The sequence below is a fragment of the Homalodisca vitripennis genome, chromosome X (assembly GCF_021130785.1).
Source record: "Homalodisca vitripennis isolate AUS2020 chromosome X, UT_GWSS_2.1, whole genome shotgun sequence".
NCBI classification, from domain to species: domain Eukaryota; kingdom Metazoa; phylum Arthropoda; class Insecta; order Hemiptera; family Cicadellidae; genus Homalodisca; species Homalodisca vitripennis.
The window spans coordinates 135,672,562-135,744,650 of NC_060215.1; the positions used below are offsets into that span (position 1 = coordinate 135,672,562).

A 72,089-nucleotide genomic window follows, 5' to 3' on the forward strand; every position below is an offset into this window, starting at 1 on the left:
AAAATAAAGGTCGCATCAATATATCGGCTGATTGCACTAAGAGTAACTAGTGCTTTTCGTACAGTATCTGAAGAAGCGGTGTGCGTTATCGCCAGAATGCTGCATATCTGAGTGCTAGCCGAAGAACGACGAGCCCTTTACCGTCGATGAAAGTCATCTACGTCGAGTCCTGATGCACTTGGCACAGAAGAAAGGCAGCATAGCTTGCACCGATGGTAAATGCAGTGGGATACTGCAGATTAAGGTAGGTGAACGCCCTGACTAATACCGCAAGTGGATGCTTGGATGAACAGAAACCATGGTGAGATCAACTACTATCTCACATGGATACTTCAGTGCGTAACTTTTCTTTTCAAACACGATAACTCTACAAAGTGTCCGTCCTGTCCATAAATTTGCGAAGATGTGGAACACGTGTTCTTTACATGTCCACGCTTCAGTTTACAACGTAATGACCTAGAAATGGTCCTCAACCGGACATTACAACCAGAAAGCCTAGGAGAAGCAATGCTGTCCTATTCGCCTTTGTCCAACATACCCAGGCCAAACTATTGGTCCTGCTGGATACGTAAAAGTATTTTTCCCCAACCTCTCAAAAAAAACTAAACACACACACGTGTGTGTGTGTATTTTTTTGAATACTGTTGAACAAGGATCTCTCGCCGGGTAAATGTGCTACATTCACCAGGTAAATCAGATATCCGGGTTCGATTCCCGGCGAAGCAAGTACTTTTTGTGATTCAATGTTTATTGAAATTAAATTCACTACACAATACACTCATTATTTCGCACCACCACGTGAACATCTTCAAAAGATCATGTCAAAGGTTGGTCCTAAAATAGTCAATGGTCTGTCGCATAAGTTGAATACTTCTTCAATGGAGGTATTGAGGTTGTTTAAAACATGCGTTTTACTCTGTGGACGGAGCTCCTTAGCCTGGGCCATTAAAGTACGAGTGATTTTCTATCACTTTTAATTTTAATACAATGTTTGTATAATAGCACTTAATATTTTAGGTTATGGTATTTATAACATACAGGGTGTACATAAAGTCCTGCACTGGTATTATATTTTCTAAACGATAACAGATAAATGAACAAGATTTGGTACATCAACACCTAAAAATCTACTTTTTGAAGGAACTATCGGTTTTTTGTAATATCATGGGGACGTCCCGCAAGGAGTCAGAAGGAAATCTTAAATAGGAGCATAGGTCAATATGCACATTATTTTAAAGGGCTTATCTAGCAGAATTTAATGCCGCAAACTGCACTCGAAAAGATTGATCCAGTACAAAATGGCGGATGTTCAAAGGTTTTACTTGGTTACATTTTATTAGTAGCCATAACCCCGGTAAAGTAAAACTGCAACCAAACGAATACTGCAGATAAATACTACATTACGATTGTCAGTTGTACAGAAGTGAATTATGACGTAGGTTATCGTCAAGGGTTTCAAATTTGGTCCTAATATATTGGTAACAGTGTTTAAATAGGCTCTTACGTCAATGCCGTAGTGTAGGGGTGCTCCGTCCTGTTGAAACCAGATATTCTGGTAATGTTCTCCAAACATGTTTCGAAGTGCTGGTGTAATTTCATTTTCTAGCAAACGTTGGTATGATATTGCACTTAAATTTCCTTCAATAAAGAAAGGACCTACCAACTGGGTACCTATCACACCAAGCCAGACATTCACCTTTAGTGGATACTGCGTATGTGCCTCCCGCATCCAGTGAGGATTTTCGCTACTCCAGTAACGGCAATTGTGCCTGTTTACGCTTCCATTCAGCATAAATGAACACTCGTCTGAAAACACAATATTGTTTGCATCAATTTCGTTGCAATCTATTTTGGCCATCATAGTTTCACAAAATTCTATACGTCGATCGAAATCATCTTCGTTGAGTTCGTGCACCAAATGCACTTTATAAGGCTTAAAATTAGACCCTTTCAGAATCTTTTTAACAGACGTAACAGAGATGTCATGAGTTTGTGCTGCTGAGCGTAGGGACTCTTGCGGGTTCTCAATAAATGACTGCAATACACCTAAAGAGTTGCCTTCAGTTGTCGCAGTAGCGGGCCTTCCTGTCCTATGACGATCGGAAACACTTCCTGTTTCCATAAAGCGTTGAACAGTTCTCCCTACAGTTGTTCTAGAAATTGGCTGTCTCTCGTGAAAGTATTCATGAAATAAATGGCATGCTTCCTCGTTTGATCGTCTGTTGTTTCCCCAACCAACCATCATAAGAAGTGTTATACGTTCACGTTCGTCAAACGACATAGTGTAGTTGAAGAACTACAAGCAATACGACAAACTCTTTTGTACTAAAGTGCACTGATAGAAAGGTTGGACAGCACTACTAAAACAAGAAAACTAGAATAGCCTACTATGAATAGACTGGCTAATTGGAAAGTCCAAACTGCGATCTAAAGATAAGAGCTTTCTAATTGTTACTGTTATCAGGTTTTCCCCGTTATCAATATATTAGGACCAAATTTGTACCCCTTGAGGATAACCTACGTCATAATTCACTTCTGTACAACTGACAATCATAATGTAGTATTTATCTGCAGTATTCGTTTGGTTGCAGTTTTGCTTTAACGGGGTTATGCCTACTAATGAAATGTAACCAAGTAAAACCTTTGAACAGTCGCCATTTTGTACTGGATCAATCTTTTTGAGTGCGGTTTGCGGCATTGAACTCTGCTAGATAAGCCCTTTAAAATGGTGTGCATATTGACCTATGCTCCTATTTAAGATTTCCTTCTGACTCCTTGCGGGACGTCCCCATGATATTACAGAAAACTGATAGTTCCTTCAAAAAGTAGATTTTTAGGTGTACTATTGATTTACCAAATCTTGTTCATTTATCTGTTATCGTTTAGAAAATATTACACCAGTGCAGGACTTTATGTACACCCTGTATAATACTACTACTATATGATACACAGTTCTGATACTATATAGTAAAAATATTTATAGACTATGTTCTATGCATGTCTTTGAACAATACATATTTTGATTTGAATTGTAATATTGGCCAACAGTGCAGTTTTGTCCAATAAGACATCATGAGTGACTATCTTGTTATAGAATTCTCTAAAACCTGTTATTTATTTTAGTTCTTTAAAAAGCTGCTGGTTTCAAAAGTATTTAAAGTTTAAAGGTTTTTAATGTCGCCATTTTTTAAATACTAAAGATAATTTCATGATAATATTTTCGGTAATTGGCCTTGTTATAATAAATATTTAAACAACATGTGGTATAATTGAACTTGTTATTTTTTAAGATTTAAAAAAAAATAAAAAACACATACAGACGGACAGATGGGAAACTAAGCATCAAAGGCCCATGTTCATATGGTGGAATATATTTGTATTGACCTGAGCAATTATGTGCTATACCTTTGTCAAAAGAGTTACGGCACACTCTATATACAAAATAGTAGTACGATATACGACTGGCTTTGCTGTATTTGCATGTAAAATGACAAGTCTACAATTATTTGTGTTACTATATCACATGTTAAACTTTCATACGAATACACTCAGTTTGTGTACAACTCTATTTATCTCCTGATTTTCTCGTTGAAATCATGGTTATTCATAAGACCAATGTATAAATATTCTCTACCGCTCAGCCAAATCCCATTGAGTGACATGAACCTTTACCAATCTGAGTGCACCTTATTTATAATTGATGCTACATGGAACATTTGAAAATATTATGCGTATTATATATTATACATTAGTTAATATTAGTTACTATACTCTCGATATATCGCGCGGAGAAAAATACACAGGAAAAAATACGTTCCGAACCCCTCAAGGGATAGACTTCAAAGACGATCAGCCAGTGAAATAATTACATTTCTTTTAGTACGTTTAAGTAAGAGTAGAATTTTCCCTTCGAGACGTTCATGCCAACATCATCATGTTTAGCCGTACACGATCTTGCAGTGGTTTGGTGGAAACGCAAATTTCTTCGTAATTTTAATATAATAAATTTATTTTCTCAATCTAGCATTACAATAATACGTAACAATTACAATAGTACAAACTTAACTTAATCGAAATGCCAAGTCTGACCAGTACAATTCAGTCGAATATAATAATATAACAATGATATAAAAACACATAAAAAGCCTGAAGAGAATATAAAGGTGAACCTCCAAGGCCAATCCTGTGTGGAGGGACAATTACATTTTTTTTAATTATTATTAGTCTAGGTTTTTTGGATATAAGTCGCAAATACATCTTCTGAGGAGTAGTTTTCAAATTTCAATAATACGTTCCCCCAGCATACAATTCTATATTGCAACCTACTATGCACTAATACAAAGTTTTCAATACATTACTGTTACACAAATTTCTTAAAAAAACAGGCGAGTAGTACTAGTTGATTTTGATCTTAATTCGTGTAAATTTTTCTTGCAGACTAACCCATTATCTAAGAAAATCCCTAAATACTTTGCACAAGTTTCCTGTTTAATTTCTTCACATTCTGATAAACATACGTTTGTACTACAAACACAATCAATACATTTATGCAAAATTTTATTTTTAAAACTACCTTCACGAATATTAAAATTTATAATTTCAGTATTGTCGGTATTTAATATCATGTAATATTTAGGGAACTAACATTGTAAAGCCTGTAGATTAAGATTCATTTTCCTCTCAATTTCTGCCAAAGAAACCCTCACAATAACAGAGTCCAGTGTCATTTCCATAAGATGTTATTTTACCATAGAGCTGAGTATTACATAAATCGTTAATATAAATTAAAAGAGAATTGGACGTAACACAGACCCTTGAGGTACGTCATATTTTACATCAGCCAACTGACTCTGCACACCTTTGATTCTTACACACTGTTTTCTACTGTATAGCTTTGGAAAAGAATATCATGGTTCACCGAATCGAATGCCTTTGTTATGTTTAAAAAAAAACCCACTTGCTTTATTGCCACAATGTATTCCACTATACACATTATTCATCAACTCTAAAACCACCGTTTCTTTATTTAAGCCTGTTCTAAAACCAAATTGATTTATGCTAAAAAATTACTTTTCTCCGAAAAACTTACATTTTTTTATTCTTTGTCAATAAAATCTATTGTTTCATATCTACAAATATCCATGTAATATAATAGAAGTCTCTGTAAAAATTAAATGCAATACTATAGATTTAAACACTTACATACACATATGTCCTGTTTCATTAAAAAAATAACCACAAGGAATATTTACAATAAAAAACACAAAAAGTTAACTGTCTTATTTTCTTAGAAATATTTTTCCAACCTTAACACTGATCCACTTATAATTTTTCTTGGACCGTGTTTCCCAAGCCATGGCCAGAAATCCTCCGCCTGGTTGGTATCAGTGACTCGTTGATGTAGATGTGACTGTTACTTGGCAGCCCCAGGTGCCGTGTTGACAGCTGCCTCTTGATCCTTCGCTTAGCCAACATAGCCTCAGCAAACAATCTTCTGTGGAACTTGACTATTATATTGGGTGGGCCACTTGAATCAGGTTTTTTGCCTAATAGGTGGTATGAATCAATCATAGATTCCTCTATGTTCATGCCAAGAGCATTTCATACATCCCTAACAGCTCCAATTACATCCCCTTCCTTGACTGGCGTGCCGTAAATTTTTACACAGTTTCTTTAAGAGTACTGTTCACTTTCTTCAATTTTATCCTCAAGAAAGTTCACTTTCTCTTTTAGGGCCTTTATTTCAGCTCTTTGTGCCTCAATAATTTCTATCAGAACAACGTTATAGCAATTTGTTCTTTCAGAGCTTTTGTGTTGTCATCTAACTTATTGTTTAGAAACTCTTATTAAATATTAAATTCACTGATACTAATTTTTTGGCTCACCAGAAAGAGTGGAAATAGCCTTCATAAAGTCTTCCTATGTAAGGGCCCCTTCCTTAGCCTGAGCCTTTAAACGTAGGATACTGAGCCTAGTAGCACTGCAAGGATCAAATCTTCATACCGTTCATACTTCGCCTTGCTCACCTTAATACACGTTCCATGAAAGTCTCTTTCACAGTCATAACATTTAACTACAAGTTGCCTCGTCGTAAAGGATTTATTACACACTCCACAGGTTGCCATTTTTTAGGTTATGTTCATATGAAACAACAGACACTTAAGATTATTAATCGAAATCTCAAACAAAAACGACAGCAGATCTGAGTATATCTTAACTCAGTTAGGCTCTCAGAATGATAAGCGTTTAAGAAACAAACATAATAATAGAAAAAAATACTACTAAACAAATAGTTTCGAAGAGCTCATGTTCATTACGTCTGCACTATCCAGCCACAATCATCATAATATTGGACTATCTCGGCTGCTTAGAACAATTTAGAACATAGTTCTCTGGAGTAGCCTTGTTAACTGATGTCATGTAGCAAGCTAACCACCAGGCTATAGAGGCTATAAGGTGTCACCGACAGATCCGCCAACAGCTATGAATACTGTAATTTGTCGGGGTATATTAAACGTACGTTTAAAATAAAAGTACAAAATCTGACATAAAATATTTTTGAGCTTATGGATTTTATGTTTCAAATATTCTACAAAGAGGCCTCGCATTGAATGCCTTGACCATGAGGAGTTTTCTCTGTGGCTCAGATTGCAAGTTCAGTGTCTATCAGTGGCTTAGTCGATTTGCCCAATCTTCTCTTTTACGAAGTCGGTCAAAAAGTAATAATTAAGCGTATCGTAGGGTGCTTCCAAATAAACATTTCACTGGATGATTATTAATAAACATCACAATAAACTAGTATTAACTCATTTATTTAATTGCAACAATGTTATTAGTTAAAAGGTGAAATTTCCATTTGTTATTGTTGAACTAAAAACGAAAGATTGATTGTGGCAATTACTATAGTGCTTAAAAACCTACAGAAACACTCAATCATAATATTCACAAATGTAATGGATGATGGAAAAGCAGTTAACATCGTTCCAGATGTGGCCCAGATCTTTCTTATAGATCATCAGGCAGTGTTCTTTCCCATTCCAGTTATCCGGCTGGTCGTCAATCCAGTCCGTGAACGTGAAGGGTTTCCCCGTGGTTGCCCACATCCACGTGTTGTTCTTGTCGATGTTTATCCCCGACACCCAATAAAGCTCGATTGAGTCTGGAATCGACACTACAGTTAGACACATTCTGATGTAAAGTTGGATCTTTTATCCCAACAAAAGCTTGTTAGTTAACTTTAAAAATTTAAATTTTCTTTTCTAGTGAATAAGGAATTAACGGGCTTCGTTGAGGTTCCATGAAAACTCTGAAGACTGCCTCATTGTAATATCAAAACATTTAGATAGATGGACAGAGAGATAATGATACAAAAAAGAAAAGTTTGCATTCCCCCAGCAGGTAAAATAGAAATTGTGTCAGCCTACTGAGTGACGTGCTTTAATGACGCTCAGCCATATTCCATGGTTGGACAGTACCATTATAGAATTAACTCTTCTTTATTTAGAAACGAAATGTCTAACCAAATTGAATGTCTAAAGATACAAACTTTCTCGAGATATCCTGCCATATGATACATTTACATTATTTTATTAAGTTGATTTAATAGCAGTGTTATAATAAAAAGGTCTACATGGCAAGTTACTCTTAAATGGTGTTGAGGCAGTTAGGTTACATGTTTTAATATCCCTCATGATTAAAAATTGATTGTATTCACATCTTTTACACTTCAGTTATGTATTATGTAATTTTCTCATTGACACTATGGTTAAACCGTACAACCAATCAAAAAATATTCGTTAACTCTCAGCTAAATCTCAATAAGTGAGATGCGCTATCATCTAACTTAGTATTGCCAAAATTATCTGTTGACTAACTGTCGATTTTTTTCAAACATATAATCTATCAGTGTTTGTATTGTTTTGATCACAATACAATACAGGGACCTTTACGCTTGCTTCCAGGGTGGAAAATATTGGGAAGAGAGTCCGCTTCCTGTCGAGAATCCATGAGGAAGGATTAGCGGGCTCTATCTTAGGCATATCTCAAAGGATGGAAGGAGGGAAGGGTACCACTGTTCCAGTGTCTTCCAGTCAAAGCGGGTAAGTTAGTAACAACCTTCATGTTAAGGTTAGTAACAGCCCTTATCATCAAGGGAGCACCACCCACTCCAACAATCATCTAGATGTATTTATACCTTTTAATCCTGGATATCCATAATGTGTCCCAAATATAAACAACACATCTGTTTGTGCTGAACCCTGTGTAGGTTCACCTGGAAGGTTTATACCTCAGAAGTACCCCGGTAGTAGTTGTTCTTATGCAAGCCAGAAGTGAATCCCCCTGGGTATTATGGATTAGTAAACCATCAGTATGCCATCAGATACTTGAAAATGTGTCGATGATATGGGCTTTATATAAATATTATCTCAGCCTGTGGATACAGAGGATGCAATGGATATTTGTACAACCTGGGACCTTTAAAGTGGATCGAGATACGCGAAATAATTACATTTAAAAGTGTTAATAGTCCGTATAAAATGTCCAGAATTCTTAACTGTTTTCTGATCTTATGGTTCTTACAAGCAAGAGACCTCATGAGCCCATCGGATACCGGATTTATTGAACCAACTACTAAGAACTCGGCTCTCTGTATAGAATTGAATAGTTGGACTACAGTACGTGATGGCAAAGATTTCTTTAGAGACACCCAGATCTTTTCGCATCGTGACGCACTTCCCTTCTTATCTTATTCTTTAAATAAGGCAGAAATCATTAATTGTATTGATATTTGGTACAGGTGTTTTTTTTCTAACAGTTATTTGATACGGAAAATATTCTTTAGAAAAAAATTGTTAAATACTTGTTGATGAACATTATAATTTTATTAATGAAATTGAGTTAAGCTTTGCTAGAAAGAAACTCTATCGTAAATTATAGTTTCTTGGAGTTTATATACTGTTATATTGATTATTTTGCTTGCTTGTGCACTGTAAGATGTTTTAAATGTGGCTCTGAATTGTAATAAATCAAATTACATTTATTTCTTATGTACAATTATTAATCTTTAAGCTGATTATCATATAACACATTTTTGGCACAAAATATATCTCCGAATAATAAAACATTGATCGCAAATCTTTGACAAGGCCTGCAGATTAATTTTATGTGAACCCAATAAATTTCGTATCGTTACATTCATTTACTAAGTATTTGTTGAAGGAGTAATAACAGTTTTTGTTTCAAATGAAACATGTTTTAGAATATCTACATGTAATAAAAATGTTTCCTAATAAGAGGGAAAGAATATAATCTTACCCAACTCTTTGGTCTTCTGCCTAGCCATCTCGTTCTCCTCGTCACTCAAGATGGTGGCAAGACGTCCGCCACGATTCTTACAATCAATCACAGCGCCATACCAGTTTAACTGTTGTAAAATATGTTAAACACTAATTGTACAGTAGCACTAATATCTGAATAGTAACTGTAAGATAAAACTGAGTGTGAACTTTCCTAAGAAACTGAACTTAATTATTAATTGTGTAGACTTTAAACTCAAACCTACAATTTTAATTTAGAACTATCAAATCTAACTATACTGTAAGCGTTATGACACATATAGGTTAGAAATCACAACGATAGTGTGTCACCACCACTATCTTTTGATTATAAACAGCTAAATGATAATGATCAGTACATCTACAATTACTAACCTGTAACAACTGAACAGATGTCAGTGTAATTTTAATCTATTTTATTGCCAATGTATTACTGGCAAAAGACTCTATGGATATAGAGCCTAGTTTATATCCATATTTATCCAAACAATGTGGTTACAGTTTGTTTTAAAAGTATTGACAGAGATATTACTAATTCTTTATATTGAGTACCATTTTAAAATTTATTTTTGTTAGCTTTCTGTTACAATCTATTGTTTGTGTTTTCCTACCAGTGTCTTGTTAGTATATGTTTGGATTTATTTTACTTGTCAAAATTTTTGATTATCAAGAAAGAAAAAAGATGGCGGTAAGCCATGGGACGGGAGTGGGTTTCTTATAGTAAGAATTGTTTATTTTAACCTGATTTCTAGTCACGTGATATATTTAATAACCACGCGAAGCGTAGATCAGATTTTAGCTCACGAAACGTATTATTACTGAAATATCCTTTCACTGAGCGGAGGCAATTGGTCGTAAATCTCCATATCATCGCCATCGTCAAAGACAAACTTAAAACAATTATTAAAATTACTATTTTGGATGAGCACATATTCAGAAATTATATTCTAAAAATGTTTATACATCTATTAAACGGGTAACCTTTTAATTTGTAGCAAATTATGTAACTAACTCACTATATTTAAGGAGCTCTTATACACACCATCTTCCCAAAAACAAAGAATCCAATTTTGATCACTAAAGTTGATTTAATTTAAGACTTACATATAAATAAATGAGTACGTATAATTTGATATTATTATTTTGAAATTGGACGATTTGCGACATGCTAAGCGGCAATAGAGAGTGGAATAGTGTAAACCTGTTACTCTGTAGAAGGACTTTCAGATGGTTTCCAACTATAGTGTGGTAGATCGATATTTCTGTATATCCGTGTTCTATTCTAACTCCTTGGATTGTGATTTACTGAGGTGCTCAGGTTATTTTTGTGTAGTTAGGGGATGGAATTAGATGTTGGAAGGTGATCTCAACATCCTAAATATATAACCAACATCGGAATATCCATGGTTCTCACTTCAGGTAAAGCATTTGTACACTGTTTTCATTGATCGCTGGAGCGATATAGATATCACTTTCTAAGAAAAAAATGAATTTTAGCAAGTAATAAAGGTATTAATTCTTCATACTTATTTTAATTACAATATTAACATGTTTAATAACGAAAGGCCAATACGCCTTTTAGCCTGATTTTATTTTATTTTTACAGTTTTTACCTGATCGGATACCACTTCATAGCGCTTCTTTGCTCCTGGGTATGGTGGCCAACTTCCAGAAACGTCTGCAAAAGGTTTTTATGAATAGTTTAAATTGTTTTTTAACAATAATATACAATACTAATGCTTATAATACTTCGGTTTTCACTATTTCCATACATTTTCTTCGATATTTATATAAGTTATTTATTTATTTATATAAACATTGTGCTTAACTTTGTGCAATCTAACTGAACATTTATATGGATTTAACAATTCCAATGACTGTTACTTTATGTTTTTATAATTCTCTATCTAACATCCCTATAATTCTATATAATTAGAGGTTGAAGAAGCTCCCCAAATATTTCAATTAATAACTAAAATGTTTGCTATTCAAATTAGCAAAAAAAATATCTCGCTTCAAAAAATCAGTAAAAAATTGTATAAACAAAGTTCATGGAGGAGTAATAAATAGAATATTTTGTTTTTATATCATCCAAGACTGTGAATGATAAGTTTTGTCTTTATTGATCAAAATTGTTTACCGATAAGCTTAAAGGAGACTTCCTTGTGTTCAGTCGACTTAAGAAATATCTTACCAAAATTTATTAAAAAGTAATATACGAGTAGTTTCAAAACGCATTTCTTATTTATAAGCAAAAATATTTTTAAGCATCTATATACAATTAAGTGTTTTAAGGAATTTTCCCTTGTTTTAAGTCGATTAAATTACTTTACAATAACGACGTTTTATGTGTTAACACCTTCCCTAGCGCTCAGTATTCAATGAGTGCTCATGCGTACCCGTCTATCAGATTCTGTGTCAGATTCGTCTGTCATATTAAAAAAGCTATATCTGCCAAATATTTAACATCTGCACATGACCTTTATGTAATGTAAATTAGAAAACTAGAAAAAATTTACTATATATTTTTGTATTATTTGGTATTGCACTAATTAAACTCACACAGTATGCGTAACCTTTTAAATTCTAAAACACGTAACTGGTATTGATATAAGAAGAGCTTACGTTGTACTTTACACGCAGTGAGTGGGTCTCCAAAGAACCCCTGTTTGCAGGTGCAGTAAGGGATGTGGTTGCGGACCTGGCAACTGGTGTTCTTGCCGCTGCAGACGTTATGGCAGGGGTCTTCACACTTCTGTTTGACACAAGTCCTGTCTAAAGGGCAGTCGTCGTTCTCTAAGCACTGGGTATCAACTGTAAGAATATAACATTATTTTTAGTGGTGTTTGTTTCTCAGAAGATTCTAATATTTGTGCTCAACTCAATTTATGTACTGTCGAAAACATAAAATGCATAAAGCAATCTTGACGAACACATTTATAATACAATGTAGTATTTAAAATTAATAAATCAATACAGATTTACCCATGAAACCTAAAATAAGGTAAACTAACTATAGAGGTCTACATTTTTCTCACTTTAGGTATTCTCGAACACTGTAGTATTCTTTTATAATAAGAAACTTTTTAAGTTTATTCAGGAATTTCCTGTCATCAGCAACACTTTTGAAGTAAAAGAGGTAAAGAGTTCAAAAGACTAATGCAGGCATAAAAGCACTGATTTTCAAATAACTTTGTTTTGTGGCGAGATAAGATAAGGTCATTTCTAATCCTTAAATAGTAATTATGATTAACATTGTTTGTGACAGTGAAATGTTGTGGATACTTTTTGTAAAAGAAAAGACACTGAAAAATGTAAGTAGACGAGAAAGTCAGAATATTGTTTTGGCGAAAGACATTTTTACAGGACTGTGCACGACATAATTTGAAAATGACAACTATTATAGCTGTTTTTCCAGGCGGAGGATGTATTGAGTTTTCGTACTTTCAGTTCCGCATATAGGCAATCCATAGTTAAGATAAGGATAAAAACACCCATTATAGGTAATTAAAAGAATTTTCTCGCTACCAAACGAGACAGAATGTACATTAAAAATATGCAGATGTTTAATTGTTTTTAAATTTTGTCAGTATGATGAAAAATTTTTACAGGATCAACTGCAATTCCAAATTAACGTTTTGGGAGGAAAAGCTTTCAAGATATCATCCGCAAACAGAAATAAGATATAGTCAATGACACAACATAGGCCTAAGAACGGAACCTTGCGGGACACCTGTTTGAACTTTCCACAACTTTCAAACGCATCAATAAAAATTAGTCGTGATCGGAATTTATAGGTCTCCTAGTTTAAATGTATAAATTTTTTCTGGATTCGAAAAATTATTGACATGCCTGACTAACCAAAGTCAGGAATTTGTCATGATGGGAGGGTTTCAACATTGACGCGTTGGACAACACTCACCTTTCTAGAATTTTATTATTCGATTTACTTAGGTCATTTAACCTAGGGTTGCTAGTCAAAAGTCCGACGAGAGTGACGGCTACAACTCAATCTGCTATCGACAATATCATCACCAACCACTCAAGTGTCGCGGTGTCTGTAGTGAATACAGCTGTTTCAGACTACTATGGCCAATGACCAATGACCACCAAATGACCACTAAGGCGTCATTAATGTGGTATAACTCAAAAGAGAGCCCAAAATTATGCAAACAGTAAGAGACATGAGGCCAGGAAACATCGCTCACCTCAACACTTCCCTTTATAAAGAAAGATTTCCATATTAACAATTGCTGCCCTATAAAAATTATCAATGTATGCGAAAAAAACTCCAAAAACAATTAATTGGATCACAGCGGGTATTTTAGTTTCTCGATAGAAACTAAAATTTTTATCCTAAATTTACAAAAACACTTCAAACGAAAAAACTTAAAATTGTTTTCAATAACTAAAAAAAAACATACACGAAAGTCATCCTGCTGTAAAAGCATATGATGTCTCAAAATCTATTCTCTCTTACAAAAACATTTCAAAAACAACTTGGGCATCATTAATAATAAGACAATAAAAGCTTAAAAACCGGTAAAAAATTAAAATTGGGTTTATGTTTGTGGAAGATGAAACGGAGATTGCCGAACAGTTTAATGACATTTTTGCATCCGTTGCTAATGGGCAGGGTCCTCGACCATCTGAACCTCAAGTATGCCCCTTGCGAAGTCAGAGCCCCACATCGTCAATGGTGTTGGCGCCCGTCGTTGAGGATGCGCTACACCGAATTATTCAGCAGCTCCCAGCCAAAACTCAAACGACCTCAATATAATGTCTCCAAAGCTCGAAAATACGCTGCAATCATTTTTTGAGACTCCCCAATTAGTAAACTACTCATTCCCTCTCTCCTTAAAATTGCTAAATTTAATCCTATTTTCAAGAAAGACGTTCTAGATTGAATTACTAACTGCCTGTCTCGATTTTGCCAGTTCCAAGTAAAATGTTTGAAAATTTTTTTTTCTTATAAGAATGCTTCACTTTTTGGACAGATTCAGCTCTTAAGTGAACAACTTGGTTTCAGAAAGGGCAAATCGACAACAGACGCAGTTTTGAGTCTTGTAGATATTATTGTAGAGGGTACTGAATGTAGAAACAACACAATGAGTGTGTTCTTAGAGCTGTCCAAAGCATTCGACTACGTCGATCACGGTACACTGCTCGACAAACTTGAATCCCTCGGCATTCTAGGCATGCTTCTTAAATAGCTTAGCTCGTTCCTAAGTCAGAGATCTCAAGTTGTAAAATATCAAATAAATCATCTAAACCAATATACCTGAGATATGCAGTCCCTTAAGGGTCTATCCTCAGTCCTGTGCTTTGCCTGCTTTATGTGAACGACATAAACTGCATGGACAATTGGTGCAGATTGCCGATGATACGACTCTCTTTTTCAATGCAATGTCAAACGAAGTTTTGGAACAACAGGCTTTTGTAGACATCAACAACTGTGTCCAATACTTCCACAGCCTCAATCTAACAAGAAACTCTTAAAAAACCAACGTTTGAATTTTGTATTGCTCACTACGAGTAAACATGTAGACCTGCTTTCTTGTTGGCTGACTCCACGTGGACTGGAAGAAGTCAGCTCTTCAAAATTCCTACGAATACACATCGATCGAGGGCTGGCTTGGAATGAGCACACACGATTTTCTTTTGAGATCTTTAGCCAAATACTGTCCGAGTCAGGTACTGATTACGGCTTAATTTACCCCCATTTGGTTTACGTAGTGGTCCTTTGAGGAGATTGCGCAAACACTCAGTTTCAAAGAAAATTCAGTCTCCAAAAACAAATAATCACCAAAATCAAATTTGGGCGAAGAATTCACATCATAGTCCCTAAGATTGTTTAATATCTTTTAAATTTAAAAAAAATAAAACTTTCCATGCTATATTTTATAGTATTCGGTATTATTTCAACTAATCTCAACACTCTACATGATTTTTTTTTAATTTTAAAAATGTAAATATCACTGATAGTAAAAAAACTTACGTTGTAAATTACATGCAGTGAGTGGGTCTCCAAAGAACCCCTGCTTGCAAGTGCAGTAAGGAATGTGGTTGCGGACCTGGCAACTGGTGTTGTTGCCGCTGCAGACGTCATGGCAGGGGTCTTCACACTTCTGTTTGACACAAGTCCTGTCTGAAGGGCAGTCGTCATTCTCTAAGCACTGGGTATGAACTGCAAGAATATATCATTATTTCTCGTTGTTTTCGGTTTTCATAAGGTGTTAATATTCCTATTGTATTAGATAAGGTATGCTAGTGAAATCCACACTTTTCCTTCACCAGATTGTGTTAATTATCCAATATTACCTATACCCAACACTAATATTGTCGGAAGATCACCTGTAGTATTAATAAATAAAAACACGAACGAAGATTACAAACAAACAAACACACACATACGCGCACAAGTCCGCCAATAATTGTAACCTCTTGCACTTCCCCAATAAAATTTAAATTTTTGTGATTTATAATTTTTTCCTACAGTTGATATGTATGTATATAGAATGTAAACATCATTGCTAGAAAATTTATACCAAAGAACGTATACTATATTTACGTGTATTGCTTACTCGTTAGTTTAAGATGTTACCGATTAATCTGGGCCCGCAATTGCCGTACTGGCTACATCCCTCTGCGTTCGTGAGTGTGAGAGTGCGTGCGTGCTTCAACCGCAACTCCTATCTGCTAATATTATAATATGGTTGGTGATAACTTACGCAGCTGTCGAGTACACCCAGTGAACGGGTTCCCTACGAACCCAGGAGGGCATGCGCAGAAGGGCATGTGGTTTAACACCTGACAGTAGGAGTTGTGGGCACAGGCCCCAGGGCAAGGGTCTGCACACTTCATGTCCACACATTGCTGACTCTCGAGGCAGTCCCTGTGTGCCATGCACTGTATCTGGGCTGTAATCAGTGCAAATTACCCGATTGTTATCAGACAATGTCATACCTTGCGTTTCAAAAACATAATCGCTGAGAATATTTAGTTTTGTTCCATGAGATAATGATTCAACATAACATTTTCTTTTATTCAACCAAGGTAAAAAAAACATAGAATTTTCTTTTTGTTCTTTTACTAGGCAAGACGTCTAATTTTACATTTGCCTCATTCATACAAAAGTTTTAGATCTTTATTGATCCTTACACGGTTGTTTGAAAATTACAATCTATACAAATTTTGATCATTGCTAAAAGAATAATTCAGACAAAATAAAAGTCATACACAAATCGTACTATTTAAATATAAATCTTTCAAGTCTCTAAAACCAAAAATGCTTATGTAAAACACTTAACATGGTATTACATTAAAGAAGCTTAAAATAAGATAACCAACAGCCTGCTACAACTGGCTTTCTGAAGTGTTTTATGTTTTATAAAAAATTAATTATTTCAAGCATCAAGTAGTTTAATTGCCAAAGTTGTCAAGAAGTCTAAACGGTGTAATTGACAAAGTTGTCAAGAAGTCTAAACAGTGTAATTGCCAAAGTTGGCAAGAAGTCTAAACAGTGTAATTGACAAAGTTGTCAAGAAGTCTAAACAGTGTAATTGACAAAGTTGTCAAGAAGTTTTAAACAGTGTAATTGGCAAAGTTGTCAAGAAGTCTAAACAGTGTAATTGACAAAGTTGTCAAGAAGTCTAAACAGTGTAATTGACAAAGTTGTCAAGAAGTTTAAAACAGTGTAATTGGCAAAGTTGTCAAGAAGTCTAAACAGTGTAATTGACAAAGTTGTCAAGAAGTTTAAACAGTGTAATTGGCAAAGTTGTCAAGAAGTCTAAACAGTGTAATTGACAAAGTTGTCAAGAAGTCTAAACAGTGTAATTGACAAAGTTGTCAAGAAGTCTAAACAGTGTAATTGACAAAGTTGTCAAGAAGTTTAAACAGTGTAATTGGCAAAGTTGTCAAGAAGTCTAAACAGTGTAATTGACAAAGTTGTCAAGAAGTCTAAACAGTGTAATTGACAAAGTTGTCAAGAAGTTTAAACAGTGTAATTGGCCAAAGTTGTCAAGAAGTCTAAACAGTGTAATTGACAAAGTTGTCAAGAAGTTTAAACAGTGTAATTGGCAAAGTTGTCAAGAAGTCTAAACAGTGTAATTGACAAAGTTGTCAAGAAGTCTAAACAGTGTAATTGACAAAGTTATTGGCTTATAATTATTTTGTTCATACTTTCTAAGAACTTACAACTATACATTGTTTAACAGACAATATAATCACAGATTAACGATATAATTAAATTAAAAAGCAACAATGGCCTGAACTTTGTTTAACAGATAACACATGTTTAAAAGACAATAATGTGAGTTCAGACAAAAAAAATAATATTAAAATACAATTTACAATAACAACAAAAACAAATATAATAGTTATTAAAATGAGACAAACACATAAGTAAAATTCAGACGTTAAAAACTTAATGTAGTAATATCTTAGGAAAAAATCTTTTCAATGGAGTAAAATATATTATTCTTCAACTACCTATCTATTACTTTTTTGAATTCTTATGCAGTTTATTGAATCATTTAATCTTCATCATACACATATACGTTTACCTCTGGTTTTTTCTAATCTAACTGTTGCTAAGTCAAGAAGATGGTTTGTTCCTAGTACAATCATGAGTTTTGTCATATACGAAGGGTAGTTTAAAGATACCTTAACATCGATCAAGAAGCAATAAATATACAGATTTGGAAGAGTCATTATTTTTAATTCTTTGAAAATTAGTAAACATGACTCTCTATCAGAAACGTTTTTTGATTGCTCTTAAAACTTGTTTGTCATGTTGCAGCATTTTGTGCACTGGAACAATTGCCACATAGAGTTAGTTATTCCATATCTTATGTGGGCATGAAAAAATTCATTATATGCGTTTAACAACTTATCTGCAATAATACAGCTTCTTAATTTCCTAAGAAGAAAAACAACTCCGGACAACTTTTTACATAGTTGCTTCACATAGCAATCCCAACGTAACCTACTGCCAAGATGCATACCTAATAACTTAATTGGGTTGATACCTTTGTAAATCGTATGGTTCAAAGAAAATATTATTTTTTCTTTTTTATGGTAATTTACTGCAAAGAAATCTGTAGCACAACCATTTTAAGACCATTTCAAAACCTAGGTTCTTCTTTCCTGTTAATGAATCCAAATGCTGTTTACTGTTGAGAAGTGTACTATTATTTGCATACAGTATTGTTGTGCAAGGAACATTAGAAGCCAAACCATTGACATCAATTATAAAAAAAATAGGGGGCCGAGGACAGATCCTTGCGAAACACCACTTTCAATATTTTTAAAACTAGATCTGTCACTCCCCCTGGACAACCATTTCTCTATTAGTCAAGTTTGACTGCAGTAACCTTAGCTCCCTGATGCCGTACATACACGATTTTGTTTTAACAAAAGCCCATTACAAATGGAATTAAAAGCTTTTGCTAAATCAATTAACAATGCATAGGCCAATAATTTATATTCAAAGTTTATTAGTACTTCATTTACCATATTTTCTACAGCTTTAGTTGTATTTTTACCATGTACAAATCCAAGTTTTTTGAGACACAAAAAAGATTATTATCAATAAGAAATGTATTTTACTGTGCCTTTACACTTTATTGAAATATTTTACTTACTATTGGGACTCAGAAATTTGGTCTATATAATAAATTCGTATCAGTGGTAACATTTAAATTTACTCACGATATTCACAAAATAGTTGGTAATAGCATTGGAATCAATTAAAATTTCTTGATTTCTTTGCTACAATTACTAATAATAATACTTTATTTCCACCATTTACAAGACAAATACAAAACAATTTACATTCTTTGGAAATGCACTGACCAAAAACCAGTAGCTGGTCAGCGTAACAAAAACAAAACAATTTACAAAATAAAATAAAAATAGTCCTTTCCTAATAAAAACAACAATATTCCAGCCAACAAGCTGCTCTCCATGACGTCTGCATCTGACTAAAACGTCCATAGGCGTACAATGATAAACAGTACATATATATATATATATATATATATATATATATATATATATACACATACATATATTGTACATAAATATACAATACAATAAAGAAAGTTACCATTTAATAAGCTATAAACAATAAATCTGAAATATTGATTATAAGTTTGGCTAATACCAATTACAAGGAAAAATAACAAAAAGTTGTAATAGTGGTAAAACAAAATAAATTAAGAATTTAGTGTAATATTTGAAAAAATTAAAAATTAAATATTCAGCTCAAAACATTTGTTAAATTACCAATATCAAGATGTGTCAAAAGCCAAGCTTTCAGCATTTTAGAAAAACGATTCAAGATATTGCATGATTTTATTTCGCTTGGAATCTGATTAAAAAGCTTCAGTCCTGTATACTGAATGGATTTCCTAAAAGATTCTTTGTTTACTTTTGGTATTCTGAAAATTCTGTTATTTTATACATCTAGTCCTGTGCAAAAAATCATTTGTTCCAACATTTCCACTGCGCAAATAAAAAATTTCTTAATAATTTATGTACATACAAATGTTCTATCGGCAAGATTTTTAACTGAACATACAGGGGGAAAGCACTTTCTCTTCTATTTTTGTTCAAGATTATACGAATAAATTAGTTTTGTGTTGTTTTTAATTTATTGATTAAATACTTGTATGCATCTCCCCAGCAATGTACAGCATACTGCATCCTTGATTGTAATTACATTCTGTTTTGATCATGTTCCATGTTATAAATTCTTCAATCGTAAGTTCTTTTAGTATATGCCTTATTTCTATATGCTTTTTTGCAACTAAATATTCTTTTTATCCATAATTTCATATTATGTTCCCTTGCTATTATTATACTTATCATAGAATGTTGTGACAAACTCTCTATATTTCTCTAACGTTGGAGTAAACCATTTTAATTTTGGTCTTTCACAAGTACTTACATTTATCTCTTTAAATTTACAGCATTCATTGAATGAATTTGTGACCAACAAATTAAAGTGGTCGTGAGCTTGATCCACATTCAAACATTTGTCCAATTGCATCCGGTGAATTTGTGACAATCTATTTCTTAGGAGTGAATATGTTCTAGGATTTTAATCCCTTATAGTTTTTAAAAGTGTTGATGCCTTTACTTTTTTTTTACCTTAATTTCACCAAACTATGAATATCCTCCAGCATTTTCTGAGAAATGCAGTTCTATTACACAGTAGTAATTATATGTCTATCGAAATTTGTAACTATATTGTCTAAACATGCCTTACCCCTAGTAGCCTCCTCATTCAACCAGTACATATTAAAAGATTGTAATACATTTAAAAATGACTCAGCATCTTGAGATTTCTGCATTATATTTACATTTAAACCAGCTGCTTTCAAATACCTTAACTCTATATATTCTTTACTTAAATCTAATAAAAAAAGTTTTTAATATGACAAGAAATTTTAAAAATTGCATTTATATTTTTTGGTTATAAAATGGCAGTTACTTTAAAAATGCTATAATTATAAAATTGTACTACATCAATAACTTGAGTCTCAATACAATGCCTAGAAAATATGACACAGCCTCCACGTCTTGTATATAAAACTTTCCTCGCCCTTTATTACCAACACTAAAACCACAAGGAACATACGAGTGGAAATTCTTCCTCAGACAGCCAATGCTCGTTAAATACCACAACTGAGACTAATTAAAACATATCAGTTAGATTTAATATATTCCTAATATAATGTACATTAAAATGATAAATATTAAATGATGTTGCTGAGAGAATGATGGAAGTATGTTTGGTGTTATTGGAGAGCCAGAGACCCGGTGCCTATCCTGGTATATACTGATGGTCTGGTTTTTTTCTTGGAAGCGACTACTAAAATGATCACTTCTGCTAGCTATAATAATAATATAGATCACTTATATAATAATATATGGATAAGAACAATAGTTTTCTATAAAAAATAGTATGAAAACAACTCTTTTTTGTTAGCAGAAAGTATAATTCCCCAAAATAATTTTGATATAGGATTCCTCTTTTTTGGTAATCCAAGACGTTAACCGCTGACCTATTCTAATCTGATATGATTAGTTGAGGGTATCAGTTTATTGTACATCAACTGTACAAAACAAGAATAAACAAAAACTGCCTGGCAGATACAATTTATGTCAGACAATTTTAATTATTACTTTTATAAAAATTTTATATTATACTAATGAGATTTTTTATAAATATTTGATACTAATTTTAAAAAGTAATCAACAATGTGATCAAGAGTAGTAGTATGGATTAAAAACTACTGGTACTTGTTAATCTTACCAGTCTTTAGATGTCATGAAAAATACTGTAAAACGCTATTTAAATGAAGAAATCTGTCCTCAAAAATCGATAAAATACTGCATGTTCTAATATTTATGGAAAATAGGATATGGAATGACATAGTTATAACAATGTGTGTTATAAACTTTTAAAAGTAAAAAAATTTTTACAAATTGGAAATAGTTTGAGGTTAGAAAAATAAGTAAATAAATCTTCACTTAGTTTATAATAAACTGGGTTAACTTATTAGAAAATGATTGTTATATATCAATGTTTAGCTTTCAAAATGTATATCCAAACGGTTTCAAATGCTCACAACACTTAATTACACCAATTATTTAATAACTAAGCTAGTTCTTGTTTGCATCTAGTATTAACAAGTATCTTTATAATTAATTGATGCGTACTTAAAATATATATTGTAAGTATAAAAGTAGTATCTATCTAAGTATCAATAAAGTGAATATATATTCAAATTCTTACTCCTATTAATGATCGAATTTGAGTATTTTGAAAGATATTTTGATTCCACTCAAACTACATTTATCAGAATAGTATCTTCACTAAATAAACAACTCAAGAATCAATACAATAATTTTAAATAAATTTTAAAAAATTGGTTTGTATATTATATATAACTACTATATTAGATTTTTTTTTTAATTCACACGAAACCATCCCAATTTACAACGCAAACCAAAGTTAAATTTAACAACGTCTTTTACATTATATAGTAGATTAAAATTTCAACAATTAATTTTATAAAAATTTAGCGATTTTAAGAAAAGTTGCAGCCATACTTACATATTTCCAATTTATCATTTCCTAGGATGTTTCCCACTACACAAAAGAGTACCAAGAACACATAGGTTTGAGATGGTGTCATTTTCACGCAATCTCTGAGACTGAGGCCGAGAGTATGAAGAGATTATCTTGAGGTTATCACTTATACCATAAAATATTTATACGTGATTCACAGAACATTGAAGAAGGGATATAGCACTTTATTTAATCTATTGACGTTTCTACCAGCTGAACTTCTCTGCGAACCATACTGTGACCACGTTGATTTATTTAGATATATCTAATCTGATACGTAAGGTTTTCTTGTTAGTTTATTTCTCAGAACAGTGCTTTGGTTCACTGAATAGTGTAAATGCCGGAAAATCCTGTTTTCTTCACAATCCTTCCATCGTAAAAAAAGTATTACACAGTATTATTTCAAATCATTAAATTCGTTTCTCAGCTCAGAGGAAGTTTACTTAATGGGTTCCTTAAAACCAATTACCTGTTACTAAAAATAATTCCATATTATCATAAATAGCTTGGTGTCATCTCTCATGATGCAATTTCATCTAGTGAAAATTAAACTGGTAACATTGTCATCTTAGAACAAATTAAATAAGGGTAATGTTTAAGACTTATGAGAATTTACTTTTTTCTGCACTCAATGGAAATAGCTGAAACGCTGAGGACACAATGATAATTTCCCTTTAGCTTATGAAGTAGACAACAATAACTGATATAAATGTGGAACATATGGATACGCCAACATGAGAAATCAAGACAGAAAACTAGTACATAAGAGTTTCTTTGATGCTTGTTTTTTTTTAAAACATAAAGCAGCAAAAATTTGTTACCATAATTTGTTCACATGAGTGTATATGGTTGACAACAGTAAATCCTTGATCGTGTGAAGTAGATGAATTAAAAAGTCTGAATGTATTCCCGCAACATCGAAAGCACAATTTTTTAATTATTACTCATTGTTCATAAATAATTTAAAATACAATTGTTTCTTTTTAATTAAAGCCTCTCGCGTAGCTACCCAAAAATAACATCTGCCGTTTTAGAATGAAAGCAATTAAAATGCAGATTTATTGTACTAATATCCATTACGAGAAATCCGCATCAATGCAGCCAATAACAACTAGTATCACTTATAACCTCCACTGCTTGATAAACAATGGCAAAACTCTCCTGATTGCAATAGAACTTGTAGTTTAATTTGACAATTACGAGAACTGTGCAATAGATAGTAGTTAAATTGATTATAATCTCCACTACTTCAATATGGCTGATAAAACTCTCCTGATTGCAATGGATCAATGCAGGTTTATTTGACTAATTGATGATTCCATACGAGAAAAATGCATGCATCAATGCAGCCAATAACAACTAGTACCACGATGATTATAACTTAGAAAGTAATCACCTGATTGGAGGGGTGACTCCTGGCTCAACATTGAATATAATATTTATTGAGTGAAATCCACATATGTCACAATAGTAAGTTAAAGTCGCCTTAATAGCATTACAATGTTTCAAAGTAATGAGAACTGATTAAGTATACATTTGTTGCTAATTTTTGAAATCCTCATAAGAAAATTCTGTAAGAATATATAACATTGGTTCTACAATCCGCAGTATGTTGTGACTTTTTAAATTTTTAACCAAGTCACATCTCTTATAAGTATTTTTTTCAGAATCGTGAAGCTATTAAAGTTGTATTACGTTAATTAAAATATTTAAGTTCATATTTAACTTTGAAATTTTGTAGGCATGTCTTAAAAACTAAACTCTGAATGTGAAACTGTTGAAAATCAATCAAATTTCTTAATTACTTCTATAAAAACCTAAGTGAAATATATCGGTCTAAAACTTTGCATTAAGTGCGAAGAAGGGGTCGCAAAATTCGCTAAATTAAAATAGCAAAATTGTGCTTTGTGTGCTGATCAGCAACGGTGCAAAGGACACTGTTGCAAAGGATGCAGGTACTAGTAGAATGCCGCCCCGATCATTTAAAGAGGCGTTCTGAAATTGAAGAACAGGTAGATATGAAGATACTGCAGCTCAACCTCAAATCACTGTGAGGCAGGCGCATGATTTTGCTCATGCAGACCGTGTGCGAATTAGAGCTAGACTTAGTACTAGTACTAATAGCGGAGCCTTATAGACATCTTAGAAGCCAACCGTGGGAAACGGACAGCACCACCATAGCTGTAATTTTGGTTTTTGCTACCAAGCTTCCTATCCAGGGCATCAAGTAATAATATGGAAACGCCTGGTTCGTAGCGGCATGGATAGAAGGAATTCGATTCTATAATTGCTATGCGCCACCTAGTCGCACCACTGTTTAGTTTGCTGTCTTACCGGATCGGCTGACTGAGGATCCAAAACAGCATCATCCATGGCAATATCCGGTGACTTCAACTCCTGGGCAGTAGATTGGGGCAGCAAGGAGACTAATGCGCGAGGAAGAACACTACTGGAGGTCATCGCTACGCTGGATGTTGTCCTGCTTAGCAGTAGTGGTACGCCGACGTTCACCAGAGGAGAGGCAAGTTCCATAATCGATCTCACCTTTGTTAGCAGCAGCCTCACTGAGTTGAAATAGTGTTTGTTTGAGAAATTGAATTATTTCTTTTTTTCTAGTGGGTTATAAATTAATAGTGCTGGAACACAGAAATGGACTGCTGTTGGACTGCAAAATATTTCAAAACTTGTAAACATATTACTTAACTACTTTTCCCGTACACGCCCTGTGAGGTGCATTGGGATCTGTGAGATTGATGTACTGAAATGTTGACTTGAATAAAGAGTTTTTAACTTTAAACTTTAACTCATTAAGCGGAGCTACTCTTGGGTGGTGATGGACATCTACACAACCAGTGACCATAGCGCAATACTGTGGGGAAAATATCAACTGGCCAAAACCTAAGAAGTAGCAAGGAGAAAAGTCTACGGCGATTGGGTGGAAAGCTAAATAATTTGACTCGGATGCTTTCGCAGTAACCCTGAATAGTGATCCAACCATCGTTGGTAATGCAGAGGAAAGATAGAGGACCTAATGATGAGCGTTGTCCCAGGCCTGCGATGCGAATATGCCTCGGAAACGTGGAGGGATCGTGAGCGTCCATCGGTTGCACTGTATAGTGGAGTGATCAGATCAGTGCTCTACGTAAAGAGTGCCTTAAGTAAAGAATATCTCTGCGTGTCTGTTTGACAAGCAAACTCTACTGAACTGGTGGCACAGTACATAAAAGTGCGCAATAAAAATCGAAACTTAAAACAAGGCCATCAAAGATGGTAAACGAAAGTGCTGTGTAAAGTTTATCGATGAGGTATAGAGAAGGACCCGCGTGGGGAAGACTACATAAGGTGGCTTATGTCTCATATACAGATCTTAAGGAAGCTCTTTACTACGCTGTTCCCTCAATAACGAGTATTTGATGACCCCAGCAGTGCAGTGCGAACTGAAGAAATCCCGCCTATAACGGAGAACTAGCTGATGGAAGCATGTAATCGAGTGGCGAACAATGAAGCACCGGATTTGGATGGTATCCCGAACATCGCCTTGGAAAGAGCTATCAAAGCAGCACCGGCATTGTTCCTGGCGGTCTACGACACATGTCTCAAAAAAGGAACTTTCCCTTATAAGTGGAAAGCAACAACGATTGGTTACACTACTTCCCAAGGCGGAAAAACCACCAGATGAAACGTTATTTTATCGGCCGCTCTGCATGTTGGATATAGTGGACAAGATACTGGAGTGGATAATCGAATAAAGGATTCAGACAGTAGTCGAGCCGCTTATGGCCGACAACCAATATGGCTTACGGAAAAGGCGATAAGCACTTGACGGGAACAGTCTTGTCGTCAGCCTGTACTGAACAACATTATAAGAGACCGACTAAGATAAGTGGGTTGCATGTTTTATATGTTTTCTGGATATCAGAATTAAAAAAATTGTGATGTAGTACAATGTACAATAAATGTACGATTAACCGGCAAAGAGTCAAAAGCAACTTACAGTCAAAATTGACTGATGGACAGACTGATGTAAATGCATTCGTTTATTAAGTATTTTTATTGTTGTTGTTAGTACCTATTATATCGTAAATCTCAAATATTTTGGTAACTTTTTATTTCTATTGTAAAAATGTATAAACTTTGCAAGTAAAACTAAAAAGCGACTGGATACTTATTTATCACATCTTAAAAATGATACATATACCAAAATTAAAGGCTAAAACGTGTTAAATGTAAAAAAAAAATCACAATATGACCGTAAAACAATCACAACTGAACACCACACCAATTTGGATAAGTGGCTGTGTTAAACATTTTACTTCTGGTACAAGTGTGGTAGAATCCATTAAAACAAGTTGGCCTGTCTCATCTACGGAGCCAAATTCCCGAGTGATTTGTCATTGTGTATCAATTTTGCGTTGTACAATATTTACTAAGGTGATAACGTGTTGTAAGTATTAATCTTAATGAATAATACATTAAATGATCAATTTAATTGATCTCTTATCATTTGGTATTTTGAATAAGAAAGCCATTAACTAAATTGTACGTACTTAACTCTTCTGATGAAGTAGATTTAATTTTATTAATTAATGTCTAGGCTAAAGCTTAAATATTTTGGGGTGTTTTTATGAGAGTTAATGCTCAAGAATTTCGTGGCCAGCATTTTCCTTTCATGTATAGGGATGAACATTTATTACTAAAGTTATATGGAACTTTGCGCTGAAAGAAAGTGTTCCGGGATATATGAATATGTATTAAACTCTGTCTAATCTTAAAGCCAATTAACGATACGTCCCAGAAATGTGTCAGTATAAAATGCCAGACAGAGTGTTACATTAATTTATAATTGTCAACTCTAAAGGTTAAGATTAGTTTATTGGTGTACAACCGCCTGTACTTCGGTACTCATTGTTCTAATGGTTTAAATCTTAAGGTTATCTCACTATTGTAGACCTTCATTAGAATGTATCATGTTTCAACTGATTGTAATATCGTTCTTACGTCGTTCTTCCGTCATTTGCGAGTATTTATTCCAATAAGTATCACTAAATTATACATTTATTTTTTTGTTATTACTTTTACGTTGTATTTTGATGAAGTCATTTTAAGTTGTTAATACATGTAAAACATTGTTAATCTCCATACATTATTTTTATTAAAGGGTATAGCGCAATATCATTATTACAAAATGAAAGATTTTATAGTAAAACTTACAAATTAAGACAAATTTACATAGAGTAACTTTAAGAATCCTACCCCAAAATTTATGCAAACTCTTGGTTTATATTTATAAAGGAGAGCTTTTAGAAACACAATTTAATAACACTATAAACTGTGCAAATATTATGTTTACTATATCTAGTATATTGAAATATTAAAATCGTTATCGTTTTGTAGAAAGTTTGTTTTTTTTTCTGAAATAGTTCAAAAATTTTCCATTTTTTTATTTTTACTACTGAAGAGGATAGATCCTCGAAACGTTGCGTTATTACTTTTTGTAACGCATAACGATGGAATATATATGAACTTATTAACATACACATACATTATGGAACTTGTAGCATCTATGTTGAACATTGTGTATTTGTAGCTACCAGTGTTACATCTCACACAAACCAAGAAAAATTAAGGCGATATAAACAAAAGTGTTTAAATAAATAAGTCCTTCAGAAAACGTAGAAATATTTCGATTTTTATATTTCGATACAATCTTGTGAATATTTAAACGTTGTCATATTTCCGTACACGCCACATTTTCTCTTTCTTATATTGTACCCTGTGAAGGTTTAACTGGAAAGGGTTATAGCACAGAAGCTTCTCAGTAGTGGTTCTTATACCTGACAGAACTGAATCTCCTCGGTGATACTGATTATTAACCATCAGTATACCCATCAGATGACATAATTAATCCTTTAGTTAGTTAAGTTTAATTTTTTTTAATTTCCACGATATTGTCAAAAATGCTTTAATGAAATATAAACTTAGTTCTAAACAGTTTTATATTTTATTAGACCCAGTTTATTTGTATGGATTCTGCCCAGGTTGAGCTGCTTAATACGAACCTAGCAATATTCAATCAGTATACAGAGTATTTCATTCATAAAACTAAAAGAAAATGTTAGTATTTTTAATTTTACTTCGTGCTAAAGTTATAAGTAGAATTATATTCTTTCCTGGCGGTTGTATTTTTTAAACAATTTTGGAAGGGGACCTCCCGAGTTCCTTGAATACGTCACTGCAATTACACAGCTATATGTAGTCTGATTCTACTCGTCCGATTATTGAATTAAGTCAACTTACACAAAGGCGCGATAAATGGAGCCGGCGTGATGGCACTGATGACCAGTTTTCTTTTTTTTCTGAGAAGAACCGGGATAGAAAAGAAGTGCCTGGAAAGTATGAGCTTCCTGGAATCCATTATATTCTATGAAACGGCATCAACTCTAAAGTAAAAATTTCAATATTTTGTAATGTGTATTTTTTAATATCTATTGATTAGATGTCCTCCGGCAAACTGTGCTCCTTGCGGGTCGCTCAGACCTTTAGATCCGCCGCTGAAAACTACAGTATAAAATAGGATAGATTTGCGCTTTCAGGTATTATTGTTTTGATAGAGAAAAAATGTAAGTTAATTTATTTTGCTGTTATGATTATCTTACCATATTAAGTATGTTAATACCCAATAAAACGATATGCAATGTACCCTTAATTCACTCTTGCAGCAACGTCGGACTGAACAATTAGAAGACAAAAATGATATGCCAACTACCAAGGGGGAAAATTGTTAAATCAAGTAAAACTCAACCCTAACACAAATATTAGCTGTCGGAGCTATAAGAAAAGGGACGTTTTCAGTGTCTCTCTACAATTGGCAAAGAGGTAAATTGAAGCGAAAGAAAACCACCTATATGACAACCAAACTGCAAATCTACCTTAACAGGGGGTACCAGCCAAACCCCGCCAGAAGAACTATCCCAACCATCAGTGACAGGGGAAACCGGCCTCCCCTGAAGCACGACGGGCGACTCGCCCCTGGTGCCATCTACAGGATAATGAACGGATAAAGGAAGAGATTAGAAAGAGAGATGGATTGGTTTTCTATTTCCATGCTATTAAAACCATTTGTATCAGTAACAATAAAAATTCTAAACCTTCACACGTGTTTATTCAAAAAGACTGGCAAGTCACCTGCTAAAGCGTGAAAACTATACACGTTAGTGTGAAATGGGGAACCACTTCCTTGTGGTACCATCAATTTCTCATGCGCTTAGTAAGACGATACTGGTGGATTGGGATTCAGTAAAAAACTAATATAATCAAAAGTCCAAACGCATTTCATTTTAAAGGTATTGATAAAATGAGATCACCGATCAACTAAAAACCAACTTTAAGCAAAGAACTCTGATACTTACAAACAAATAATAAAAAAACTTTTGGACAGCTTTGAAAAATAGCGGTTATTTAAAGGTATTGAAAACACTAGAACATATGTCATAATTTTCTTTTAATTCGAAATATAGGGAACTAAGAAATGATTTAAATTTTGGGCTTCCTTTTTAGTCTATTTTGTAAATAACGTTAGACAGTGGTTCAAAAAAATCACTGGACTACTCAAAAGAAATTCCTTGAAATACCCTAGACCAATGTTTGACGTGGGATTGTCATGTAGACGATGTTTTTCAAAGTTATCCTCAGGCATTAATATTTTGAGAAAATATTGCCCAAACTCCGATCCTCGTTTCTCCCTCACGTAGTGAGCACAAGAGTGTGAGGACCCACCAAATCACCGATTTTGACACCGAAAATCACCGATTTTTACCGAAAAACACGATAATTTTCGATAGAATTTTGGAAACATTTTGATAGGATAAGAGTTGTTGAGGAGGGAATTTTCTCCCGCACAGGAGGGAATTTCTCATTACCATAAGAGCCCATGTTGGGGCCCAAGGGGCGGGAGGTCTACTTTACGTTTTCTGTAACATTGCTATTATGTTACGCCATAAATCATTTATTATTATTTTATAAGAATCCTGCTGCACTAGTGACGATCTTGCGATAAAATCCTCTAAAAACTGTTATTCTTGTAGTTCTATAACTTAAAATGTTTAAAAGTTTTTATGGCCGACATTTTTAAAAATGTGGTTATAATTGAACTAAATATTTCTTGAGGTATTATTTTTTTTATAAAAAGCACATACAGGCAGACAGATGAAATGAAATAGAAAATTAGTTAGGCGAAGTTAGGACTATAAAGACCTCTCTACCACTTACCTCAAGATGGGAAACTAGGCATCGGAGACCCATGCTCATGTGGTGGGAATATATTTGTCTTGACCTGAGCAATTATGTGATGTACCTTTGTCCAAAGAGTTACGGGACACCCTATATAGAAAATAGGAGTACACAACACACGACTGGCTTTGCTGTGTTTTCATGTAAAACTGACAAGTCTTACAATTACCTATGTTACTGTTTTACATTTTAAAATGGCATACGAATACACTCAGTTGTTTTAACACTATATCTCCTGTTTGCTAGTTGAAATTATGGTTATATATAAGAGCAATATACAAATATTCTCTACCGCTCAGCCAAATCTCATTGAGTGACATGAACCTTCATCAAACCTGAATGCTCCTTATTTATAATTTGATGCTACATGGAACATTTCAAAATATTATGCGTATTACATATTATACATTAGTTAATATACTCTCGATATATCGAGCGGAGAAAAAAGACATACAGGAAATTAGACATTCCCGTGAGGGGTTCGGTGATAGACTTCACAGACGATCAACTAATAAAATAATTATATTTCTTTTGGTACGTTTAAGTAAGAGTAGAATTTTCCCTTAAAGACGTTCATTCACCATGTTTAGTCGTGTACGATTATGCGGTGGTTGGTGGAAAACCTACCTAATTTTCTTCCTAATTTTGGACTTTATATCTCGGCTGCTTACAACAAATTAGACTATAGTTCTCTGTAATAGCCTTGTTAACTGATGAAATATAACAAGCTGGCCACCAGGCTATAGAGGGCTGTGAGGTGTCACATGACCCATCAGCTAACAGCTATGAATACAGTAATTTGCTGGGAGGGGTATATTAATGGTACGTTTAAGTAAAGTACAAAATTTGACATAAAATATTTTTGAGGTAATTGGTTTTATGTTTCGAAAATTCTACAAAGAGGTGTCGTATTGAATGCCTTGACCGTGAGGAGTTTTCTGTGGTTCAAATTGTAAGTTCAGTGTCTATCAATGTCTTAGTCGAATTACTCAACCTCTTTTTTGAAAGTCAGTCAAAAAATAATAATTAAACGTAATTGTACTGTGCTGCCAATCAAAGGTGTCACTGGATAATCATCAATAAACATCACAATAAATTGATACTTACACATTTGTTTAATTTACAAAGATTTTATTAGTTAAAAGGTTAAATTTCGATTTATTTATTGTTGAACTAAAAACAAACAGATTGATTGTGGAAAATTACTATAGTGCTTAAAAGCCTACAGAAACACTCAATCATAATATTCACAAATGTAGTTGATGATTGACAAGCAGTCATAGTCGTTCCAGATGTGGCCCAGATCATTGGTATTGAGCATCAGACAGTGTTCGTTCCCCTTCCAGTTATCTGGCTGGTTGTCAATCCAGTCCGTGAACGTGAAACGGTCTCCCCGTGGTTGCCCACATCCACGTGGTGTGTTCTTGTCAATGTTTATCCCCGACACCCAAAAATAATCGATTGAGTCTGGAATTGACACTACAGTTAGACACACATTGAGTGAAGTTCGACCTTTTATCACAACAAAAGCTTGTTAGTTAACTTTCAAAACTCAACTTTTTTCTCTTCTCGTTTATAAGGGAATTAACAGTCTTCGTCGAGGTTCCATGAAAAATTTTGAAACTGCCTCATTGTAATATCCAAACATTTAGATAGATGGACAGAGAGATAATGATACAGAAAAGAAAAGTTTACATTCCCCCCAGCAGGTAAAAGAGAGAAATTGTGTCAGCCTACTTGAGGGACGTACTTTAGTGACGCTCAGCCATATTCCATGGTTGGACAGTACCATTATAGAATTAATTGTTCTTTATTTAGAAATGAAATTTCTAGCCAATTTTACATTATTTTATTAAGTTGGTTTTAATAGCAGTGTTATAATAAAAAGGTTCTACATGCCAATTTACTTTTAAATGGTGTTGAGGCAGTTATACTACATGCTTTAATATTTCTAATGTATAAATCTCTTATGATTTTATTCAGATTGTTTACATTTAATTTATTTATTATGCAATTTTCTCATTGACACTATGATTATTAAACTGTAAAACCAATCTCTAAAAAATACACTCTAACTCTCGGCCAAACCTCAATGAGTGAGATGGCGCTAATCATCTAACTTAGTATTGCCAAAATTATCTGTTGACTAACTGTCCGCTTTTTTTACAAACATATAATCTATCAGTGTTTGTATTGTTTTGTTCACAATACAATACAGGGACCCTTACGCTTGCTTCCAGGGTGGAAAATATTGGGAAGAGGGTCCCCTTCCTGTCGAGAATCCATGAGGAAGGATTAGAGGGTTCTGTATCAGCCATGTTTACTAAGGGTGAAAGGAGGGAAGGGTACCACTGTTCCAGTGTATTCCAGTCAAAGCGGGTAGGTTAGTAACAGCCTTCATGTTACTACTCCTTCATGTTTAAGTTAGTAACAGCCCTTGTCATCAAGGGAGCACAACAACCCACTCCAACAATCATCTATACGTATTTATACCATTTTATCCTGGATATCCATAAGGTGTCCCAAATATAAACAACACATCTGTTTGTGCTGAAACCCTGTGTAGGTTCACACATGGAAGGTTTATACCTCAGAAGTACCCCGGTAGTAGTGGTTCTTATGCAACCCAGAAGTCAGTCCTCCTGGGTATTATGGATTATTAAACCATCGGTATGACATCAGATACTTGATAATATGTGAATGATATGGGCTTGTAAGACATATGTAATTATTAGTATAACAAAATACTAATAATTACGTATTGGGTGTAACCTCACCTATCTAACCTACCTGTATTATTAAATCCTCTCACAGCAGCCCTTGCTCACAATACATTATAATATTTCACAACCTTAATCTAAACAAAACCAACCTTACATAGTGTAGGCCCCGGGTAATGGCGACAATGACCTCACCCTGACTCTGGTATGTCTCCCAGATGGATAAGTTTTTCTGCTAACTCAACTAAACTTCCCACGCTATACTACACCGACTGTGTTGTGACTATGACTAGGGGGCATTGCCTTGTACCAGCGGTCTGGATCGCCAAGGGCCCTGGTGGTTCAGACGGCTTAGTATACAAGTAATGTTTCCCACGTACTCGTTTACTACATTAACAAAGCGTACTCTAACTTGACACAACGTACATATTTATACTTACCTGAGAGATACGTGTATAATATCGCCTAGTAATAAGGAATATACAATATGATAAAGTGTACTAACATATATCATATTTATTTATGTTAGTAGATAAACAATGTTAACATAATTATACCTTACAAGGACTCAATTTTCATGAGATGCATCTCAAAGAAAGAGACATACATGTTCTATATTATATAATCCTAGGATACAATATATGACATGTAAATGACTTATATGACATGTTTAAATGTTACATAGCTAATATAACATTGAAGGAAAGTAACATATATCTAACATAGCATGTATTAGCACGGCAATATTGCTCATTAAAAAAACTATACAGTCTTGATTTTGCAACATATATTACGATCATAATAATGGACTATGGACAATAAGCACAAAGAGGGATATAGCCCCCCCCACCCCCCCCCCCCCCCACCCCCCCCCCCCCCCACCCCCCCCCCCCCCCACCCCCCCCCCCCCCCACCCCCCCCCCCCCCCACCCCCCCCCCCACCCAAAAGTAAGTGTATTTTAATTTAGTTATAGCGAGTAATTAACGAGTAGATAGAGAAATAGCGACTGGTAACTCATTTTCTTATCATCATACCCTCGCGATTGTAAACAAAACTCATTTTTTTTCCAGTGTAAATTACTGAGTTTTGTTGCCGGACATAACCCAGACACCAGCAGTAAGAAGGATAATGACCAGACTGTTCACACTTACAGCTGGCTCTAGAGGACGGTTGAGTGGTAAGGTGTGTCTTAAGGAGGCTTTCAAGACACTGCATTTAAATCCTTCATTTTATGTAAGGCATCCCTATATTTGCTGATACCATATATAGAAAGCTTTTTAAAATGATTGATATTAGAAACGATTCGATAAAAGAGCCGAAACAATTTTACAATATAAGGCGTTATATGTTTATTAAAGATATTTTTACTATAATTGACTTTTAGGACTTGCTTAAGCACCTCAAACATCTAGAGTATTTGATGCTAAATTATAGGTTTTAGTAAATAATTGTATATATTGGACTATTTTGTATTTTTATAAAAGCATTTTTTAGGAAAAATTATTTTAAGGTCTAACATCAACAACCACAATTTAAAACTGTAAGGTACAAAATTTCTTTATCAGGATACGAATCGTATTTTATATAAATACTAGTTTGCGCGGCAAACTTTGTTTTTGCCATATAAATTTTTAATAGTATGTGCGAATATCGTGTATGAGTGGAAGACGCATAGAGCGCTATAAACGATGACGGAATATTAAAATTACAAACATTGAACATTAATATATTCTCATTTAAATATTATTTATTCTGTATACATAATTATCATAATATAATAATATTACTAATTAAAACACAAACAAACTGAATGGTTTGCCCACTCGAGAACATGCCACATATAATTGCCTGTGTAATACCATAGGTAATAATAAAAAGGTAATACTTCATACACGGATGACTTTTATACAACCTACGGTAGAAACCTGCACGAAGAATTCTGGTTCGTGTGAATTATGTTTCTGACGCTAATTTTGAGTTTAGCTTCTTCCTAGAACCAAGAAAAACATTTTAAAACTAATGATTTCAAAAAACTGGTATTTATGATCATTGTAATTTACTTTGATATTAGAGCTTTTTTCATTGCTGATTCAGCCTCTATTCTCATAATATATATATATATATATAGATACATTCACAGCTCTGTTAACCGCACTTTTGTAAAAAGGACAAATAAGTTAAGTTTAATAACAGTCTTTAAATGTAAAGTAAATGTCAGACTACATTGTATATTACAACTGCACTTCTAGCAGTTACCCGCTCCTTTGCCCGATATTTATAAAAGTAAAGTAAAGATGTCTTATTTTACCAGGCGAAGTAAGGGCTAAGTAGCCCTCTCTAACACTTAACCTGGGGACCAACGGCTTAAAGGTGACTTCCGAACCATATCCAATAGTCTGGCAGGCGGGGTGCTTGCATAATAATAATAATAATAATAATACTCTTTATTGCAGGAAAACAATTATCAATAATTGTATTGCAAGCGTCATATAGAAATAAAAGTCCTAATCTAATAACTAACACAATTAATTTTAATTCTGAGTAAAAAAATATTCGAGTAAATTTAAAATAAAAATTACTTTTTGGGTATGTGCCACCTGCCGCCGTTTTTCTCGATAGTAGCCAAATCTTCTTGGATATCAGAAGGTGAGTTGTAATTTTTTTTTTTTTTTTATGTTAGTGAAGACTATCCCAGCGACCCATCGCAAACTCGTCAACTGAGTAAAAATGCTTTGGACACTAAGAAGTGTTTTAATCGAGATTTAAATTGTTTGTGGTTTATTGACGCGTTTGATCTCTTCATGGGAGCCTATTGATTAGCCTCACACCAACCTGAGATGGCAAGCGTTCAAAAACAGTAGTTCTGTGCTGTGCCATACGAAAGTTGTCCCGGCCTCTAGTTCCGTATTGGTGTACGTCGCTACCCCCGAAGTGAGACGCACTTGAATCGGCAGTATAGCACGACGTCGAGAATGTAGAGGCTAGGCAAAGTGAGTAATCCAAGCTCCCCGAAGGCTAATTTACACGACTCTCTCTGATTTAATTTGTAAATGATTCTGACAGCTTTCTTTTGCATTCTAAACACTCTATTAAATTTGTATCTAGAACAGCCACCCCACAATCTTAGACCATAAGCTAAATGTGGATGTATTAGGCCAAAGTAAGCTGTCTTCAGAATATCCAATGAACAGAATTTTCCAAATTGCGTAAGACATAAATGCCAGAAGCAACCTTTGAACAGACACTCTCAATGTGAACGTCCCATGTCAGCCCTCGATCAAGGTGGCATCCCAAGAAACTTGGTGGATTCTTCTTCTTCTATTTATGGTTTCATCCACCATCACAATTGGTCGAATTTCGTTTTCATGTTGCCGAAAACAGAAATTAATCACGCTTGTTTTAGAACAATTTGTTTTCAAATTGATATTGAAAAAATGATCAATGCATGAGTTGAGTTCTTCAAAGGCTTTGATTTCAAGATCTGGTTTGGTTTTTGATCTAATGCAGAGAGTCGTATCGTCAGCATACTGAATCATCTTTCCATTATGGATTGATGAACTCAATCTGTTGACGTAGACGAGAAAAAGGACAGGCCCTAGAATCGATCCTTGTGGGACTCCATAGGGCATTTTAACTTTTCCTGAGAGGGTATTCGCGATCTGCACACATTGCTCTCTATCATTTAGGTATGACGAGAGCCATTTGTGAGGCAAACCACGAACACCGCTTGACCATAACTGGTGCAACAGTATTTCATGATGCACACAGTCAAAGGCCTTTGAGAGGTCGAAAAATATGCTAAGCACATGTTCCCGCCTCTCCAAAACCATCGACAACAGAATCAATGAGACTCGCGACAGCATCAATAGTCGATTTGTTTTTTCTAAATCCAAATTGTTCATTACAAATAACTTCAAAGCGATTGAAGAAATCTTCTAATCGTCGAAGGAAGGCTTTTTCGAAAAATTTTGCTGAGGACCGGAAGAATGGAAATTGGGACGATAGTTACTTGCGACATAAGGATCGTCCTTTTTAAAAATTGGAATGACTTTTTGCTGTCCTTCAAAGTGGACGGGAAAACGCCTTGGGCGAACGACAGGTTAATCAATTTTGTGAGTGGTACTGAAATGTGCTTAAAGCAGCGCTTAAGTAACCACACAGACATCCCATTGATGTCACCCGACTTTTTCGGCTTCAGCTCCCGCACCACACGGACCAACTCCGCCTCGCTCACAGGAGACAGGACCATGGACGAGACCGGTCCCATAAATGAGTCCTCTCGGGTGCTGTTCCCACTAAAACATGGGTCCGGCCCAGCAACCGTGGAGAAAAAGTTATTAAATTCACTTTGCCACTTCAAGCGGGTTTTTTTGTTATTTTACCTTGTATTTTAAGGTTTAGGTTTGAAATGTTTTAGGACTTGTGTTTGAGTTGTATTTTTTAATTATATTCCACGCACTTTTTGAAAAATTTTCAGAATTCCATTAGTCTATTTTCGATATCCCGAGCCTTAGCGGCTTTTATTTCTTTGCGGTAATTTAGCTTTGTATGCTCGAAAGAAATTTTTGAATTCTTCATTTGTCGATTCTATGTAAATTGATTGATAAAATTTTAATGTTTTTCTTAAATTGAGAATGTTTTGATTTATCCAAGTGTTGTGTTTTTTGTCTGATCGCTCTTTGAATGACTTATAAGGGCAAGTGATGTTCAAATAAAAAATTAAAACGGTCTGTAAACGCAGAAAACGCTTCCTCCGCATGGAATGGATCTCTCAGCGGTCACCCATCCTAGCATAACCCAAGCAATTTAGTAGGCGTGGCACGTGTATGACCACTACTGGTTTATGGTGAATTACTTAATGATGGTAATTACCGCTCATGTTTAAAAATTGAATGATAGGAGATTTAAATCTTTTGTAGGGTTAGGTTTTCCCGCAAAAAAACTACAAACTTACGCAAGTTACCCGTGCATGTACTTTATTATAAAGTGGTCTAAAATTCAAGCTTTAAGTTCTACTACAGATAATTTACGTGAAACACAATAATAATAATACATCTTAACTTAGCGCCTTTAAATAGCGTTTGGCTATATAACTACAATAAACTTAAATATCTCGTATTTGCATTTTCCAATATGTAGGTTTTTTTGAAAACCGTAATCTTTTTAATTTGATTGATGGACCACCCTGAAAACTTCGGGGTATTAAAATTAGATAGAAGCCGATTCTCTTACCTACTGAATATGCATATAAAGTGTGGTAAAAATCCGTGAAGATGTCTCGGAGGAGTAAGGTAACAGACATTGTTATATATATAAAGACTATTTTCATCAAGTAAGTTGCTCTAGTATATAATGTTATGTCTCACACACACACACACACACACACGCGCGCGCGCGGCGCGCGCGCACACGCACGCACGCAAGCACGCACGCACGCACGCACGCACGCACGCATATTTATATATATTTGTGTGTGTGTTTCCAAATAATATTCAAATAATTTGCTTAGAAGTGCTGATATTTAGTAATAATTTAGTAATAATTTAAATCACAGTAAATTAATCCTAATATTTTTAGTGTTTAAGTTAAAACAATATTCTTTTGGTTATAATTTTTGAAATCCATGATACGAAGATTACTGTTTCATTCAATAAACTTTAAAGAAATGTATTCCAGAATAAGGAAGCATATAGAGTTATAACTCAGACAACAAATATAAGTATTAGAACTCACGTTAAATTGTTTAATTTATTATTATATTTTTTGTTGTAAGTATAAGTTATTGACCTAATACTTCGTTTCCTTCCAACTCAGTATATTTAAATAGTGGATGTACGTTTATGGTATTTTTGCCAAGACATATTGAGCTGGTTCAATACGCTTTTGGTTTGGAATGTTTTAGAATATGTTTAGGATTATAAATAAAATTTTAGACACAACTCTTTAAGATACCGTAAAGATAAGGAAAATGTATTTGATGATATTACGAGTAACTGTAGGAATTCGAAAAAAATGGTATAACGTATAGGCTATACTTATTGATAAAGTTTGTATTTACTACGCTGTTTTATTTATATGATAATGATCTTTGCACTGCTTGTAAATATTATGGATTAATTAGTTCAGGAACAGCCATTAATTCTTCTGAAGGGTGAGCTGAAATCAACAACATTCTCCTGAAGCTCAGAAAGTAGTTCTTGGGAAACGAATCATTAGTATTTATTATGAGATCTGGAACAGCAGAATTTATCGGAAGCCCGTCGTATTGTCCAATCAGGATTCCAAGTTGATTTCTCTGGACAGCTGAACGGTGTAGATTCGCTAACTTGAAAATATAAAACGTATTGTTCTATCGATTACCCAATTTAAAGAAATCTATATTCAGGTAGATTCTTTACAGACTTTGTCCTAATCAATTTTGCGTAGCTGTAATTGTTTGGAAAAGGGCATTAAGGACAAAGAATCATAGGTTTCAAATCAAAGCTGTACGAAGGAAACCTTTTTAAATATTTAATTATGATTTTGACTGAATTATTAATAATAATATAGTATCAAATAATAATGATTAGAAAATAAAGAGAGCGTTTTGAATGGAGTCCTGTGCAAGCTTATAATTAACAAGATAATGCAACTCTCTGCAGCCCTAGTGAATATGAAGCTATATTATAAATCAAAACTATTGTTCGTTTACAATAATGAACATCATAAGCTATGCTTTTTGAATAATAAATTTTATAAGCTCTGTTGTAACTTGAATTAAAATTAATTTAAATAAAAATTAAATTATAATGTCATTAAAAATTAAACAAATAAAAATCTGTCGTTTCTATTTCCCGTTTAAAAAAATTCTAATAAACTAATATCTAGTAACGTAAAGAGCATTTTTTTCATAAAAAAGCATTTCTTCATCCTTGGTTTAATAAATATCCTTTCTTTAATGCTTCTGGCTCTATAAAAAGAAGAAGAAACCTTTTTAACCACTATTACTGTATACCAATCGTAGTGTTTGTAACAAAATAGATGTGGAACTGGCAATACTTTTATTAATACATATAATTTGAAGGACAGTAAAGTTGACAGTAATTTTTCTTTAGGACCATACGAATTAATAATACAACATACTTTGTTTGAAGGTTATTTTTGACGATGGAAGGATTGTGAAGGAAACAGGATTTTTCCGGACATTTGCCATCGTTCAGTGAAACAAGAAAACACGATGGCAAATGTCCGGAAAAATCCTGTTTCCTTCACAAAAATACACATTCTCAATCATGTTACAACCAATTTTCATTTTTTTTATTAATAATTTGTAATTACTTATTATAAAATCTTTTGTAATGAGTATAGTAATAGATAATATTGTCATAATACCTAAATCTTTGGGATAGAAATTTACTAATTTAGTTTCAAATAAGTTGAGTAAAACTTAATACGCTAAACACTTTCTTCGGTAATTCAATTTCAATTTGATAAATTGAATCATATTTATTTGCTGTAAATAAAGTAAAGCAAAATAATTTACAAAAGCACTAATGACACCACTATGTTTGATTTAAGTCACAAAACGATCGGCTGAGAGAACGTTATAACTGTGGGACTCCAGAGTTCACATGTAAATTTGACCTTAAAATAATGTTAGAGTTTACCCTTTAGGTGTGGTCAGTTTAAACACCGATTTAGTGGTGCACTAATTTCTTGACTGTAATTTTATAATTAACAGGTTTTAGCGCACAAGACCAAATTTTGTTAAAAAATTAATAAAAATTACGTTAGTGTTATTGTTATCAATAATAGTCTTATACATGGGTGATGGAAAGTCTTGAAACGGTCTAATATCTTTAGTACTCGTAAAGATAAAAACCTAAAACATTGTACAGTGACATAGGGCACAATATGGAACTTTTTGATGGAGTCAGTAGCTCTTCACTAAGGATCTTAAATATAAGCATACGTCTATGAGCACATCAGTTTAGAGGTTTAGTCAAGCAAATATAATAGCTGCATACCGCACTTCAAACCCGTTTATAAAATTGTACCTTATTAGGAATTACAATGAGGCATTATTTTGAGAAGTGGCCCTGTCTTTATGTTTACCCTACAGTCACAGCAACAAGGAAACAACTCTTATATTATTTCTTGAGGGCTTGTCCAAACAGTTATTATTTAATCTGGAAAATCTTAAAATTAGAATATTAAACGAAAATTTCGAAAATAGCAGTTGAACTCTGCTAATTAATAGAATAGTAAAAACATAATTAAAGATTCCCCCATGGCTGTAATGAAATTGCTAGTTCAGTAACCTATCAACAGTGCTGAGTGCAGTAACTCGGCATTTTGCCTAATTACTCTTATTGTCACTATGTCACTAAGCGAAAGAATACATTTGTTAACCGTGGTTATGACGATCGCATTCGATCGTTGGAAGAGGTGCTAAATTCTACCTCAAAAAACACCTTCCCTAATGGAAATCATATTAAAAAATTTAATTTTACACATAATATCGTTTTTAAGAAACAGGTAGCATTAAAATTGACCAAAATCTGGAAGGCCACAGACATACGAAAAAGGAAAAGACGGTGGATGTCTTACAGACATTTATGGAAGACCCAAATATCACTATTATGTCAGCCGCATTGGAGCATAATATTAGTAGCTTTTCAGTAAGTAGAATTTTAAACAAATATAATTTTCATGGTTATAAAATCCTCTTACTTGAAAAATTTTGTAAAGATGGTTTTGATCAACGTTTAGATTTTTTTGAACTTATAATGGTTGGCATACATAGAGAGCCGAATCTTCCAACAAACAAGTATTTATGGATGAAGTAACCTTCTTGTTGAAGGGAACTGTCAACAGAAATAACTACCTGCATTGGAGTGACGAAAACCCAAAAGTGAATGGTGGAGAAGCGTAAACGCCTGCGAAAATTAAATGTTTGGGCGGGAACCTTTGGAGGCCTGGTGGTAGGACCATTTGTTTAATGAAGGAAACTTAAACTATGGTCAATGTTTATCAACCAATTTCGAAACAAATATTTCCTGCTCTGCTGAATATTGCTGGTGATGACTTTGAAACACAATTGTTTCAGCAACATGAAACAACTCACTTTGGTTTAGACTTAAGAGAGCATTTAAACCATATGTTCCTCCTTCAAGCCTGCCTCAGTCAGCTATCTTTTATACGTGCCTTGATCATTTTAATTAATTGTTTATCGTACTTCTCATCTTCTAACTATCTTTTATTGAACTGAAGTTGTTTGAAATATTATAATTTTCAGATGATATAAACAAGATTACCTAACAGAATTATATATTTACCTATAAAGTTATACGTTCCATCACCTCTTTTGACTTTCATATTTTAAAATTTTGAAAGTTCAATTTATTCCATTGTTTTTTTAAATTAAATTGCCTTAAAAATTCATATCATACAGGTTAAAGCAATTTCTATAATCCGAAAAACTATAGCTAGTAATTGCCAAATTTATTTTATATTTAATACATCAGCGTTTTTCAATCAATTATTGAGAAGGTATTTCTAACTGACTATTTTTGGAAGAAATAGATCATATGAAAACACACACACACACACACACACACACACACACACACACACACACACACACATACACACACACTTGCACATGTGCATGATGACACAGATACACATATATACAACATAGAACACACTCACGCCATATATATTATATATATATATATATATATATATATATATATATATATATAAACCCATACATCTATATCAGCAGTTTTGTTTTTACTTTCCTATATTACTTTCTTTCTTGTAGGATAACTTAGTCACTATATATATATATATATATATATATATATATATATATATATATTTATATAAATTTTATTTATATATATATTTAAATTATAAATTTTATATATATATATTTAAATTATAAATTTTATTTAATTAATTACGGATAATATGAGTATTACTTAGTTCAAAGTTTAATTATTATTAACTTTTAATAATTATCAGAAGCCAGTTTAAAGGTGTTCAATACACGTTAATGTTAAATAAAATAGTGAATCAAGTTAAATGTAGTCAGAAACTACGTTAACAAGTTGGGATGATTAGATATCGTTTATTTTTTCAAAGACTCGAGGTATTCTGAAATGGACGATCATTATTCTTTAATGATAATACCCATTAACAGACTTTGAATAGTCCCAGGCGTTACACTACCATAAGTAAACTTATTGTTTATAACAAAGGACGTTGTCATTCGTCTTTAAGTGGGTTAGTTGTCTTATTCTTTTTGTTATGTAGAATGAATTCTACTTGTTGTTGCATGTTTATCTCGTTATGGTTATGTCGTTATTTTGTGTATATTTATCTTGGTTCCGCAATTTTACTCTGTATGGTTATATACATGATACAGATATCCAAATTCTAAATTAACAAAAAAGGGGTAATCGATAAATTGAGTTTAATTTGCGTAAACCAAATGTTATAAATTTCACGTTTGTATAGCATTCATTCTGCTATCGCATACCTAAAAAAAATCAAATCAAGATCCAAAACATAAATTCTAAATTCATGCTATAATACGTATTCGTCGATCAGATAGAATGCCATTATCAAACTTCATTTATTAACGAAATTAAAAGAAGTAAGTTTTCGATAGTTCATTTAACTGCTCATCTCTCTCATTTCTATGAATATCCTTCTGCCAATGAGTTGGCAATTTTTTGTTAAAAAAACATTTTCGAGAACGATTATTGCGAATCAGTATGAGAATTGCAACGGAAAGCATATTTTTTATAAATTATCATCTATTGTTCTATTAATTTTTTCATCCAACCCTATATTGGAATTTAGCCCAGCAGAAAACGCTATTTATGAATTTTATCTCAAAAAACATACCTCAATGACGTTTTGAAAGGTCATGTAAAATAATAGAAAGAAATTTTATGCGTTAAATCACTAGGGGTGAAGATCTACCTTGGTGCAAGGCGACAAAAACCGCAAAATAATTTATTATCCGGCAATACTGTTTATTTTCCATAATGAATTAACAGTAAGATCAAAGAAAAAATATAAAAAGGCAAACAATATCTGGAACCAACACGTTCTTATGAATGTCAACAACCACACATCTACTAAAATAATCGACCGTAACATTCGAAATCAAAATAATTATTAGAAATGGATAAATGGTTAAATACATTTATGTCTTTATTTTGCTGATAATACCGCACTGTATTTGTATATGTATATGTGTAACTTATCCTTTGTAATTTGATATATTTTCCCCGTGCTACACACAAAATATCAAAAATTAAATAGTCCTCTGCCAACTGATGTGATAAACGTTTAGTTTATTTCCATTATGTAAAAGTTTGCAGCCGGCGTTCTTGTCACGCCGCAAGGCCTCGAAGTCGTCACGAAGAAACGAACCGTTTATTAGCTGGACAGATGTGCTATTTATAACACCTTTCAATAACTTTAACCATCTACCTCAATTATCATCACCTTTTATCTTTTATCCGTACATGTGAATTTATTTTATTAGTTATTTATTATTGTTTTTATGGGAGGGGAGATTGCACTATTTGTCCCACTCAGATAGTCACACAGTAGCATATTACCGCGGTCGCTTATCTTTCTTCCAAGGCTGAATGTTACTTGTTGCCTCGGTGACCACCATGGAACGCGGTGACCAAACCACACGATGCTTGAACCCCGGCAGTCAGTATATAGGCAGGGCCAGCGTCGCTTCAGGGCTGATGAGTATTAGTATAAGATACAATTGTTTAGGGCAGCACAGTAATATGAATATGGTGTGAATTATTATTAGCGCGATTAGGAGAGGTGTTGGAACGGTTGCAGGGTTTGCCGATTGATGATTTATATCTTGGGGGTTAATTTAAAATTTAACAGTAATATAATATAATATGCAAGGGCAAGAGTGGACATATTAAATGTCGATTATGATTAACCTAGATAAATAAATTGATAATAGTAATCGTAATTTATAATATTTAATTATGTAAGTAACTGTGTCCGCGTCAAACTGAATACTATAAATGAATTTGTTATTTGTATAATTTAACTAAACATTAAAGCTAGCTGTGTTAGGGATGAGGCCAGTCAGAGAGTTAGGCAATCGTCACTTTAATAATCTTAATTCCAAGATTTATCATACAGACTCAGGGGTTTCCCGCCGCAGTTACTATTGTTAATAAAAACTAACAATTTTTTACTTTAAAATTCAACCAATTAACGCAAGTGTTTGAATTTTCTGCTAATTTTACGGTTTAATTCTAAAATTCTAAAGTGCGTTTTGCATCATTCTTTTATTGCATAACTAGCCATTTAAAATGATCATCTACCTATGCTTATATTTTAGATTTTCCATTGACTCCTTACAGACCATCCGCCTCAGGTGATGAACTATTGACTGTACGTAAAGTTCAATTGTATGCTCTATGTCAATGTACGATGTTTTATGTTTGTACTTTTAAGAGTAAATAAGACATAAGACCGTTTTCAAGTCTTTTTATTATCCCCGTATAATTTGCTGAAAAGTTTACTAATATATTTTTTATGCATATTTTCGAAATTTTAAAAAAGCTGATTGGCCAGAACATTTGGCAAAGTAAAAGAATTAGGTTTCTTTTGAAATGTTATGACTACTTTTTTAAGAGAATTTGGAATTTAAATAAACTGTTGTTGATTATACATAACGTGTGGGTAATTTTTATTTATCACAACCCCAATTATAATATTATAATATTTTTAATTTATCAAATTATGTATAATGTTCAATGCATTATTTGCGGTTTTATCTTATTGAATAAACGAATTATAAGTCGGTGTAGTAAATAGGACTTTTTAAATTAGCACATTAAACATTTTGTTCATTGTTTTTTTGTACCAAAACTGAACACTGTACGTTGTTTCGAAAAAATAATTTTAGTTTAACTTCTTTATAACAAGTACCTACAATTTCAAAATATTCTTCAAAGCTATTATATACCAATTTTGAAGTGAAGAAAGATTATCTATAATACAGAAAATGACTAAACAGATATCTGATGTATAATTTTAATTATAACAAAAGCAAATATTTATTTAAAAAAAAACTAAATAATTTATGGATCAATCATGTTGTCTATAGTTGTAGTTATTGCTGTTGACGTTTAAAAATTAAGTAAAACACATAACGGAAACACACAGGTTAACTTAAAGCAATAGTATAATTTGAAAGAAAGACATGTTTTAGTAATCCTAGGCCCCTTAGTTTGTTGTGAAACAGCTGTGCTGGCAGCAATCTTGATTTTAACAAAAAAAAAACAATATTACCCTATTTATGTTATTATAGAATTATGGAAATTGACTCATTTTATATATTCAATAAATACGTCTCCAAATCCTTTTAGTTTATTCTCAAACTATTTTAATAAAGTAATACTAAAGTAAAAACATAAAAATAACCAAACTATTTGAATTAGGCTCCTATTGTAATATACAAATTCTATAAGTGCTAGATGATAAAAATGGCTAGTGGACTTCGATATATCTAATTCCGGGACAAAATTTAAAGCATGGTCACATCATAAAATTGCCCAGCTTCATTCAGCTCAGTATCAAATTTCCGTTCCGAAGTTAGTTCTCCAGTTTACGAACCAATTTGCAAAGTTGTGCCCAACTTGTCCGTCTGTGTCCGGTTTTAGTTTTACAACTTTATTTTACTGCCTTGTCCGTGTACATTATTCCCACGTTGTTTATTTAATTAATGAAACTACCGTTATTTTGTTTGTTTTTTTAGTACATACGCACCTTGAAATTATGGTCAGTAATAGTTTCAAATGAAGTAAGTTCTATGATGAATTAAAAACTGTTTTTCTTAGTAAACTGTATTTCTCCAAGTATATTACTAGCTTGTGGTTTAAATTTATTAACTAGTGAGGTTTAAAAACTTTATTACTCTTTCTACGATAAGCAGACTGTCACAGAGCTGTTGTATACAAGCGTAATCATGCCTTTAAGACCTTGGGAACCAGTGTATATGTAAAGGTCCTATTACATTTTGGAATGTTTAGTAAAAAGAAACTTCTACGCTGTCTTATTAAAATATACATAGAAAAAAAAATCCCTAATTGACTTAGAGAAAAAAATTTACAAAATATTTCCTAATGAAGAGCATGTTTCCCTTTTCTTACACGAAATAATACATTTTAAATTTCTCTATAGTCAAGTATTTGTTTTTATAAAATATGACTCTACATAACGTTTATGCAATTTCTAAAATAATAAAACTACGAAATAAAATATTAATTTTAAAAACAATAACTTGATTCTAGCGGAAATATTCATCAAATAAACGCGAGTAGCGAGACAATGAATGAAATAATTCCTTAATGGTATATACCTTGGTGAAAACTTTATTATATTGATTTAAATTTAATCAATTGTAATTTTTATATTATATTTAATTTTATGAATGATATTTAATTCCTTAAACATATTTTAATATCATAAGTATATAAACAATTAAAATATAAAAAGAAAAACATAGATCAACGAACACTTAAATAGATAATTTACAGATTTATTTAGTAAACTATTTTTTACAATATTTTTTCCTTTTACAATATAATTATTATAGGAAGGGTTGATCCAATTTGAATTTTGCTTTTAGCTCCAGTTCACATTTATCTTTTTAAATCTCTTAAAACAAACTTCAGATTCCCAGAGTCAAGTCTGTGACAGCGTTACATTTTAGGCGCTGCAGTGACAGGAAGTTAAGCTGGAGCTGAACCCATTTACAGATTTTGTAGTATGAAAACGATCTACAAACCTGTATTTTGGTTTGTTGAGTAAACTACCTTAAAATATAATGTTTAAAAGTGAAAATGTATATATTCTACACACAGACGCAAACACAAATTATTTTTGTATTAATATATGTGTAATTTATGATTTTAAATTCAGTTAGATATATTCTGTAGTATAGATTTTTGAGAGTGCCGATGGCCGAGCGGTCAAAGTCGTTGGACTTTGGGTCTGAGTTAGAGATATCACAGGTTCAAATCCTGTCTGTGACCGTTGCACTTTTTATCAGTACCATCGACCTTGTACTGTATCGACTTTCCCCCTTATTCTGTCTGATAAGATCCTCGCACAGGCCAGTGGCCCATGAGGACGGACAGAATAAGGCTTAAAAGGGGATCGGCCTCTCCTTAAAAAAAAAACATTAAAACTAAAGTAAGCTATCATACATTGTTCGACTACGAGTAGACTTTCACAGACAATTCACACAGATTTTCACAGACTAACACAAGTTAAAAATATGCCTTAAATATTTCTGTCAAGTGGGAGGGGAATGTTACAGTTGCTATTTATCAGGTAAACCTTGCATAGTTTTATTAAATTAAGACTTCATATACAACATGTATTCATTAATAGCTCAACATCAATGAGACCTATTTTAGTTGCTTTAGGATTTTATTAATAGTTTACAAATTTAAACCGGCACAGAAAGGAGTAACAAACTTATTGAACTTATTGGATCAAACAGGTTTTGAGAGTCTTACTGATAATAGAAAAATTGGAACTACCAATAAAAACCACTTGGCCTTAACCTAAAATCCTAATTTTTAAAGCAAATATTTAATATTTGTCTGGGTCTTTTAGACTTGCAAACCAAATACATCTCCAAATAATAAGAATAAATATCTCTTCTTTGTAACTTCTATCCTTCTGCTAATCCTATTTCCCGGAACTCTTATCTGGAAACTACTTTGATAACAGACTTTCTGAAATATAATATTGAGATTATACGTAGGTATCAATGTTGCTGACTATAATATAAAAAATCAATCCTCATTGTTTCTGCGTTTAGATTATGTGTCGGAGCTATAATAGGGTCTTTGTAAAGTTCAAGGGCTATTAAACATTTCCATCAAAACCATAATTAATTACCGTTCATTACATTCTTGTAACTCTTTGAGCAATTGGTAATCCGCTCAGGCAATGTTGCACTCGTGTGAAAGTCTATAGTTCGTTCTAGAGATCTAAACCTTTGATGCTAATTGATTAAAAGTTTCTCATGAATTCAATAATTACTACCATTTTCTACCTGGTATTTATTTCGGTTTATATCACCACCTTTTATTTGGTAAATAGTTTGTTCAAATTCTGCGTTTCTCTTGATACTAATAATGATGTTATTATCTCAGCGATTGCATTTCAGTCTTAAATATTTTGTAGTTCGGAAGTTATTTATATATATTTTAAAGATATTAAAAAATAATCTTTGTACATGATATACAGATTTCACTTAATTTCTGTGTACATTATTTCTGGTAATGGCGCATTATACAGTTTTTGTGAATAAGGGTTGTTATTAGATTTAATTTGCAATATAGTCTCTACAATTTAAGGTGATAATAGAGTACAACTCTTATAAATTTAAACAAATATATTGTGGGATCGTAAATACTTTTGTTTATGATAATAGTTATATAATTCAGATATTATCTTTCTAGGTCTTGAAAATAAGCTTTAAAAATTCGCAAGTGAGAAAATTTTGCACCACGAAAACCATCCTCTATCTAAAATGCGAGAAACGTAATAATACAAAACTGGCCTCTAAGTATTCTAGGTTGTCATATGAAACATAATTTAGTATAAAACAGGTTTTAATCTATTTATTTTCTATTAAAGACCGTACGAACTTATTATAGTACTAAAATATATCCGACTTGTAAGTGGAAACTACAAGAAATACATAAAAAAATTAAAAATAAACACTGTAATTGTAGGAAAATGGAACAAGAAATCTATATTTATTATAACCTTAGTAAAGTTTATGTTTAGTAATAATGAAGTCTGTAAAACAATACTCTCTAACAAGTAAATTTTTATGTAATCTGGTTAATGGAACAAACAAAACAATGAAGTGTCCTTGTAAGTGTTATGATGATAGAAGAGATATTATGGCTCTCCTGTATTAAAGATTTAATTATCACTAATTTTATTACGACTAAAACTGTTAATATTATAATATTTTTTTTCATGCGAAACCGTCATATTTACTGATGCCTTAAAATTTCTAACTGTGATTACTTCTCATATTTTGAAAATGACTAGATTGTAACAAAACGTTGGATTTTCACTGTTCTCATGTATCAATTTAATTACTCAATAGTTATATTTTTTCACAAAGTCTAACATTAAAAAAATAAACAATATTGAAAAGGAGAAAATTATTCATAATTGTGAAGATGGCACCTTTAATAGTTATACTATCCTATACGTACGATTTGAAGTTTCTATTCCACGAATGATCTGAAACACCTCCTCTGTTAATAGGAAGTACCAGAAACTGTAAGAAATGTACCAAAACAATGTTGGTTACATTTCAATCTTTGTCAATCTAGTATATTTTACAATGATGATTTATAGTTATTCTTTTAATACTATAGCTATATTAATAAGAACTCATTAATAATTTGGTTTGGAGAGGAATAAAAATAATAGGCAAACACGTTAACATGTAAAATAATTTTTTATGTTCACTTCGCTCGCAATGCATGTGGTATTTTTAGATAAGATGTTTGTAAAAGGAAGGTCTTTATTGCGAGCGGGGTGAATCATACCTTTGGGAAATGTGCTTGAAAGGGGGTATTTGACATATGAACATCTCAAATTTCCGGGACATTGTTTATTACATTTTAAAGTATTATAATCATACACGAATAAATGTATTTAATACTTTTCGGATTTGATTACTATTTAATCAGAAATCCTGTAATATGCCTTTAGACCACATATCAAATATAGATTGAAATTTCAAGTAAAAATTCTTATTATTTTAATTAAGAATGTGTGTAGATTAAAGTTGGTTTATTTGAAATTCCAAAAAAAATGGTCTACGCACAATATGCTCATAGTTAGAGGATGGGGTAATTTCAGCTATATAAACCTCTACAAATACCACTTCTTACTGTAATAGTTGTATTGACTTTTTTAGTATGCATGACTGTAATTTTGGTATAGATTTAAGATAAATGAAAGGTTTTTAATTCGTGGTAGATTTTACTAAGGCAAATAAAATTATTTAGATGACTTAATGATAAACGATCCTTCTTATTTTGCATTATTTATGCTTTTTGTGCTGTCTTTTTCAATCCCATTAGTGATGCAGAACCATTTTGTATACTTGGAATTCTTATATTTCGAATTAGTGATTCTTCAAAATAAAAAATAAGGTTTTCAGAGATTTGTTGTGTGTTATCTTTAACAATAGAAATATATGTGTGAAGTTGATCAAAAGTAATACGAATACAATCACATTTTAAACTTACGTGTTTCATAACTGTCACGAAAATATACCAGCTCAGAACATGTTTTATTTCAATCTAATTTAAGAGCGATTTTAATGTATTTACACAATTGCTAGTTAACACATACTATATCTTACAGCTGTTGATGAAACATATAATGCTGTCAACTTGGAACCTAAGTAGATAGATGTTAACCTGTCGTAACCTTCGCACTTTAGTGCTAAAAATACCATTTTAGATAAAAGAGATAGAACACAACTTTTAAGGTTTTTTATAATGCTATATCAAACTTTTCCAAACTGAAAATAATTGTTGGTCGTATAATTATTAAAATAGGGAATAAATGCAAAGACGAATGAGTTGTACTGTTTTAATCTCGGAACTGCCCAAACCGATTACATCCATTAAATATATAGCTTTATAGTTGTGAGTTTTTGTTTAAAAACATTTGAACTGAGTCCATAGATTATGGATGAGAAATGTCAGTACCAGGAAACTGCACAAGACGGAATAAGATTTACCGTCACAAAACAGAACTTGTGTTTGAAATTTGACAACTGTCGAACAGTTTTCATTAATATGGATGAGAAATGTAAGTAACAGGAAACTGCACAAGACGGAATAAGATTTACTGTCACAAAACAGAACTTGTGTTTGAAATTTGACAACTGTCGAACAGTTTTCATTAATATGGATGAGAAATGTAAGTACTAGGAAACTGCACAAGACGGAATAAGATTTACTGTCACAAAACAGAACTTGTGTTTGAAATTTGACAACTGTCGAACAGTTTTCATTAATATGGATGAGAAATGTAAGTACCAGGAAACTGCACAAGACGGAATAAGATTTACTGTCACAAAACAGAACTTTGTGTTTGAAATTTGACAGCTGTCGAACAGTTTTCATAAATATGGATGAGAAATATCGTAAATAAGATTTATTTACGGCTGAAGTTTCACAACGTTGTGCAGTCTGTAATGTATATCCAGATCATCTTGTATACACTAGTACTGTTTCTTAGAAGTACTGACAACCAATTGTTAGTCACGATGATATGTTGTATAATGTTTTTGACTCATTTGTCTTGACTTTCTGACTGTCCATTTTATGATGTAAAATCTACACTAAATATTTAAATATTAAAAAAGGAATACCCCCAAATTCTAGTACAGTCTTATACAATTATGTAATGCTTCTTCCAGTTTTGACGATAATTCAAAATTTGGTTTCAATTACTTGTTCAGAAAGTTATTGGTAATCCGAGGTATAACGCTAAACCTAGTTGTGTAAAGATCATTAAACTATATTTTATGTTATAACGCGAGTAGTTTTTAATTATTGAATAAATTTTAAACTTTTAATTTGTCCTTTAAAAATATTTACTATGGTCTATATAATTGAATTAAAACCGATGCAATAAAACAATGTATAAATATTCAGACGTATTTATTGACTAGCCTCATTACAAAGTTACTGTAAATACATTCCTCAACATTTCCATTGTTTTAAATCATGTAAATATGTAATACATTAGATATAATACCATATGTGTATGTCGCTCAAATATATGTACGTGCAGAGGCACTAAACAAATGTAGAAATTGATTATCATGTGACATTTAAAGTCAGAATCAGTTCTTCTATTTATAAAAAAATTAATCAGTGATCATAAACTGTTAGATTATAGTTTATCTGAAAATAAATACTAAAACGACTATAAAGAATTTGGAGTCTAACGCACCTTAAATACTACAGCTAATAAATTACGAAGAATTGTATTGTTTATGACACTTACTGTGTGGATGTACTTTCAATTATTACTCCTCAAATGTTTCAATGTTATTTTATAGAATAACAATTTTTTAAGTAGGGGGTAAACATCATGACTCTATTAAACAATAAATATGCCCATAATATATTAGAAAGTAAGAGGTTGATATATCTTTGACTCTAAACCATTTTTTGCCACATATCTCTGCACACAAGTATATTTATTAGACACACGTTACCGGCTCATGTAATTTGCTCATTTACATGTTACTGCCTACCAAACTTGGCCCCAGGAATTACGGAAATCAAGCCTGTATTAGAATCATCATTAATACAAGCCGTTTTAACCCCAGAGGGTCATTAATGAAACGTGTTAAGTGGAGTGACTGTTTGTTACTTTTGTTATTTAAAGTTTTATATGATAGTAAAAATGTTGCTCCTTCTTAACAGTTATATTGTTTATCGTATTCTTAACAATATACAGTTTATGTAATATATTGATAATAAACATATACAGTCTGATGACAATACTCTTGCAGTGTATGAACCGAAATACAGCAACAAATTAGCGTGTGGTTTCCAAAAGGGCGGTTTCATTGGTTATTTATAAACTGTCGTAGAATGTCATACAAATAATTTATTTTGTACTGGGTGTTGGAATTATTTCCGCTCAAATACACGACTTGGTCGTAATAATATTTACCATATTTGTGAATACTGGATCTTGATATGTAAATTTGGATACCAGCTTTGGACACAAAGTTATAGACCTCATTAAACGTACTTCCAAATTTCTTAATTATGAAAAATCTTTCTGATATAAGCCATTATTACCAGATAATGGTGGGAAGAATATCACAAAATTGTAAGAGTATTCAATTAGTTTATTGCTTGCTTAGGTTTTTTACTCTTAATTGAAATTATTGTTAATTAATTCCACTCGCTTGCTGCTACAACATTGAAGTGTATTGAAGTAATTTATTTTTCATTATGTCACTTACTTTATAACTTTATATATATTATAATGTATTTGTATTATATTATGCATGTTTATTACTAACAAAATAACTAACGAGTAATAACTTGGCCACAAATATTAATGAACATTGTTGAATATGTTGTTACGTATACATGATTATAGCTCCGACACATAATCTAAACGCAGAAACAATGAGGATTGATTTTTTATATTATAGTCAGCAACATTGATACCTACGTATAATCTCAATATTATATTTCAGAAAGTCTGTTATCAAAGTAGTTTCCAGATAAGAGTTCCGGGAAATAGGATTAGCAGAAGGATAGAAGTTACAAAGAAGAGATATTTAAACCTTCCTTGCCTCTTCGTACTTGAATATCAATACAGACACTGACAGATCAGAATTCCTCGAAGAATATCTTTTCTTGTGGAGAGAAAAACATTTATTCGCTTTCTATTTTTTCCTGTAACACTTGGACACGAAACACGTCTGTTAACGGCGAATTTACAGTATTTGAGATGAATTATGAAAATGCAGTGCAACAATGGCGGAGCTAGTTATTACTAACTCTGCTTTTAATAAGAGCATACCACAAATTAAAATTTACTAATTTAATATACAAAAGGATTTAATTAAATTTGCCTTCGAGTTGAATTGATATATATGACTATTATTTAATGGTGGTACATATGAAATTTACAGCGCTACTGCTACAGACACAATAGAGAATTTGGATAATCTTAAACACAGTTAAATAATGTTAATGAACATTGTTGAATATGTTGTTACGTATACATGATATATATATATATATATATATATATATATATATATATATATATATATATTGTTTTTCTAATAAATTAAGAAAAATATTTTGTTTTGAGTCATTTCATTCCTATATATTAAACTTTAATTTGGTTGGTCATATAAAATTTCAATGTCTTTATATTTAGTTTTTTTATTTAGTTTTAATACACCTATTGGAAATTATAAATGCTGGAAAGAATTAGTTAATATTTACATATTATTTAACAATGATTTACAATTACAATACAATAATTTACAGTATTAATATTACCAGTTTTAGATATAATTTCAACTCTTTTGCGGTTTATGAGAACATAATTATAGGAATGAAAGTCATCATAGTAATTATTATTTTGTTGTAAACAGTTCAGGTAAATTCAAAGAATTCGCACAATATACGATAAACAATAGATAAAAACAATGGGCCTCAAACAATACAGTGACAGTAATGACAACTACCGGTCCGGACGTATGGAACGGAGTATACGCCACTGATAACAGACAGTCCACTTTAACATCGATCGTGACCATTACACGCACCACTAACCCCGTGCCCATAAATAGGGTAATGTTTCGTTGTTGCAACACTGATGTCACTTTACCGAGTGGATGATATTTATTTATCTAGTAATAAGAATGATAAGTAATTTATAAATCAATAGGCTCTTTTTTCCATTTTTAACCCACATTATCATGAACTGTTAATCAATTCTCATATAAGAAGTTTTAGATGTGACTCTTTAAATACTTGACAACTGCTACCTGTTTAGATAAATTTATCTTACGTGGAATATGAAAAATGCATAATTTTCGTTTCATGAATGGAGTGTTATAATGAAATATTGCCAGCTAGTCATTATTATTAAAATATAATAATTTAAATGAAAAAATAGTAGATAATAACTTCGTTCCAAATACGAAATAAATATTTATAATATCATTTGTATTATGCAATTTACCAATTGCCCTGTCTTCCATTAAAATACATCATGTGTGAGTTCAATATGTTACATATTCTACACAAAATAGCTCCTTGGGTTACTTGTGTTTTAAAATTAAATCAATAAAAACACTATTATCGTAAACCTAATACATATAATGATTATTCATCGCAAACAATCTTTTATTTTCAGCACTATGTCTTATCCTTATAAAAGGTACAGGAGAAGGCAAAAGTTGCAAATTTATGAATAAAAAATGTGAATAAAATAAAATACCTACCACAAAAACATACATAGAATCTGCTATTAACATTTATAATAAAATAAACGTAAAATAATTACTAATAAGTTTCTGCTGAGGATCTACACGAACCGAAAATCATTGTACTCTTGACAGCTATTACAGCAACTATCATATATATATATATATATATATAATATATATATATATATATATATTTCCATCTTATCTTATCTCCTAGCTACTGGAGAATATGAAAGTTCGAAAGACGAAGTTTCCTCAGACTACATGCAACAAATACCAAAATACCAAAAATACCTTTCTTATGCAGGTTTATTATGTGCTTAACTTTAATATGTAAAACTCTCCCTGCTATGGGATGTCCATCATGAGCTCATGGAGTGATGAAAGATTGCTTAATCTATTTCTGGAACCGTAAAATGAGGCAAAACTTGCTCATTTAATACATGTCCATATTATTCCCAGTAATTGTACGCTCTGAAATGTGGTAAGATAGCACACGATTACAACTGACAGCAGCCCAAACAGTAATTCCTTTAGATTTAAGTAGTCTGTTCAAGAATGGGTGGGTTACCGGTGTTGTAATAATTACAAATTATGCCTATTTACAGCATCATTGCGGCAGGAAGTTGACTCGTCTTAAAAAAACAATTTGTGTATTTAAATTAGGATCTAGCTCATGAAACGCAATGATCCGAGAACACATTTAAAAAGATTATGGACTATGTGACTTTTGCAACATTTAATTTAGTTTTTCTTAATTATTCTTTATACTGAAGACTTTGCAACACCAGTTTCAATTTAAACCTTCCTTAGTGATTCCGGTTTACCTGGAGAGCGAAGCATTGATGCTCATACTAGTACTTCTCTATCCTAGTTCGATCCTCTACTTTCTTACGACACTTGCAGTTTTTAACAAAGGAACTTTCCACTTATTTATTGTTGGATTGCTAGGTGGTTAAACTCCTGGGTAGGTTACCTGAAGTTGTATAATTTGCGTCTGTAATGTTGCCAGAATCAATAGCCCACGCACAACACTTCACTTTTTATTCAACACGAACAGCCATTTCTTGAACTTCATTATCAGTAAAACTGTAATGGATGAGGTTAAGTTATGTTTTTTATAGCATAAGAAATATTCTTCAATCAGACAGCTGGTTTCAACAATGAGAGTTATTAAACAGCTGTTCTTTAAACCTGCAACGCAGTAATCAAATCAGGTAATTCAAGAAATAAATGTTTGTATGAAGCATAATGGTACATCTTCAATATGTAATTTATTATTTTACAAATTAAATTAGTCCCTAGATTCCATGTAATGTGGTAGTATGCTATAAATATTGTTAAGTGAACTCTCTGCATAAAATTTACTATATTCAGGAACTTCATCTGTCTGAGAGTTATTACCGCTCTCAAGTTATCTGAAAGTTATCATGAATACCAACAATCTCTTGTACCATCTTTCACCTCACTTTAATTTCATTGATTCTTTTCCACTGAGACGTTACATAATAACGTGAGTTTCCTAATTTACGAATACAGTTACTTTTTTCATTACAAACTCTGTTAATTTTGTATTTTCAAATTTAATTTGTTTTTAAATACAATACATCGAGATATTTGTTAACTTGCTGTTATGGAAAAATTTCAATAGCTTGCTCCTTTTTTCAAATCTGTTTTAATAGTTTGTCAAAAGTCTAAGGCTTTTATTTTGAATCTGTAAAAAAAATTATAAATTTACATTCGCAATTAGGTTAAATTATAGAGTTTCATTAATATTAATAATAGGTAGAATAATGAGTTCAGCGTTCCATGTCAGTCCTTCTATAAGAAACGTAGTTAGAAGTATATTTAAGTATATTTACCAATGGCTACGATTGAAAAGACTACAGTCGAATGATCCGAAATATTGGAATTTAAAAAATATATTAAAACTCTTAATAATATTGTTCCTAGGAAAAACAGATACATATGTGATATAATCAGATCTTAGATTTTCCTAAAATTTGAGTTGGCTCGTATACGAAATATTTCATTCCTTTACTCGCTAAAAGACCTAAATAACATTCGGATTCAATGTATTGATTTAAAATGTGTAACTTCATATCACCAACGTATACAAAGTCATATCCGACTCATTCACTAAACAAACTGTGTTCATGTTGGAGATGAAATCCAAACATTAGGCAGAATGCAAACGATAAACAGAGAGTAGAGTATGCATCAAAAGATCATTGTAATCCCGTGAGTTTGTCATTGTTATTTTAGCAGTGGAGGTTATACTTCTATTGCCACTAATTTTTATTGGCTGTATCGATGGAGATTTCTTGTAATGTACATTATTTATGACAAATATTTCTGCATTAATTAATGCAACCATTTAAGACTATCCTTCCTGTTGGAACAGTATACGTGTAAAAACAAATGAAATAACCTGTGATTAGCTCGACCGATGTATAATCCCCAGTAAATATAAAATATGATATAACAGCAATGAATAAATATGATAATGATATAATATGATGAATACATGAAGTACGTCCTGAGTTATTACGCAATTGTTATGAGTTTGAACTTCCTATTGGAACAAGCATACGTTATATGTTATACGCAAGCATAAGTTAGGACTGCACATTTAACAACATTATATCTACTTATATAGAGCAATTATGTGTAGTAAACTAAAATGTAAAAAAGTCTTGTAAGTGTTTTAACTATAACAAGTTAGACAACCATAGATCTGTTATTAGAAAATGTTCACGATTATCACATAATGTACCTACTACTGGTTCTAACCAAATGCTCCGAAACTTGCATCTGTTGAACTATCTAAACACGGTAGATTATCCACGGTATATGAAGCCAAAACAAACAAAACATCATCATGACTACACTTATGATAGTTTAACGGTCTTGTATTACGTTCTTGCTACTGTGACATCTGGATCGATCAATAATCTGTGCCAAATATGACTCAATTGATCATTAGATGCATGGTGATTCCAGCCCACAAAGAAAATAGCACTTCATTTGCCATGTGAATTTTTGTGTCGAAAAGTAACATAAAAGCTCACCTCACGTTTTCCCAAGGGTTAATAGGCCACACGTAAAACTACTCAGTAAGCATATGATTGATAGGATCGGGAAAACCGCTAATACTTCATTAGTTAAAAAATACCTTCGTCAAGAACATCTGCAATCATAACTCTAATCAGGTGAGTTTGTCTTCCTTGATGGAACAGTATCCAAAAATAAAATATTTACAACTGTGTTGATATACTCTGTGTTATCTGACTTACAGCCCATATGCAGGCACAAGGTTAAAAGACACAAGTATAATCAATTCTTTATATACAAACTTACAGTTAGGTAGTTATTATAATGTGTTACCTTTTGCAATTAATTTTAGAATGGCAGGCAGAAGAGCAACTGTGTAATTGCTGTTAAGAGAGTAAATAATTCCTTAAAAAGTAAATAACAATTGAGTGGTTAATATTTTGTAATATGCTTTGTAGCCAGTATTAAAATCGCTACCAGAAGAGGGGCAGTATTTGTAGCAGTTTTATTAAATAATTCTGTAATGAAGTATTTATAATTGGCTGTAACCTGTATTGTAGTCAGTTTTAGAAAGGGTTATGGAAGAATAAAAATGTCGTCATTCAGTGTTTACAGGCACTAAATTATTTGAAAAGTGTTTTTTTACTGTTGGGGTTTTCCATATACCTATATAAATAACCATAAAAAAGCTGCTATAAAATGGCTGGCGAAGCTGTAATTGCAGCTACGAGGTAAATACATTTTTAATAAAGAACTTAATATTAAGTAGGTATAATTACCTTATCTGCACTGTAGCCAGTTGTACATCAGCTGACAGTAGAGTGATTGATTGCTTGGTCAAACTGTTTATTATTACAGACAAAGTTAGGGCGATTAAGTCAAAGAATTACAAACATTATTTGTAACTGAAATCAATCGGTAATAAACAGCATACACATGTAAAGAAAGAGAAATTAATACACTTAAAATAAAACAAAATGGAATTTAAAAGTATTATAACTGCTTTGACAAATGAATTTATAGCAATAATATCTATTTGATTAATAAAACTAAAAGAAAGATTTTCTTCGTACATATAAAATTATAAATTTTAGACTTGCTTACTTGTAAAAAATAACCATTTAAAAATAGAATTGTTCAAACATATACAAAATAATATAAGAGAAATGCAGTGATATTTAAAATGTAATTAACAAAATAAACAAAAAAAAGAAATCAAATACTTTAATAAAGGAGAAGAGAAGCCATAACTTTTCATTGACAAATTCATTCCTCCTGCTACTAAAGAATCCTAGTCATTATCGGGCCCCAAGACCGCGGCTTTCCCCTGTAAAAGGTAACTGTTAAAAGCCAAAGAAATCTAATCTGGCTATTTAGACATTTTATAGAAGCTGGAAGGAGTTCCACGTACGACATGCGGTTACGAAACATGTATGGTTGAATGCTTATTGTTCTAGTGTGAGGAATTCGCACCATACAACGAACCTGTGCGGGTGTTTCTTGCGCCTTCTCAACAACACTGAATTCCAAATCATTCTGAAAATATCTTGAGAATCTACTTTTTAAAATTGTAATAAAACTCAATATAACATTCAGAAATCGTTTCATATTATATAGCTTTAACATTCCAAGTTGTACATAATAGAGTGAAATATGTAAAACTCGGCTTAAATTTAACAACAAACGCTAACAATTATTTTGCACCTTCTGCAATCTATCACTCAAGGAAACAGTCGTCTAATTTACCGCTGTACAGCAGTAGAGTAAATGAGGGGAAAGAGTGACTCAAGAAGAACGAGCTTCATATGAGTGCTCTTGTAGAAAAAGAGGGTTATTGGATGTTGTTTACGGGACGGATTAAAGCAACTTCCGTTGCTTGGGGTAAATAACAGTACTTAAGGTGTCATTAAAATTAATTTAACTGATGGAAGAATAGCGGAAAGGGCTTATTTTACCAGTACGATAGATATATTGTCAAAACCAGTTACATTAGTGCTGATGGAACTTAAAAGTATAACTGCTTTGACAAATGAATGTATACCGATAATGTTACTAGACTCGGAGCTTGTTGAACACAGACAGAATTGATGCATTTAATGTGTTGCTCCTCATCTTTCATATTGCTAAAATCTCTATATTTCAATATATTCTCATTAGCCTTTTGTCTCGTATAAAAGAGTACACAGAAGAAAAGGTTGTGTATTAAAGTTGCAGGTATCATAAGTTGCTTTTTAACAACGTCTTTAAGCTCATTATATATAATTAGGTCTACGAGTGTGTGATACTCAGCAATATAGTGTGTAGCGTCAAGGGATAAAATATTCATATTGCATCAGTAATGTTGTGATGTATCCACTACCGTATATAATTATTTAATGAAGAACCTTCATTTGAGTAGTTATTATTGTGTTATCTGCGTTGTGGCCAGAAGTGTGCTGAAGAATGGCTGGCAGAAGAGCGATAGCGTAATTGCAGCAGGTTTAATTTAAAAATTTGAACGAAGAACTTACAATTCAGGGGTTATTATTGTGTTATCTGCATTGTGGCCAGAAGTGTGTTGAAGAATGGCTGGCAGAAGAGCGATAGCGTAATTGCAGCAGGTTTAATTTAAAAATTTGAAAGAAGAACTTACAATTCAGGGGTTATTATTGTGTTTATCTGCGTTGTGGCCAGAAGTGTGCTGAAGAATGGCTGGCAGAAGAGCGATAGCGTAATTGCAGCAGGTTTAATTTAAAAATTTGAACGAAGAACTTACAATTCAGGGGTTATTATTGTGTTATCTGCATTGTGGCCAGAAGTGTGTTGAAGAATGGCTGGCAGAAGAGCGATAGCGTAATTGCAGCAGGTTTAATTTAAAAATTTGAAAGAAGAACTTACAATTCAGGGGTTATTATTGTGTTATCTGCGTTGTGGCCAGAAGTGTGCTGAAGAATGGCTGGCAGAAGAGCGATAGCGTAATTGCAGCAGGTTTAATTTAAAAATTTGAACGAAGAACTTACAATTCAGGGGTTATTATTGTGTTATCTGCATTGTGGCCAGAAGTGTGTTGAAGAATGGCTGGCAGAAGAGCGATAGCGTAATTGCAGCAGGTTTAATTTAAAAATTTGAACGAAGAACTTACAATTCAGGGGTTATTATTGTGTTATCTGCATTGTGGCCAGAAGTGTGTTGAAGAATGGCTGGTAGAAGAGCGATAGAGTAATTTCAGCAAAATTAATTTTTAAACTTGAACAAAGAACTTACAATTCAGGGGTTATTATTGTGTTTCCTCTATTGTAGCCAATTTTAGAATTTCTACAGAAGCGTGTTGTAGAATAAATGGCAAAAGAGCAGCCCCGTAATTGCATCTGCCATTGTAAATGGTTCTTTAATGAAGAACATGTGGTTACTATTGTGTTACCTGCAATTTATCATGGTGTGAAATGGCTTGCAAAGAGCATTAGTGTAATATTAGCAACTTAAGTAAATAATTATTTAATGAAAATCTTTGTATAGGGTATTTATTACTTTGTTACCTCTATTTTAGAATGACTGGTAAAGGAGCAACATCTTAATTGCAGCCGGCAAAGTAAATATGTCTTTAATGATGAAGTTAAAATAAAATTGATAATATTTTGTTACCTGCATTTGTAGCATATTATGGAATGGATGGCATGAAAGTGATAGCGTAAATACAACCTCTATTAATCTAATTAAGAACTTAAAATTGATTGGTTATTATTGTTTCATAGGAATTTCAGAGCAGTTGCATGATAGAGCCTCTAAGGTTTATATTTAATTGATGTAGATTTCTAAATGGATTGTTCGTATTGAGTTATATGCATTACAGCTCTGGCTGGCAGAAGAGTGATGGCTTAAGTGCACCTAATAAGGCAAATAATTAATAAATTTATAACTTACAATAATACGTTATTATTTCTTTACTTACACTGTAGCCAATTGTAAGAGGGTAATAGAAGAGGGAAAGCAACATTGCTGTAGCTTAAATAAATAAGTCCTTAGAGTAAATAGTTACCTAATGATGAACTTACCATTAAGTCGTTATTATTGTGTTCTATGCATTAAAGCTATTTATAAAACGTCTATTTTTTGTAACATATAACGATGGCAGAATTCTGTTGCATTACTAATACGAACCACAATAAATGACCAGTAATAGATTTTAAGTAAATAATAAGTTATTTTCGTTTTCTTTTAGTATATGCTTTTTCACTAACTTTATATTGTTTATATATATTTAGAATAGCCTCTCTTTATTTCTGAAATTACAGTTTTAATGTGGATGAGATTTAGCAGTTGAAATGTTTGCATAAGGAAAGATCTCCTCTGAGTAACTTCACTTTGTAATTTAATATTAATTTTTTCACTTTATATTGTTTATATATATTTTGAACACTCTCTCTTTATTTCTGAAATTACAGTTTTAATGTGGATGAGATTTAGCAGTTGAAATGTTTGCATAGCGAGAGATCTCATATGAGTAATTTCTATTTGTAATTAAATATTTATTACTTAATCGTAGTTGCTTATATAAAGGTAGGAAGGTATATAACTTTCACATAATGAGGATATTTACTCTCACTTTGTGTCGTTTAAATTAAAACTGACTACATTAGGAACTAGTAGTTGTTAACTTTAATTAATGCTAATATAAACCATCAATTAACTATCTTATCTATTTTGTTAACCATAAATTTGGAAATATAATTGTGTGAAAGGGCCATTATTGGAGTGAACCAATCACCACAGAAAATCTACCAAACTAAAACCCAAAGAGAATAGTGTTGCATTGAGTAAATAGATGCTCTCTGGTGTATTCAATTCAGTTTATTACTTTAATACCAATTACTAAACTTGTTATTCGGAGTTATAAATCCGATTGGTTTTTACTGGCGCAGCATTTATTAATATGGGAAACTTTTTATTATAGTTATTTCAAAATTTTAAGTTATTAAATTACTTTTACCAGGTATTATTATAGAATCAAGTAACTTAATGCTAGTAAATATATCACCCAATTTCATTTTATCAGTTCATTAAGTAGCAATGCTTTGCTGTTTGCTACATTGTTTAGTCTTTACAATGAATGATAATATGGTAAAGAAATATAAAATAGTAACCTTACGAAAGAACATGATTTACGAACACGTGTCTAATAGTTATCGATCTGAAGACAAAGCCGCTAACCTCGTTATCTAGTGTTTATTATTTCTTAAATAAATGTGCGATGGCAAATGTCCCGAAATCCTGTTTCATTCACAGTTACCCATCGAACGAGAACTTTATTTTATTTTATTTTATTCACCAACGGCATATACCATTTTACACTATTACAAAAAATAATAAAGATGGCCAACAAGTGTAACAAGATTAAAAATAAGTATTAATAATTAAATTATGAATAAATTATGTGAGGCAACTATTATATAATAATGGAGTTCGTGCAAAGAAAGCAAGCAACAACTACTATACTATGCAAGCGAAAACCAGAATTTAAATGTAAAATCATTAGAAAAATAACTTTAGAAAAAAATAACAATAAGTTAAAAGTATAACAATAAGCAGAGAAAACAAGGAAATAACTGTAATAAAATATGTAAATATTAACAGAAAAATAAATATATATAAAAAAAAATAACAATGTAACGATATAACAATAGACAAAGATAACAAGGAATAAATATGTATGACAATAACAACGTAAACTAAATGACAAGCCTACAACAGACTAAATTATAAACGTAGCACAATGGAGGATGAGGCAACACTGGTCCGGCTTTCATAAGCAGCAGCACGCCGAACCGCACCCAGGGCTGCAACAAAGAGGTCGACTGAAGAGCCAATGTCGTTCCCGAAACGCATGAGTCTAGGTATGGGACTAAATCGAAGATAGTTGGTCCCAGCATGGTCAGGCTCGAAGAGGCGCTGATGTCTGGTGGATCTGGCAGGAACGCGGAAGTTGATTGACTCCAGTAAGAAGGGGCTGCTGACTTGGTTATTGAGGAGCTTGGAAAGGAAGATACAATCAGCCACCCTCCTCCTGCGCTCAAGACTCAGAAGACCATAAGCAGCTGACTGGAACTTCACGAAAGTCAAATCCCGCACGACATCCCAGGAACCTGACGAAACGTCTTTGGGAGATGATGAATCTGGCAGAGCTGATATGGAGACCAAACTACAGAGGCATATTCAAGTTACTGGCGGACAAGGGACTTGTAGAGAATCGTAGAAGCATGGGTATTCAAGCCATGTTTTGAAGAACGAAGGACCAAAACAAGCATACTTAAACTTAAACAAATGAGTAACCTCATGTGATACATTATTTCTAGTTATTGTTGCGATAAGTCAGACCATCACCAATATTATCATTCACTTTAATTTTCAGGTTTAGTAGATATGTTTGGATAATCTAAATTACTAAGGTAGGGCAGTGTATACACGCTGGTACAAGGCTGCATAACTCTTATTTAGATATTGTGTTTAGTTTACACTGCCAATGATCTCAGTATTATATGTAGGAAATCAACCTGTTGGTAACAGTTCATTTAAAACTATGGTTTGAAATTAATATTTCAATTCCTGAGTTTAAATATTCTACGAGGTGAATTTATAAATATATATTAAACTGAATAGTTCGGATTAAGAGCTTCATCATCAATAAATATTTAAAAATCACACAGCAGCTAAGATATTTAGTTTTTAAAACGTCATAACTAGGTGTGTAGTAGGCGCAGATGCAGTTTTCAACAACGAATATCCGGAGTTTCCAGACTATAGATTGCTTGAATTTACAATCAAAATTCAGTATATTTGGCTTAATATAGCTTATAACATCAAAGGGAAACAGTTTACCTTCTCACAGATTACCTGCCTCAAATGTCTGTAGCCTCTACCTTCTGTGTTGAGTAACATTAAATTAACTACTGTTTGTGTTGTCCTTGATTTTGAGGTTATGTCTCTGATTAACTCGTTTGTTGGTCCGTTTATATATTTCATATATATTTCACATTATATATTTCACTTCATATTTAATATAATAGATCAATATAAAATCAGCCCACAGTAGTCCAATGAACTTGGAAGTCCAATTTCAAGGATTAACATTCCTTACATTTAGTCCAATTTTAGGATTCAATTCACGTTTTTACTAATAAAAAAAAACGATTATTCAGCTTAAACGTACTTCAGAACAATAAAAAACAATGAATTCTGGTCCTTAAAAACCCAACAAGTGCTTTTTTATCACAGTGCTGGCCCATTGTTGCTACCTTGTGCATATTTGCAGATCTGTTGCTCCACATTTAAATAGCAAATAGTTTTCAAAGTAAGACCTTGAAATTAAGCAGTATTTTTCAGCAAATTAAAATAGACTAGCGTAAAACTAAATTAAATACTTACTTTAATCTAAATCTGTGTATTGTGCCTATTTTATAAACATTGCAAATTTAATTAGTGCTTGCGTAGGTCACATACCAATAAATAAAATTACAGTCCACTTGTATACTTGTACAAAACTTTTATTTGAAAGCAAATAATAATTGTCATTACATAAAAGACTGACAGACGACAGACGTACAAATGGCTCATATACAGTTCATTTAGCGTTAGCAGGTATCGATATAACATTCATAGAATATCTCCATTGTGTAAAATTTCTATGAATGTGTCTATAGAAGTGGGATCGGCACTAACTGCCCTGATGAGAAAGTAGCAGCCAGATCAGTACTAACTGTCACAATGAATCTATAGAAGTGGGATCGGCACTAACTGTCCTGATGAGAAAGTAGCAGCCAGATCAGTACTAACTGTCACGATGAATCTATAGAAGTGGGATCGGCACTAACTGCCCTGATGAGAAAGTAGCAGCCAGATCAGTACTAACTGTCACAATGAATCTATAGAAGTGGGATCGGCACTAACTGCCCTGATGAGAAAGTAGCAGCCAGATCAGTACTAACTGTCACAATGAATCTATAGAAGTGGGATCGGCACTAACTGCCCTGATGAGAAAGTAGCAGCCAGATCAGTACTAACTGTCACAATGAATCTATAGAAGTGGGATCGTCACTAACTGCCCTGATGAGAAAGTAGCAGCCAGATCAGTACTAACTGTCACAATGAATCTATAGAAGTGGGATCGGCACTAACTGCCCTGATAAGAAAGTAGCAGCCAGATCAGTACTAACTGTCACAATGAATCTATAGAAGTGGGATCGGCACTAACTGCCCTGATGAGAAAGTAGCAGCCAGATCAGTACTAACTGTCACAATGAATCCACAGAAGTGGGATCGGCACTAACTGTCCTGATGAGAAAGTAGCAGCCAGATCAGTACTAACTGTCCCGAACAAGTTTGTAGCTATAGGAACGTCACTCTAACTCTACCAATTTATTAGTTGGTAATTCTTTATCTTATTATTTTATAGACAGAGTATAAGTTTAAAAATAGTAAAATTTCTATTTTCATTTCACGATAAAACTTTCTTAAGTTCGTTTCTTTATATTCCTCAGAAAACTTGCTTTAATGATATTTAATAAATAAAGAAAGTAGTGTAAGTTGCCATAATTAATGGTACTTTTTTACGTACGTATAACCTTTTTTTAGTTATTAGTTATTGGAGGCATGAATTCCGTTAGATGAATCTTTGTGCAGTTAACTGCACTCATAAAAACTCTTAAAATTTCACGTGGTTATAAATTAGATAGACTTAAGTGTTTAATTACCCCAAATTGAGAACAGGATTTACTAATTTTGGGGTAGTGCCTTAAACAGCTATGAGTACTGTAATTTGTCGGGGTATATTAAACGTACGTATAAATTAAAAGTACAAAATTTAACATAAAATGTTTTTGAGCTAATTGGTTTTATGTTTCCAAATTTCTAAAAAGAGGTGTCGTATTGAATGCCTTGACCATGAGGAGTTTTCTCTGTGGTTAATATTGCACGTTCAGTGGCTATCAGTGGCTTAGTCGACATGCTCAATCTCCTCTTTTTTGAAGTCGGTCAAAAATAGTAATCAAGCGTATTGTAGTGTGCTTCCAATTACAGGTTTGACTGGATGATTATCAATAAACATCACAATAAAGTGGTATTAACACATTTGTTTAATTGCAACTATGTTATTAGTCAAAAGGTGAAATTTCTATTTGTTATTGTTTGAACTAAAAACTAAAGATTGGTTGTGCAAATTACTATAGTGCTTAAACACCTACAGAAACACTCAATCATAATATTCACAAATGTAATTGGTGATGGCCAAGCAGTCATAATCGTACCAGGCATGGTCCATATCACTGTTATAGAACAATAGGCAGTCTTGGTTCCCCTTCCTGTTATCTGGCTGGTTGTCAATCCAGTCCGTGAACGTGAAGGGTCTCCCCGTGGTTAACCACATCCACTCGCTGGTCTTGCCGATTCTTCTCCCCGACACCCAAAAATTCCTGATTGAGTCTGGAATTAACACTACAGTTAGACACAAGACTGAATGAAGTTGGACCTTTTATCCCAACAAAAGCTTGTTAGTTAACTTTAAAAATTCAACTTTTCTCTTCTCGTGTATAAGGAATTAACAGGCTTGGTTGAGGCTCCATGAAAATTTTGAAGACTGCCTCATTGTAATATCAAAACATTTATATAGATGGACAAAGAGATAATGATACAGAAAAGAAAAGTTTACATTCCCCCAGCAGGTAAAAGAGAAATTGTGTCAGCCTACTGAGTGACGTGCTTTAATGACGCTCAGTCATATTCCATGGTTGGACAGTACCATTATAGAATTAATTCTTCTTTATTTAGAAATGAAATGTCTAACCAAATTGAATGTCTACAGATACAAATTTTCTCGAGATATCCTGTAATATAATACATTTACATTATTTTATTAATTTGGTTTAATAGCAGTGTTATAATAAAAAGGTCTACGTGCCAAGTTATTTTTAAATGGTGTTGAGGTAGTTAGGCTATATGTTTAATATTTCTCATGTTTTAATCCCATATGATTTTTATTCAGATTCTTTACATTTATTTATTATGCAATTTCCTCATTGACACAATGGTTAAACCGTACAACCAATCTAAAAATTATTCTTTAACTCTCAGCTAAATCTCAATTAGTGAGATGCGCTATCATTGAACTTAGTATTGGCAAGATTATCATTCTGTTGACTAACTGTCGCTTTTTTACAAATATATAATCTATCAGTGTTTGTATTGTTTTGTTCACAATACAATACAGGGACCTTTACGCTTGCTTCCAGGGTGGAAAGTATTGGGAAGAGGGCCCGCTTCCTGTCGAGAATCCATGAGGAAGGATTAGCGGGCTTTTATATTTTTATTAATTAAATTAAGTTAAGCTTTGCTAGAAAGAAACTCTATCGTAAATTATACGTTCTTAGATTTTATATACTTGTTATATTGATTATTTTTCTTGCATGTGCACTGTAAGATGTTTCCAATGTGACTCTGAATTGGAATAAATAAAATTATGTTTATTTATTACGTACAAATAATCATATAACACATTTTTGGCACAAAATATACGTCCGAATAAGAGGGAGAAACAGTCAGTCCTACGAATCAGACCACCCGCTTTCATACTTTATCCCTGTAAATTATTGATAGCCCATTGTATAAACCACCTATATGGGAAATTATAGATTAATTTGTTTCTTTGATTACGTGTTACTCAAGTTTTTCACTTGAAGTATGATGTCATAACATGACTTGGAGGGGTTTAAATTCCGTAACAGGTTAGATTAGAGCACCAACCTTGAGGTAAAGCACATGCGATGGTACCAACGGGGGATCGAGAGTATTAACGAATTAATAGGGGCAAGTATATGCTAGACCTGAATTACCTATAATCCATGGATTCATACATCATGAGCTTCCCCACCATTAAATGGTAAATGTAGTTGAATGAGCCATTTATTGACGGAGGATAGCCCTTTCCATAAACCAAGAAGTAAATTCAGAGCCAGAATGTTACAGTCTTAGATATTATCTCTCCAACAAATCGATCAGATTGCTCACAATATCACAAAGATTACCAAGAATGTTTATCATTCGACCTTTCTCCAAGAGGTTTCCGTCACCAAAATTGAGCCATAAATTTGAAAACTCCTCTGCCCTCAAGTCATGATGGACGTAGACACAAATGTTCACTCTCTTGTATATAACTATAACTTGAGGGCGTAAGTAGGGTTTTGTAAGTAAATTTTAAGACTTGTGAGAATTTAATTTTTTCTCCATCAATGAAAATAGCTGAAACCCTGAAGACGAAATGGAAATAACTATGTTCCTTTTCCTTATTACTAGAGACAACAACAGATTAATGTGGAACATGTGGATACGCCAACATGACAATCAGGACAGAATAGCTGCCCGATATCTGAACCAGTGCTGACTATGACTATGATATAAGAGTTTCTTTGATGCTTGTTTTATTTTAAAACATTAAAAGCAACATATTTTGATAACATAATTGCTGTTCACATGAGTGTATATGGTAGACAACAGTAAATCCTTGATCGTGTGAAGGAGATGGAATTAAAAACTCTGAGTGTTGTCCCAACATCGAAAGCACAATTTTCTGAAATATTTATTACTCATTGTTCATAAATAATTTTGAGAAACAATTGTTTTCTTTTAATTAAAGCCTCTCGCGCAGCTAGCCAAAAATAACATCTGCCGTTTTAATAGCGAAGAAAAATAAAATACACATTTATTGTACATAATATCCATTACGATAAATCCGCATCAATGCAGCCAGTAACAACCATTATCACTAAAAATAACCTCCACTACTTGAATAATAATGACAAACTCTCCTGATTGCAATAAGCAATGTAGTTTTATTTGACATAATTAATTTTAATTACGAGAAATGTGCAGCCACTAACAAATAGTAGCACTAGAATTATAACCACTACTACTTCAATATCGGTGATAACCTCTCCTGATTGCAATGATCAATGCAGGTTTATTTGACTAATCGATCTTCATTACGAGAAATATGCATCAATACAGCCAATAACAACTAGTATCACGATGATTATAAATTCGCTCCCTTCAGTATCAATGGCGAACTCACCTGATTGGAGTGGTGAATCCTGGCTCACATATCGAATATAATATTTATTGAGTGAAATCCACATAACACCAGGTCACAATCGAAGTATTTAAATCTCGCCTTAATAGCATTAAAATGTTTCAAAGTAAAGAGAACTGATTAAGTATACATTCTTGCCAATTTTTGAATCCTCATAATGAACTGCTGTAGAATATATAACATTGGTTCTACAATCCAAAGTATGATTGTGATTTTTAAATATTTTAACCAAGTTATATCTCTCATAATTCTATTTTGTTTCAGACCATGAAGCTATTAAAGTTGTATTACGTTAGTTAAAATCGTATTTAAGTTCATATTTAACTTTTGAAATTTGTATGC

The 72,089-nt window shown here is 32.7% G+C and overlaps 1 protein-coding gene across 2 annotated transcripts; it reads right to left on the reverse strand.

Moving 5' to 3' along the window:
* Positions 1–6,796: 6,796 nt before the first annotated feature.
* LOC124369868 (rh5-interacting protein-like) lies at positions 6,797–22,562 on the reverse strand. Of its 2 annotated transcripts, XM_046828000.1 has the most exons (7): positions 22,462–22,562; positions 16,067–16,255; positions 15,334–15,522; positions 11,961–12,149; positions 10,949–11,013; positions 9,316–9,424; positions 6,797–7,159 (listed from the first exon to the last, which is right to left on the reverse strand). In XM_046828000.1, exons 1-7 carry the CDS (start codon positions 22,541–22,543, stop codon positions 6,930–6,932), a joined length of 1,053 nt encoding a protein of 350 aa, XP_046683956.1. In that variant the 5' UTR covers positions 22,544–22,562; the 3' UTR covers positions 6,797–6,929. The 2 variants fall into 2 exon arrangements, with proteins under 2 accessions (XP_046683956.1, XP_046683957.1); XM_046828001.1 differs by lacking the exons at positions 9,316–9,424; positions 10,949–11,013.
* Positions 22,563–72,089: the final 49,527 nt, after the last annotated feature.

What these genes read in the sequence shown, in the direction of transcription:
- LOC124369868 (XM_046828000.1), bottom strand. Translation starts at nt 22,543, where the DNA reads ATGACACCATCTCAAACCTATGTGTTCTTGGTACTCTTTTGTGTAGTG. An exon ending in CACTGCATGTAATTTACAAC is followed by an intron (nt 12,150 to 15,333) that starts GTAAGTTTTTTT and finishes ATATTCTTACAG; the next exon opens with TTGATACCCAGTGCTTAGAG. An exon ending in ATGAAGTGGTATCCGATCAG is followed by an intron (nt 9,425 to 10,948) that starts GTAAAAACTGTA and finishes ATTTTACAACAG; the next exon opens with TTAAACTGGTATGGCGCTGT.